Here is a 72089-nt window from a genome sequence, read left to right on the forward strand (position 1 = left end):
TATCATTCAGGGCCCTAGACAGTCCTTCCAGGTGAGGAAATGCTTCACCTGTGATTCTGTTGGGGTCACATACTGTGTCCCATGCTCCCAGCATGGCCTCCTGTATATTGGTGAGCCCTGAAGTAGAAAGGGAGACTGCTTCGCTGAGCATCTACCCTCTGTCCCCAGAAAAAGGTGGATCTCCCAGTGGCTACCCATTTTAATTCTACTTCCTATTCCCATTCCCATTCAGACATATCAGTCCATGGCCTCCTCTTCTGCCATGATAACGCCACACTCAGGTTAGAGGAACAACATCTTGTATTCCATTTGGGTAGCCTCCAACCTGATGGCATGAAAATCAATTTCTCGAACTTCCAGTAGTTGACCCCCCTTCACCATTCCCCACATTTGTTTCCCTCTCTCACCTTATCTCCTTACCTGCCCATCACCTCCCTCTGATGCTCCTTCCCCTTCCCTTTCTTCCATGTTCTCCTGTCCTCTACTATCAGACTTCACCTTCTCTAGCCCTTTATCTCTTTCACTAATCAACTTCCCAGCTCTTTACTTCACCCCTTCCAGTTTCACCTATCACCTACACCTTGTTCTTCCTCCCCTCCCCACTTTCTTAATCTTATCATTATTATCATTACTTTATTGTCACCAAACAATTGATACTGGAGCATACAATCATCACAGTGATATTTGTTTCTGCGCTTCGCACTCCCTTAAGTACAAATTGAAGTAAATACAATAAAAATTTAAATTATAAATCATAATTAGAAAAATAGAAAAGGGTAAGTAAGGGAGTGCAAGTCAGGTCCGGATATTTGGAAGGGACGGCCCAGATCCGGGTCAGGATCTGTTCAGCAGTCTTATCACAGTTGGAAAGAAGCTGTTCACAAATCTGGCCGTATGAATCTTCAAGATCCTGAACCTTCTCCCGGAGGGAAGTAGGACAAAAAGTGTGTTGGCTGGGTAGGTCTTGTCCTTGATTATCCTGGCAGCACTGCTCCGACAGCGTGTGGTGTAAAGTGAGTCCAAGGATGGAAGATTGATTTGTGTGATGTGCTGGGTTATGTTCACGATCTTCTGCAGCTTCTTCCAGTCTTGGACAGGATAACTTCCATACCAGGTTGTGATGCACCCTAGAAGAATGCTTTCTACGGTGCACCTATAAAAATTAATGAGGGTTTTAGGAGACAGGCTTCTTCCCCCTCCTTCCCCCTTCCTTTCCCCTTCCTTTCCAGTCCTGATGAAGAGTCTCGACTGTTTATTCCCATCCATAGATGCTGACTGATCCGCTGAGCTCCTCGAGAACATTAAGTGGAATTTTGGATTAAACTGTTTCTTCACCCCCCCCCCCCATTTACATTAAATAAAAACCTGCCCAGTGAAGATTGTTCTCCACAGTACCTCCTTTGATCCTGCGTATTAACCAGCTTCAATCTATCTTCAGGAGACACCACAAAGCAGCCACCAAAAAACACCGCTAAGCTCCTCAAGCCTCTCCAACCACACAGTACAGTGGTCAAATGGTAAATTTACAGAGGATTGTGGAACAATCCAGAAATGTTTGCTACCAAATTTCATGTAAAATAAGCAGCAACACACAACCTAATTTCTAGGAAGATTTATGTTAAGTGCCTGTGGAGCTTCTCTGAACTTAACTAGGAGGCACATAATCATAGAAAGATGTCACAAAGAAACAGGCTCTTCAGCTCATAAGGTCTACACCGATCATCAGGCACCTATTTTCACTCTAATGCAAGCCAAACCAATGTTATTTTCCCCATCACACAAAATGCTGGTGGAACACAACAGGTCAGGCAGCATCTACAGGAAGAAGCACTGTCGACGTTTCAGGCCGAGACCCTTCGTCAGGACTAACTGAAAGGAAAGATACTAAGAGATTTGAAAGTACCTCCCCCCACTACTTTCAAACCTCTTAGTACCTCCTCCCTCCACTTTCTAATCTCTTAGTACCTCCCCCCTCCCACCACTACTTTCAAATCTCTTAGTATCTTTCCTTTCAGTTAGTCCTGATGAAGGGTCTGCCTGGCCTGCTGTGATCCACCAGCATTTTGTGTGTGTTGTTTGAATTTCCAGCATCTGCAGATTTCCTTGTGTTTATTTTCCCCATATTACAATCGATTCCCCCAGGTTCCACCACTCATCTACAGACGAGAGGCAATTTACAGTAGTCAATTAATCCACCAACTATTCACCAACTCAAATAGCTTTCGGGTGGGAATTGGAACATCCAAAGGAAAACGTGGGAGATTAGGGTTGAACACAGGTTGCCATGAGGTACTAATTGGGCCACCTTAAAGTTTAACAGGGGACAAATGTAGAATACAGATTCCTCTCTGTGCATGTGTCAAAATGCATCATTCACTCAACATGGGTTAAGCTCCTATCAAACTGTCAAATCAGAGATGGAGACAAACTATAAGAGGCAAAGAAACTCCCAGTACCAGTTATATTGACAAAATCCAGGTTAGGCAGCGGTCTCAGTAAATTTCCTTACCATTGCAAGGGCCTAGTCAGCTCCTGGTCTCATGTCATCTTCAATACCAAGGGTTTCTTCAATCCCAGTTAATGAGCTGATTCAACTTCTCTTTCTCCAGCTGTTCAGGATTGTGGCGACCCACTTTCTGTGCAGGCAAACCGGCTCACAAACAGCCAGCACGCGGGGAGAGACTTTGGTAATGCACCTCTGATGTCATTTCCGCCTGGAGACAGCGGGTGCTAGGGATTAAATGCCAACGCTACTAAGTTTGAGTAAACTAGTCTCAAAATGACTTACCGACTGTGTGTCGTCTCTAGCTCTGTATGTAGTACATCTCTACTAGCCTTTTGTATTCTACATTTGACCTAGACTTGACTTTCTCCAAACACAGCAGATATAGCAATCAGACCCAATGGCTTCTCGATTTACAGAATAGACCAAACTGCTGATTCAGAAAATGCAACAGGTGGAGGTGTGTGTTTCTTGATAATCTCGCAGTGGTGCTCCAATGTGGTGGTTTTGTTGAACTCATGTTCCCCCAACTTGGAACACCAAGCAGTCAAATGTTGTCCATTCTATTTACCGACAGAGTTCTCATCCATGATCCTGACCGCAGTTTACATACCACCACCAGCTGACTATAATCAGGTGCTCTTGATATTGTGTGACGCCATCTCTAAACAAGAAACAGTCCATCCCAATCAATTTCAAATTATAGTCGGGGACTTTAACCAGTCTTGTTTGAAGAAAACCTTGCCCAATTACCATCTGTATATAACTTGTAGTACCAGAATTACCCGCACACAAGACCTCTGTTATACTAAGATAAGGATCCATGCCCAGACCTCATTTCAGTAAATCTGATCATTTGTCTGCCCTTCTCCTGCCTGCATACAGGCAGAGGCTAAAGAGAAAAGCTCCAGAGATTAGGACAACAAAGAGGTCAATGCTGGAGACAGAGGAGTGGCTGCAGGATTGCTTCAAGTCAGTTGACTGGACCACGTTCAATCACTCATCTGTGGATCTGAATACATACAGCGTAGTTGTCACAGACTTTATTGAACAGTTGTAGACGAGTGGGTCCCCACAAAGTCATTCGGCGTCTTCCCCAATCAGAAGCTCTGGATGAACCATGAGATCTGAAATCCACAGTTTGCTGGGGTCAGGTCAGAGGCATTCAACTGTGTGACCAAGAAAGTTACAAGTGGTCCAGGTACAATCTCCGGAAAGCCATCTCATAGGCAAAGTGGCAATTCCAGACTAAACTTGAATCAATGAAGGATGCTTGACAGTTGTGGCTGGGCTTGAATACTATCACCTCTTATAAAATTAAATCAAGCCACATAAACGACAACAGGATTTCACTTCCAGATGAACTCAATTCCTTCTTTGCTCTGAGGCCAAGTGACAATAGACAATAGACAATAGGTGCAGAAGTAGACCATTCGGCCCCTCGAGTCTGCACCGCCATTCTGAGATCATGGCTGATCATTCACTATCAATACCCAGTCCCTGCCTTGTCCCCATATCCCTTGATTCCCCTATCCATCAGATATCTATCTAGCTCCTTCTTGAAAGCATCCAGAGAATTGGCCTCCACCGTATTCCGAGGCAGTGCATTCCACACCTCCACAACTCTCTGGGAGAAGAAGTTCTTCCTCAACTCTGTTTTAAATAACTGACCTCTTATTCTCAATCCATGCCCTCTGGTACTGGACTCTCCCAACATCTGGAACATATTTCCTGCCTCAATCCTATCAAATCCTTTATCTTAAACGTTTAAATCAGAACCCCTCTCAATCTCCTCAATTCCAGTGTGTACAAGCCCAATCTCTCTGCGTAAGACAGCCCTGCCATCCCAGGAATCAACCTAGTGAATCTACGCTGCACTTCCTCAAATGCCAGAATGTCCTTCCTCAAACCTGGATACCAAAACTGTACACAATATTCCAGGTGTGGTCTCACCAGGGCCCTGTACAAATGCAAAAGGACATCCTTGCTCTTGTACTCAATTCCCCTTGTAATAAAGGCCAACATTCCATTTGCCCTCTTCACTGCCTGTTGCACTTGCTCATTCACCTTCATTGACTGATGAACTAGGTCTCTTTGCATTTCTCCCCTACCTAACTCGACACCGTTCAGACAATACTCTGCCTTCTTGTTCCTGCTTCCAAAGTGGATAACTTCACATTTACTCACATTGAATGACATCTGCCAAGTATCTGCCCACTCACCCAGCCTATCCAAGTCTCCCTGTATTCTCCTAACATCCTCTTCACATGTCACACTGCCACCCAGTTTAGTATCATCAGCAAACTTGCTGATATAGTTTTCAATGCCCTCATCTAAATCGTTGACATAAATCGTGAATTCTGTCCATTTTCTGCTTTTTTTCTTTAACTCAAACATCCCACTACGTTTCAACAGGTAGGTAATTGTCTTGGATTCATTTTGAATCTTCCTCATCACCACTGTTATGTTTTTGTAACTCCAAAATTTAATCGATTAAAAACACAGGGAGACTGGAATAAACATGTATTCTTCATTTTTACTTTAGTGGGGTGTGCATTTATGACGTGATGGAATAATGATGTATGTCATTCATGTATTTTTACATATAACTTGTAATGAATTTTGTAAACAAAAATGCTAATTCAAACAATATATTTACAATATTATTCAAACACCACTGTAATATTAAATACACAACAAACGAGCTGCCAAAATTTCTTCCACTTTTAGTTGGTCATAGGGTCAGTCTAGTCCAACCCAAGATGAATGTTGATTCTAACTCTGATTACACTCCTAGATACTAAAACTTCAAGCAAAGAGTACAAGATTATAAGATTGCCATAAAATTCTCTCTTCCGGTCACTGGTTTTGGAAACCCACAATTCAATGTCCTGCTTTTAGATTGTATTATGTACCACACGGCATTCCCTCACTTTATATATCCATTTTGTCCCTCAAACCTGGAGGAATGGTTTATGGGACGAGGTAGGAATAATTTAATCCTTTCCACGGCCTTAAACTAAATCAATTTCCTGAAATAAGAGGCTCTGTAGGCAGTAAATGCAAGGATCGTTAACGGAACGACTCAGGCTATTAACTGGAGAAACTCAGCAGGCCAGGCAGCTTCTACGGAAAGAGTACAGTCAACGTTTCAAAACAAGACCCTTTATCAGGTGGGTCTTGGCCCGAAGTCGACTGTACTCTTTTCCATTGATGCTTCCTGGCCTGCTGAGTTCCTCCAGCATTTTGTGTATGTATTACTCGGATTTCCAGCATCCGCAGATCGAGGACTTCATATTAGCAGTACCTCTCTCACACGGTTCCTCCCCGATCCAAAGTTTAAGCCTGTTGCCAGGAGACGTTATAAAGAAGCCACGATTAATATCACAAAATAGATGGGTGGGTTGCAAGATATATTTTTAAAATATCAAGGGATACGAGTAAGGGCAGGAAGATAACATGACCGTAAATTATCAGCTACTGGATGATGCAGTCAATAGGAGGCGCTAACCTGCCTTCTCCGGCTTTTATTCTTTGTGCTACGAACATGCGCAGAACTCGCCTCTGCCTCGGGTTAAAAACTGGAGGAATAATTAGCAACATTTGTCGTGAACAAAACAAGAAATTAATCTAAGAGAGAACAAAAAATAAAATGTGGAATACTTGAACAGTTTAAAGACACATTGTTTGTGTTATTGTTTCTTACATGTATGTGCACACTCTACAAAGAAAAATATCTTAAAGCTTAAAGCCTCGGTGCAAATGTAACCTTCCCAAAATACTACATGGTCACAGATGCACAGGCACATTGCAGTTCGACATCACGTGTGTCTGCCCTTGTCTTTGAGCGTCCTGGGCATTGTAGTTCTCAGTGCATCATTCACCCTCGTCTTCCAGCAAAAAAGACGACATTTCCCATGATGTGCGAAAATCAGCTGCAGTTGCGTTTGCAAATTGAAGATTAGGGGTTGAGTCTGCGCAGTGGGAGCGTGGAGGTGACCGTGTGGCCTGGGTGATAGCTGCAGCTTGGTGAACATTCGTTTTTCCTTAAATTATTTTGGGCCGTTTTGTGAAGCCAGAAATGGCCGCGAAAGTTCTGGAGACCATTGGGAAGTTTGGAATCGGGCTGGCTATTGCCGGAGGGATCGTGAACTCGGCACTTTACAACGGTGAGCTGTCCCCAGCGTGTGGTTTTTGGCTGAGGCCCATTCCTCGGGCCTACACTCACCTGCTGGGAGCTCGGCCTCTCAGCTCTGGGCTAGTGGTTACGTATTCCATGTCCTTAGCTCTGTAGGTGTCTTCGAACTTTTCCTTTGAGTCTCAGACGAGTGAGTTCAAAGCTCAAGCTGTTTTCCCACGTTGCGTCTCGCCATTATGCAATCTGCAGGTTAATTCAGAAGTTGCAAACTTATTCTTTCGGGTTTCAGACTTCCGATTTGGGCTGCCACAGTATAAAGGGAAATTTCATTTAATAGTTTGGAGTTTGCTGATTTGGAAGATCATGAGTCATTGTCCTGAATTAACATTGTTAACGTTTGATGTTCATCTGCCAAAGCACATTGAATGGCATGTAATAGCAAAATTTATTTAATAAGTAACAATAAAAATTTAAATATTAAGCTATTTCTTTTATGGTGTTGTGATAGTTATGGACCGAAACATCGCCTGTTTATTCATTTCCATAGATGTTGCCTGATCTGCTAAGTTCTGCTTGTATTTTGAGTGCGTTGCAATGGATCTCCAGTGTCCTTCCCCCTCTCCTTCCTTTTTATTCTGATGTCTCCCCCTTCTTTTCGAGTCCTGAAGAAGGGCCTTGGCCCGAAACGTCAACTGTTTATTCATTTCCATGGATGCTGCCTGACCTGCTGAGTTCCTCCAGCATTTTGTATCTGTTTTGCTTTGAATTTCCAGCATCTGGAGAATTTCTGTTTATAGTTATAGTTAATAGTTATTCTGTTAATTCTGGTGGTTTATGAATTGTTTTTACTGGTGTTCTGGTACCTTTATATTATATCTGAATGCCAATTTTCTACAGACAATATTGTACTGCAGTATTTTTCTCATTTGTGTTCAAGTCTTGGAGTCGGATTCCAATGTTGCTGAGAGCACCAACTGAATTTGGTTCAGAGATTTTTCCTCCCTGTTCATTGACTGGAAGTGTTGAGCATTGATTCAACTAGAACCCTTTCAACTATAAAAAGCTTCCAGTTTGAGGAATGTGGTAATGATCAGATTATTGCAGTCAGTGAAGGAGGCCTAAATAAACAATGTTTCTTGGGAGATATATATATTTATATTAAAAATGCCACTTAAAAGAGCACCTGTCTTTCATTTCCATAGTTGATGCTGGACACAGAGCAGTGATATTTGATCGATTTCGTGGTGTTCAAGAAATTGTTCATGGTGAAGGCACACATTTCCTTATTCCATGGGTACAAAGGCCAATCATTTTTGACTGTCGATCACAACCAAGAAATGTTCCAGTTGTCACAGGTAGCAAAGGTCAGTATAAAAATTTCTCTTTTTTTTTGGTCAGTGTTAATTGTTATGAAATATGCTTCTGCAAATTTGTAAGAATATACTGAGAATTCGAAGAATTAATGTGCAATTGAGTTGATAAAATGTCAATATAAATTTGTGCCAAAAATGAGCAGTTTGACCTCTTCATATTAAATTATAAAATTATGCCAGCAGTGTATAAAATTGAGTGTGTCATACATTACTAAAATGATGAAATTTGGACAATGGTCTTGAATTACTCAACTTTGTTTTCCTGTGTTACAGATTTACAGAATGTAAATATCACACTGCGTATACTCTTCAGACCAGTGACTGACCAGTTGCCCAGGATTTACACCACCATTGGTGAGGATTATGATGAAAGAGTCCTGCCATCCATCACAACAGAAATCCTGAAGTCTGTTGTTGTGAGTACCTTAACAGTTTAGGATGATGGGGAATAAGGACAAATACTTAAAGAAATAAAAATGCTTGTACACTTATGGCACATTACAAAACTAGCGTTCTACCATTGGATCTGTTAATAATGGGAATATTTCACCACTAACTAAATACAAAAGCTATATTTTAGCTCCTTTACTGTGCAATAGTTTTTTCCCCTTAAATTTTTATTGCCTGCAAGTTTTGGAGCTGGAAACATGCATTTTTTTTCTGCAGTTGGTTATTGCACTTTGTCAGCCTGTTTCAAAACAATGTTGTGCCGATCTTTTAACCAAGATTAATCTAACTCTTCCCTCCTACATAACCCTCCATTTTTCTTTTATCCATGTGCGTATCTAAGAATTTCTGAAATGCCCTTAATGCATCCCCTGTACCACCACTCCAGCAATGTGTGTCTCTGACATTACCTGCCCCCCCCCCCCCCCGCCCCATACTCTAGTCACCTTAAAAATCTGTCTTCTCATGTCAGCCTTTACTACATCTACTCAGAGACCTCCAGGCAGAACATGCTTCATCCAGTACAGGTGGCCCCCATTTTTCGAATGTTCGCTTTATGACAGCTCGCTGTTAAGAAGACCTACATTAGTACCTGTTTTTGCTAACCAAAGAGGATTTTTTCCTTTTCCGAAAAAAAGATGCCTGCTTTATGTGTGTTTACCCTGAGAAAGACTACAATGACCGTAAAGCCTTGTGCAGGCAGTTGTTTGTGCATGAGTGTATGTGCACATGCTGTATGTGCCGATTTTTTTTTTTCTCTCTCCAAATCGATTTTGGCTCGCTGTCTTCCCGATTGTGATAAGTGAAACTACACCGTACATACAATATTTCTACTTTATATAGGGTGTATATCATATCATTCCTGCTTTTACTATACGTTAGTGTTATTTTAGGTTTTATGTGTTATTTGGTTTGATTTGGTAGGTTAATTTTTGGGTCTGGGAACGCTCAAAAAATTTTCCCATATAAATTAATGGTAATTGCTTCTTCGATTTACGACATTTTGGCTTACAAGCAGTTTCATAGGAACGCTCTACCTTCAAATAGCGGGGGAAACCTGTACCACTCTGCCTTCTGTGGGCAATCCAATTCCCACTCCATGCAACCAAGTTTCACTGGATCCTATGGCTCCTGACCTTTGAATGAACATGGAGAACCTTGTCATACTCCTTACTAAAATCCATACACGCTGCATCCAGTACTCCAGTTTCTTCAGCTTGTTTTGTCATAAACTATCCTTCCTCCATATGCTCAAATGCTCTACAATAGTTTGCCCACCACTGATGTAAGACTTGTCTGTATTTCCCCAAATTATCCCTTTTACCTTTCTTGAACAAAGGATTAACACTTGCCATTTTCCAATCTTCTGATACTACTCCTGTGGCCAGTGAGGACACAAAGATTGTCTCTAGTGGCACAACAATCTCTTCCTTCACTTTTTTTTTGTAGTAACCTGGGGCATATCCTGTCTGGCCCTGAGACTTGCCCATCCAAATGTACTTCAAAAGTTCCAACACATCATCTTTCTTCACCTTGACATATTCCAGCATATTAGCCTGTTCTACACTGACCTCATTTGTCAAGGCCCCATTCACTGCTGAATACTGAAGCAATATTCATTAAGGCCTCCCCTCACACCTCTGAATCCAGGGATGTTTGTTCTTTTATTCCTAATCGGTTCTACCCTCTCTGTAGTTAGCCTCGTGTTCTTCACATACAAGTTTAGGGTTTTCCTTAATGCAACTTCCCAAGGCCTTCTCATGTCCCTTCTAGTTTCTTCTTAAGCACTTTGCTGATTATCTTATAACTCTCAAGAGTACTATCACAAACAAGAGAAAATCTGTAGATGCTGGAATTCCAAGCAAGACACTCAAGATGCTGGAGGAACTCGGGGAGTAAACAGTTGATGTTTTGCGCTGAGACCCTTCATCAGGACTGGAGAAAAAAATGAGATCAGAGTAAGAAGGTGGGTGAGGGGGAGGAAGAAGCACTAGGTGATAGGTGAAACCAGGAGGGGGCGAGGTGAAGTAAAGAGCTAGGAGGTTGATTGGTGAAAAAGATACAGGGCTGGAGAAGGGGTAATCTGATAGGAGAAGGTAGAAGACCATGGAAGAAAAGGAAGGGGGAGGAGCATCAAAGGGAGGTGATGGGCAGGTGAGGAGATATGGTGAGGGAGGGAAACGGGAATGGTGAAGTGGAGGGGTATCACTGGAAGTTTGAGAAATCAATGGGAAGTAGAATTAAAATGGGTGGCCATTGGGAGATCCCACTTGTTCTGGCAGATAGAGTGTAGCTGCTCAGCAAAGCGGTTTTCCAATCTACGTTTGGTCTCACCAATATACAGGGGGCCACACTGAGAGCACCAGGCATAGTAGATGATCCCAACAGACTAACAGGTGAAGTGTTGCCTCACCTGGAAGGACTGTTTGGGGCCCTGAATGGTAGTGAGGGGGCAGGTGTAGCATTTGTTCTGCGAGCAAGGATAAGTACTAGGGGGGAGATCAGTAGGGAGGGGTGAATGGACAAGGGAAATACATAGGGACTCCCTTCTGGCACTCATTCTGCTTGCAAAATAGGTGCTACACCTGCCCCTACCGCCTCCCTTACTGCCATTCAGGGCCCCAAATACCCCTTCCTGCTGAGGTGACAGTTCACCTGTAAGTCTGTTGGGGTCATCTGTATCCGGTGTTACCAGTGTGGCCTCCTTGTATATCGGTGAGACCCAACATAGAATTGAAACCGCCTTGCCAGGCACCTGCACTCCATCCACCAGACAAAGTGAGATCTCCCAGTAGCCACCCATTCCAACTTGTCACTCCGTGGCTGCCTCTACTGCCATGATGAGGCCGCACTCAGGTTGGAGGTGCTACACCTTGTATTCTGTCTGCGTAGTCTCCAACCTGATGGCGTGAACATCAATTTTTCGAACTTCCTGTCATGCCCCCGACCCCTCACCATTCCCAAGTCCCTCCCACTTTACCTGCCCATCACCTCCCTTTGGTTTTCCTCTGCCTTCCCGTTTTTCCATGGTCTTCTAATCTATCAGATTCTTTCTTCTCCAGAACTTAATTTCTTTCACCAATCGACTTCCCAGTTCTTTACTAAATAATCTCCACAATTCCCTGAGAATATTTGTTCCCAATTTACACACCCAAGTACCTGCCTAACAGCATCATAATTCGCCCTCTCCAATTAAATATTTCCACATACCACCTGCTCCTATCCTTGTTCAGGTCAACGCTAAAGGTCAGGGAGTTGTGGTCTGTCTCTGAAATGTTCACCTACTGAGAGGTCTGTCCCCTGACAAGGTTCATTGCCTCGTACAGATCCAGTATGGTCTCTCCTCTAGTCTGCCTCTCCACATTCTGTATCAGGAATTCTTTCTGGACACACCTAACAAATTCCACCCCATCTAAACCTCTTGTACTAATGGGGTGTCAATTAATATGAGGGAAATTGAAGTCACCCATAACAAGAACTGTGTTATTTTTGCACCTTTCCAAAATCTGCCATCCAATCTGTTCCTCATTGTCCCTGTTCCTATTGGGGAGCCTATAGAATACTCCCAATGGTCTGATTGCTCCCTTCATGTTTCTGACTTCCATGCTGACTCAGTGTATCCAAAACAGGTATTGCAAATTGTTCCAATGCCATATAAATGCACAATAACATAAAGAGATCAGAGGGGCAAGATCCCCCCCCCCCCCCCAAGGAAATGATTATCTGGTTCCAGCTGCCAGTGGAAGCAGATGCGATTGCATCTTAGAGATGTTTAGACATACTTTATAGGAAAGATGTAGAAGAATATTGATCTTATGCAGGCAAAAAGGATTAGTGTAGGTAGGCATCACATTGGTATCAACAGGGTGGGTTATAATGGCCCACTTCTGTGCTGTAAATTTCTGTGGTTCTGTTATACAGGGGATCCTGTATCCTTATCCTTATCCGCAGGGGATTGGTTCCAGGACCCCCCTCCAGATACCAAAATCCACGGATGCTCAAGTCCCTTATATAAAATGGCACGTAGCCAAGTGGTTAAGGTGTTTGTCTAGTGATCTGAAGATTGCTAGTTCAAGCCTTGGCTGAGGCTTGCGTGTGTGTCCTTGAGCAAGGCACTTAACCACACATTGCTGTGCGACAACACCAGTGCCAAGCTGTATGGGTCCTAATGCCCTTCCGTTGAAGAACATCGGTGGCGTGGAGAGGGGAGACTTGTAGCTTGGGCAACTGCTGGTCTTCCATTTTAAAAAAACCTTGCCCAAATCCAAAAACTTTAAAATCCATGGTCTATCGAGACTAACGGAGGCCTACTACTATAAAATGGCGTAGTATTTGCTTATACCTACGCACATCTTCCCGTATCCTTTAAATCCTGTCTAGATTACTTATAATACCTAATACAATGTAAATGCTATGTAAATAGTTGTTACACTGTGTTGTTTAGGGAATAATGACGAATAAAAAGTCTGTACATGTTCAGTACAGACGCAAACATCGTAGCTCTTCTGGGAACGCTGATACCATCTCGGCATCAGCTGATCCCAATTCTCCCGTGATCTTTACATAGCTAGCCAGCCATCCCTTACTAGCTTTAAACTCCTTCCTCTTGCTCACAACACAAGTAGCGAATGAACAAGATGCTAGGCGAACAATGCTCAACTTCTGGGTTTTCCCGATCCACAGTTGGTTGAATCCGCGCATGTGGAACCCGCAGATAAGGAGGGCCGATTGTATTTTCTCTATGATAAATACCATGCAAAGTTTCACTGACTCAGGTAGGTGGAAAGGGTTGTGTATTCAGACTCATTTTTACGGACATAATTTTTAAATTCATTGTAAGTATTGTCACCTCTCGTTCTCTCCTTTAAGTGCCAAAGAGTGAGGAAGTCCCCCTTTGTTGTAAAATCTTGGAAAGCCATTCTGACAAATACAACAAGCTGAGCTGTTTGCATTACATCCAGGGATTCATCAAACTGTAGTGAAAAATATTCACAGAGTGACAAGTCCTTTAACACTTGTCGATCCACGTCCTCTGACAGTGACTACCCTCCTTGTCACTGTTGCAGGGCCAAGCAGTATATTATGTATTGCAGTTTTGATGTTGTTTTTGTTTTTAAAGTCATTAAAAACAGTCTCTGTGGTAATGGCCATTGCTGCCTTGAATGAATCGCCATCTGTAAAAGGCTTCTTATGTTTCGCCAAAAGGTGACTTACATGAAATGATGCTTCAATGGCAGCCTTATTTTGAGCAGCATGTTTTGTGAAAAACGATTGCTTCAACCCTGATTTCATCTGGTCAACTTTCCTGGCACGGATTGTGCTCTTTGGGGCGGGGGGGGGGGGGGGGGGGTAGGTGTCTATAAATTTCTGGTGGTTGCTGTTGTGGTGTTGCTCCAGATTCCCTCTTAGTCAGTGCTTGTGTTTGGTGGCACAACATACATACACACTTGTCTTTCACCAAGGTAAATAGAAATTCCTCCTCCCATTCTGGATGGAATTTATACGTTTTCGCCTTCTTTCATGGAGCCTCCGCCATGCTAGCTAGCTACCTTGCAGGATATCACCAGCGAGTGCCTTAATCTAATTGGTCACTTTGATGCAGCACAAGCTACGTTGAAAAAAAATACAACAGTCACACAATGTCAGCACACATGTGACTCACGACGCTGGAAAAAGAGAAACCCAATAACCAGGGAAAGCAACTAAGTGGGTTAAAAATGACTCACGTATGTGCTCTAGGGGTAAAATTTGCTTTTGCATCAAAAGGTTTATCAAGCATAATGTATTTGTAGTAACTTCTACTTTGGACCACTTGACAACTGCATGCCTGAAGGAACAACTTTATCTGGGACAGCAAAGCCAATACAGTATTTAATATACAGAGATTTTCACTGAACCGCAGTGCACGGCGGAGGGGCTATACTCGGATGCACACCGGGCCTCTGCAACCCTGGAAACAACCTCTCTTTACAAACAGCTTTCCGTAGCGGGAGTATTGCTATATTACCATTACCCTAATTAGTATTACTTTTTTATAATGCTCACATTACAACAGTATTTGTGTATTTCTTTTTCTTTTTTTATGGGATCTACTGAGAAAGTCTCAAAAAGATCAACCGGTTGCCGATCAAGATCGACTGGTTGGCGATCACTATTCTAAATCATTTCAACAGTGAAGCCAACGTTTCAAAGTCCACCATATAAAAGGACTCATTTAAGTTCTGCACAATAGCAATGTATTGCGTTCATATGCAGACAGGCAGGAATTAATCATCTGAGCAAGTTTTCAAATAGAAATGAACCATTCAGCCCAGCCAGCCATACTGCCTGTTGCACTCTTATTTTTATCCATCAGTTTAAGCCCTGTATATGTTTGTGTCTCAGATCAGTAGTTTTTCCACATTCTGTCATTCAATTGTAAAATTTTAAATTGGAGTCATTTGGATGCATTTATACAGACGTAACTTCAAACAGAAATATCCAAAGTTAGCAGGTTTTATATTGTCAATGATATAATACAATTTATGGTCATTTCTACTCTATAATTTATTTGTTAAGCAAATACAAAATTGTGCATGTTCCAGGCTCGGTTTGATGCTGGTGAGTTGATCACGCAGAGAGAGCTGGTCTCCAGACAGGTTAGCGAGGATTTGACAGAGAGAGCTGCAACTTTTGGACTCATCCTGGATGACGTGTCACTGGTAATATTTGCATTTTCATTTGCTATATTCCCTACATTCTTATGGCTTCTTGAGTTATTTAACCTTGATTCAGTATTTTACTTATCCGCATTCTTTAAGAAGAAATTTTAAATTATGGTTTAGTTCAGTTATGGTCCAGTAAAGCTCAATCTTGCAATTTCTGTCATAAATTTTGTTCCAGTAATGAATTTGATTACTTCTGTTATCTTAGGCATAGCTAAGAGTGGTAGGGAGGTGACAGAGACACGTGTCATTGCATGAAATATGTATTCTAAGCTTAAAGTCAACACCATACAGCCATCTATCTTCAGAAATTACCACTATTCAGAAAATCTGCTTTTGTGAAAAATGTCATTATAACACTTAATTTCATGGAGTCCAGATCTTTTTATGCCAATATAATTTGGTCTGAATCATCAACATTGGAATTAAGGAACAGCCATCTCATAGCTTTCAGTAAGAAACTTTGAGCTAAATGAAAATTTTAAAAATGTGCAAAAGCTGGAAGTCTGAAATAAAGAAAACATGCTGGGGAAAAAACATAACAGGTCAGACAGCGATTGTGAACATTTCAGTCACAAACAAGAGAAAACCTGCTGGAAATCCAAGCAACGCACACTAAACGCTGGAGGAACTCAGCAGGACTGGAGAAAAAAAGCTGAGGAGTGGATTTGAAAGGTGGGGGGAGAGGAGAAAGAAACACCAGGTGATAGGTGAAACTTGGAGGGGAGAGATGAAGCAAAGAGCTGGGAAGATGTGGCCCTTTGGCCCACAATGTTGTGCCGACCCTCAAACTCTACCTCCCATATAAACCCCCACCTTAAATTCCTCCATATACCTGTCTAGTAGTCTCTCAATCTTCACTAGTGTATCTGCCTCCACTACTGATTCAGGCAGTGCATTCCACGCACCAACCACTCTCTGAGTGAAAAACCTTCCTCTAATATCCCCCTTGAACTTCCCTCCCCTTACCTTAAAGCCATGTCCTCTTGTACTGAGCAGTGGTGCCCTGGGGAAGAGGCGCTGGCTGTCCACTCTGTCTATTCCTCTTAATATCTTGTACACCTTTATCATGTCTCCTCTCATCCTCCCCTCCAAAGAGTAAAGCCCTAGCTCCCTTAATCTCTGATCATAATCCATACTCTCTAAACCAGGCAGCATCCTGGTAAATCTCCTCTGTACCCTTTCCAATGCTTCCACATCCTTCCTATACTGAGGCGACCAGAACTGGACACAGTACTCCCAAGTGTGGCCTAACTAGAGTTTTATAGAGCTGCATCATTACATCGCATCTCTTAAACTCTATCTCTCGACTTATGAAAGCTAACACCCCATAAGCTTTCTTAGCTACCCTATCTATCTGTGAGGCAGCTTTCAGGGATCTGTGGACATGTACCCCCAGATCCCTCTGCTCCTCCACGCTACCAAGTATCCTGCCATTTACTTTGTACTCTGCCTTGGAGTTTGTCCTTCCAAAGTGTACCACCTCACACTTCTCCAAGTTGAACTCCATTTGCCACTTCAGCCCACTTCTGCATCCTATCAATATCTCTCTGCAATCTTTGACAGTTCTCTACACTACAACACCATCGACCTTTGTGTTGTCTGCAAACTTGCCAACCCACCCTTCTACCCCCACATCCAAGTCATTAATAAAAATCACGAAAAGAAGAGGTCCCAGAACAGATCCTTGTGAGACACCACTGGTCACAACCCTCCAATACCAAATGTACTCCCTCTACCATGACCCTCTGCCTTCTACAGGCAAGCCAATTCTGAATCCACCTCGCCAAACTTCCCTGGATCCCATGCCTTCTGACTTGCTGAATAAGCCTACCGCGTGGAACCTTGTCAAATGTCTTACTAAAATCCATGTAGATCACATCCACTGCACTACCCTCATCTATATGCCTGGTTACCTCCTCAAAGAACTCTATCAGGCTTGTTAGGCAGGATCTGCCCTTCACAAAGCCATGCTGACTGTCCCTGATCAGACCATGATTCTCTAAATGCCCATAGATCCTATCTCTAAGAATCTTTTCCAACAGCTTTCCCACTACAGACGTTAGGCTCACTGGTCTATAATTACCTGGACTATCCTTACTACATGTTTTGAACAAGGGGACAACATTCACCTCCCTCCAATCCTCCGGTACCATTCCCGTGGACAGCGAGGACTTAAAGATCCTAGCCAGAGGTTCAGCAATCTCTTCCCTTGCCTCGTGGAGCAGCCTGGGGAATATTCTGTCAGGCCCCAGGGATTTATCTGTCATAATGTATTTTAACAACTCCAATATCTCCTCTCCCTTAATATCAACATGCTCCAGAACATCAACCTCACTCATATTGTCCTCACTGTCATCAAGTTCCCTCTCAGTGGTGAATACCGAAGAGAAGTATTCATTGAGGACCTCACTCACTTCCACAGCCTCCAGGCACATCTTCCCACTTTTATCTCTAATCGGTCCTACCTTCACTCCGGTCATCCTTTTGTTCTTCACATAATTGAAGAATGCCTTGGGGTTTTCCTTTACCCTACTCGCCAAGGCCTTCTCATGCCCCCTTGCTCTTCTCAGCCCCTTCTTAAGCTCCTTTCTTGCTACCCTATATTCCTCAATAGACCCATCTGACCCTTGCTTCCTAAACCTCATGTATGCTGCCTTCTTCCACCTGACTAGATTTTCCACTTCACTTGTCACCCATGGTTCCTTCACCCTACTATTCTTTATCTTCCTCACTAGGACAAATTTATCCCTAACATCCTGCAAGAGATCCTTAAACATTGACCACATGTCCATAGTACATTTCCCTGCAAAAAAAATCATCCCAATTCACACCCGCAATTTCTAGCCTTATAGCCTCATAATTTGCCCTTCCCCAATTAAAAATTTTCCTGTCCTCTCTGATTCTATCCTTTTCCATGAAAATGCTAAAGGTTAGGGAGCGGTGATCAGTTACCCAGATGCTCACCCACAGAGAGATCTGTGACCTGACCCAGTTCGTTACCTAATACTAGATCTAGTATGGCGTTCCCCCTAGTTGGCCTGTCAACCTACTGTGACAGGAATCCATCCTGGGCACACTTAACCAACTCTGCCCCATCTAAACCCTTGGAACTAATCAAATGCCAATCAATATTAGGGAAATTAAAGTCACCCATGATAACAACCCTGTTATTTTTGCACCTTTCCAAAATCTGCTCCTTGGTATCTCTGCTGCTACCAGGGGGCCTATAGAATACTCCCAATAGAGTAACTGCTCCCTTCCTGTTCCTGACTTCCACCCACACTGACTCAAAAGAGGATCCTGCTACATTACACACCATTTCTGTAGCTGTAATAGTATCCCTGATCAGTAATGCCACCCCTCCTCCCCCCCCACCACCATCTATCCCTTTTAAAGCACTGAAATCCAGGAATATTGAGAATCCATTCCTGCCCTGGTGCCAGCCAAGTCTCTGTAATGGCCACTACATCATAATTCCATGTATTTATCTAAGCTCTCAGTTCATCACTTTTGTTCCTGATGCTTCTTGCATTGAAGTACACACACTTTAGCCCTTCTACTTTACTAATTTACACCCTTTATTCTGTTTCTCTTTCCTCAAAGCCTCTCTATATGTTAGATCTGGCTTTACTCCATGTACTTCTTTCACTGCTCTATTGATTAATGAAAGAGACTGAAGGCCATGGGAAAAAGAAGAAAAGGTGGGGGGAGGAGCACCAGAGGGAGGCAATGGGTGGGTAAGGAGATAAAATAAGAGGGATAAGGGGATAGGACATATCAGAATGAGAAGTAGAATTAAAATGAGTGGCCACTGGGAGATCCCCCTTCTGGCGGAAGGCGCGTAGGTGCTCAACGAAGCCATCTCCCAATCTACGTAGGGGCTCACCAATATACGAGAGGCCACACCGGGAGCACCGAACACAGTAGATGACTGCAGCAGACTCACAAGTGAAGTGTCGTCTCACCTGGAAGGACTATTTGGGGCCCTGAATGATAGTAAAGGAGGAGGTGTAGTGGCACTTGTTCCACTTGCAAGGAAAAGTGCCAGAAGGGAGATCAGTGGGAAGGGATAAATGAACAAGGGAGTCATGTAGGAAGCAATTCCCGTGGAAAGCAGAAAGTGGTTGGTGGTGGGATCCAGTTGGAGGTGGTGGAAGTTTCAATGAATTATGTGCTGGATGGCTGTTATGGGCTGTTGGTGCGGTAGGTGAGGACAAGAGGAAGTGTGGTGGGTGGATGGATGGGGTAAGAGTATAGACGTGCGTGAAATGGAAGAGGTGCAGTTGAAGGCAGCATTGATGGTGGAGGAAGGGAAGCCCCTTTATAACCATATAACAATTACAGCCCGGAAACAGGCCATCTCGGCCCTTCTAATCCGTGCTGAACACTTACTCTCACCTAGTCCCATCGACCTGCACTCAGCCCATAACCCTCCATTCCTTTCCTGTCCATATACCTATCCAATATTACTTTAAACGAACCTGCCTCTACCACTTCTACTGGAAGCTCGTTCCACACAGCTACCACTCTGAGTAAAGAAGTTCCCCCTCGTGTTACCCCTAAACTTTTGCCCCCTAACTCTCAACTCATGTCCTCTCGTTTGAATCTCCCCTACTCTCAATGGAAAAAGCCTATCCATGTCAACTTGAAAGTCCCCCCCCCCCCCCCCCAACCTTCTTCCTCCAAAGAATAAAGATCTAACTTGTTCAACTTTTCTCTGTAACTTGGGTGCTGAAACACATGTAACAGTCTAGTAAATCTTTTCTGTACTCTCTATTTTGTTGACATCTTTCCTATAATCCGGTGACCAGAACCGTACACAATATTCCAAATTCGGCCTTACCAGTGCCTTAACATTACATCCCAACTCCTATACTCAATGCTCTGATTTATAAAGGCCAGTATACCAAAAGCTTTCTTCACCACCCTATCCACACAAGATTCCACCTTCAGGGAACTATACACCATTATTCCTAGATCACTCTGCTCTACTGTTTTTATTTCTCAGTTAAATCTGCAGTTTCTGTTTCATTTGAAAGTTACTATCTCCAGAAATGTTCCTTGTCTTACCATGATTTGATGCTGCTGTTAAAACAGCCTACTTATCCATGCTCTCTTTCCCATCCTGTATTTATCCAGTTGTAATGATCTTGTTTCTCGTCAGTATCCCTCAGCTCTTTAGTACTTTCAATTTGGATTGTAGCCAAGGTTTAGCAGAACTTGGTGTCTCAATTTTCTATCTCAAGTTTGAAGTAATAAAAAAAGCCACCCAAATCAGTAGCCTAGACTTGCACATGTTCTAATGATTGTTACAATAACATTGAAATAGAGAGGGTTTGTTGTATTACAGTAGCAATGCCACAGATGCATTGGAGAGGAAGGAACATAGATCAAATTACTTCAAATGCTGCGGACTTAGAAAGGAGCGAGTGAAAAGTGTCTAAAGTCAGTGAAAAACATTTTAGCGTTTGAGCTAATGAAGGCTGCTTACTGAGTTTTCTGGTGAAAACGGAAATTTTCTGAACCTGCATTTAGCTGGCCTTTTAGATCAGAGTTACTTCAAATGCTGATTACTCATTGACAGCTATTGTTTGAGAGTTATTGAAGAGGTTCTCATAAACTAAAATAAATACGCACGTAGGAATTGCAAATTTTTTGACAAAGAGTTTTGTATACATGACTTTGTAATTGATCCATTATATGTACAGTGGCATGCGTGAATAGCTAAGTGAGTAAAGGATGACCTGGTTTCCAAAAGGCATAAAGCTGACACATATCTTTAATATTTTAAGCAAGATTACTTTTTTATTTCCATCTTTTACAGTTTCAAAATAAAAAAGGAAAAGAGGCCGAAACAAAGGTTTGGGCACCCTGCTTGGTCAGTACTTTGTTTCAGGCCCTTTTCCTTTTTTGTTATTTTGAATCTGTAAAAGATGGAAATAAAAAAAAGTAATCTTCTGATAACACCCCCTTTGGCAAGTATCACAGCTTGTAAACACTTTCTGTAGTCTCTCAATTCTTGTTTGGGGGATTTTTACCCATTCTTCCTTGCAGAAGGCATCTAGTTCTATGAGATTCTTGGGCCATCTTGCACGCACTGCTATTTTAAGGTCTATACACAGATTTTCAATGATGTTTAGGTCAGGGGGACTGTGAGGGCCATGGCAAAACCTTCAGCTTGCACCTCTTGAGGTTGTCCATTGTGGATTTTGAGGTGTGTTTAGGATCAATATCTTCTTGTAGAAGCCATCCTCTTTTTATCTTCAGTTTTCTTTCTTTTCTTTTTTCTTTCTCTTTTTCAATCTTTTTATTGAATTTCATATATTAAAAAAAACATATTGTGGCGACCCATTTCCTGGCACATCCGAACCAACTCACAATTAGATAGCCTACGGGGGTTTGAGAGCACAGAGCTTTGGAGCCTCTGCGTCATGGGGGGCAGGTTGACAGAGGTTTAAAAGTGAGGCTGAAGATTTCGAATAAAGTTTTTTCCTTCGACTGCAGTTACCGACTCCGTGTCGTAATTTTAGCGCTGCGTGTAGCACACCGCTACAATATCATAATATTGAATAGGTTATAAGTGCACTAGACTTGAAGTTGAATTAGTAATAAGATAACAATATCTTATTAAAATATCAGCAAAAAAAAAGTACATTAATCAATCAAGCCTATAATAATTATACATGAAAAATGTAAGAATAATCATCAAAAGAAAAAAAAAATTTAAAAATACAAGAAAAAATATATATTGAAAAAAAAATTAAACCTAAACTAAACTAACATGGGCAGTAATAACAGTTTATATGTATATGATAGCATCAAAAACTCCGGAACTCCATACCAGAACAAGAATAAAAAGAGAAAAGGTCTGGAAGAGGCCAAGTTAATTCATATGAAAGTGTCGAATGAACGGTCCCCAAGTTTCTTCAAATTTAATTGATGAGTCAAAAATAGTGCTTCTAATTTTTTCTAAGCTCAAATAAGAAACAGTTTGAGAGAACCACTGAAACGTGGTAGTGTAGCGGTGTGCTACACGCAGCGCTAAAATTACGACACGGAGTCGGTAACTGCAGTCGAAGGAAAAAAACTTTATTCGAAATCTTCAGCCTCACTTTTAAGCCTCCCTCAACCTGCCCCCCATGGCGCAGAGGCTCCAAAGCTCTGTGCTCGCAAACCCCCGTAGGCTATCTAATTGTGAGTCGGTTCGGATGTGCCAGGAAATGGGTCGCCACATAACCACCCCCCCCCCCCCCCCCCCCAGAACCGGCGATATACCCCCCAATGTCCACAGTCTGGGCCAGAACCTGCTTGGGAGGTCGGCCTCTGCGCCGAGGTGCCGGAAACTCGGCCGGTTGCGCCAGGTCCACATGGGCCGGTTTGAGGCGGTCCACCGTGAAAACCTCCTCTTTCCCCCCAACGTCCAGCACGAACGTGGACCCGTTGTTCCGGAGCACCATAAACGGCCCCTCGTATGGCCGCTGCAGTGGTGGCCGATGCCCGCCCCTTCGTACAAACACAAACTTACAGTTCTGTAGGTCTTTGGGTACGCAGGTCGGGTGCCGCCCGTGCTGTGAAGTGGGTATGGGGGCCAGGTTACCGAGCTGCTCACGTAGTCTGCCCAGGACTGCTGCGGGATCTTCCTCTTGCCCCCTTGGGGCTGGTAGGAACTCCCCGGGGACGACCAGGGGCGCGCCGTATACCAACTCGGCCGACGAGGCATGCAGGTCGTCCTTGGGCGCTGTGCGGATGCCGAGTAGGACCCAGGGAAGCTTGTCCGCCCAGTTGGCTCCTCGCAGGCGGGCCATGAGGGCTGACTTCAGGTGACGGTGGAAACGCTCCACCAGCCCGTTCGACTGTGGGTGGTAGGCAGTGGTGTGGTGCAGCTGAGTCCCCAAAAGGCTGGCCATAGCTGACCACAGGCTGGAGGTGAACTGGGCGCCTCTGTCGGAGGTAATGTGGGCTGGTACACCAAAGCGAGATATCCAGGTGGCGATCAGGGCTCGGGCGCAAGATTCGGAGGTGGTGTCGGTGAGCGGGACCGCCTCTGGCCATCTTGTGAACCGGTCCACGATAGTCAGGAGGTGCCGCGCTCTGCGCGACACTGGCAGGGGGCCCACGATATCCACATGAATGTGGTCGAAACGCCGGTGGGCGGGATGGAACTGCTGCGGTGGGGCTTTGGTGTGCCGCTGCACCTTGGCCGTCTGGCAGTGCATGCACATTTTGGCCCATTCACTGACCTGTTTGCGGAGTCCGTGCCAAACGAACCTGCTGGAAACCATCCAGACGGTTGTCCGGATGGAGGGATGCGCCAAGTTATGAATGGAGTCGAAAACGCGGCGCCGCCAGGCTGTCGGGATGACGGGGCGGGGCTGGCCGGTGGCGACGTCACAGAGTAGGGTCCTCTCACCCGGGCCCACGGGGAGGTCCAGGAGCTGCAAACCGGAGACTGCGGTTCTGTAACTCGGAATCTCCTCATCCGCCTGCTGCGCCTCTGCCAGTGCCTCAAAGTCTACCCCTTGGGAAAGGGCATGATCGGTAGGGCGAGAGAGCGCATCCGCCACGACATTGTCCTTACCCGAGACGTGCCGGACATCCGTCGTGTATTCAGAGATGTAGGACAGGTGGCGTTGCTGGCGGGACGACCAAGGGTCGGACACTTTGGTAAACGCAAAGGTAAGCGGTTTGTGGTCCGTGAACGCGGTGAAGGGCCGACCTTCTAGGAAGTACCTGAAATGCCGGATTGCCAGGTAGAGCGCCAACAGTTCCTGGTCGAAAGCACTGTATTTGAGCTCGGGTGGTCGCAGGTGTTTGCTGAAAAACGCCAGGGGTTGCCAGCGACCTGCGATGAGTTGCTCCAGCACCCCACCGACTGCCGTGTTTGATGCGTCCACTGTGAGGGCGGTAGGGGCGTCCATTCTGGGATGTACTAGCATTGCGGCGTCCGCCAAAGCTTCCTTCGTTTGAACGAAAGCGGCGGCGGACTCCTCGTCCCAGGTAATGTCCTTGCTCGGACCCGACATCAGGGCGAACAGGGGGCGCATGATCCGGGCAGCTGAAGGGAGGAAGCGGCGGTAGAAATTGACCATACCTACGAATTCCTGAAGGCCTTTGATCGTGGTGGGTCGGGGAAAGAGGCGGACCGCATCTACCTTAGCGGGCAGAGGGGTTGCCCCGTCTTTAGTAATCCTGTGGCCCAGGAAGTCAATGGTATCGAGTCCGAACTGGCATTTGGCGGGGTTGATTGTAAGACCGTACTCACTCAGTCGGGCGCAGAGTTGACGGAGGTGGGACAGATGCTCCTGACGACTGCTGCTGGCTATGAGGATGTCATCCAAATAGATGAACGCGAAGTCCAGGTCCCGTCCCACCGCGTCCATTAACCGCTGGAACGTCTGTGCGGCATTCTTCAGGCCGAACGGCATGCGGAGGAACTCGAAAAGGCCAAACGGGGTGATGAGAGCCGTTTTGGGGACGTCGTCAGGATGCATCGGGATTTGATGGTACCCTCGGACGAGGTCTACCTTGGAGAAGATCCGTGCGCCGTGCAGGTTTGCTGCAAAGTCCTGAATGTGCGGCACAGGGTAGCGGTCCGGTGTGGTAGCCTTGTTCAGCCTGCGGTAGTCGCCGCATGGTCTCCACCCCCCCCCGTCGCTTTGGGCACCATGTGCAGGGGGGAGGCCCATGGGCTGTCGGACCGCCTGAATGTCCCCAATTCCTCCATCCTCTGGAACTCCTCCTTCGCCAGTCGGAGCTTGTCCGGGGGAAGCCGCCGAGCGCGGGCGTGGAGGGGTGGTCCCTGGGTTGGGATGTGGTGCTGTATGCCGTGCCTGGGCATGGCTGCTGTGAACTGCGGTGCCAGAACCAATGGGAAATCCGCCAGGACCCTGGTGAAGTCGTTGTCGGACAGCGTGATGGAGCCTAGGTGAGGGGCTGGCAACTGGGCTGCACCCAGGGAGAACGTCTGAAAGGTCTCGGCGTGTACCAGTCTCTTTCTGGGCAGGTCGACCAGTAGGCTGTGAGCCCGCAAAAAATCCGCACCCAGAGCGGTTGGGCTACAGCGGCCAGTGTAAAGTCCCACATGAACTGGCTGGAGCCGAACTGTAGCTGCACCTGACGGGTGCCATAGGTCCTTACTGTGCTGCCATTCACGGCCCTCGGGGGGGACCCGGTGCCCTGCTGCGGGTGTCGTAACTCGTCGGGAGGTAAAACGCTGATCTCAGCCCCAGTATCGACCAAAAACCGGCGTCCCAACCTTCTATCCCACACATACAGGAGGCTATCCCGATGGCCAGCCGCCGTAGCCATCAGCGGCGGCTGGCCCTGGCGTTTCCCGGGAACTTGCAGGGCGGGCGACAACGGCGGGCTTCTGCGCCCCACCGCTGGTGGTAGAAGCACCAGTGTTCATTGGGCCGGGGGTTGGCGGGCTCTGCGGCCGGGCCTGGACTGGTTTGCTGCCGGGAGCGTGGCTGGGAGATCTGTGCGATGGACGCCCCGCTCACCTTTTTGGCGTTCCACAGCAAGTCCGCCCGGGCTGCCACCTTCCGGGGGTCACTGAAATCCGCGTCGGACAGCAGCAGGCGTATGTCCTCGGGCAGCTGCTCCAGGAATGCCTGCTCAAACATGAGGCATCTCGTCCGTCGGCGAGAGACAACATCTCATTCATTAAAGCCGATGGAGGTCTGTCGCCCAAGCCATCCAGGTGCAGTAAACGGGCAGCCCGCTCGCGCTGTGAGAGTCCTAAAGTCCTGAGGAGCAGGGCTTTGAATTCCGTGTACATGCAGTCTGCCGGGGGCGACTGTACGAACTCCACGACCTGGGCCGCTGTGTCCTGGTCGAGGGAGCTCACCACGTAGTAGTAGCGGGTGTCTTCTGAGGTGATCTGGCGAACGTGGAATTGGGCTTCGGCTTGCTGGAACCATAGGCTCGGGCGCTGTGTCCAGAAACCCGGCAGTTTCAACGAAACCGCATGAACAGAGGCGGCGTCGGTCATTTCTGGTCCAAAAATCGCTTGGACCGTCGGGGTCACCAATTGTAGCGGTGTGCTACACGCAGCGCTAAAATTACGACACGGAGTTGGTAACTGCAGTCGAAGGAAAAAAACTTTATTCGAAATCTTCAGCCTCACTTTTAAGCCTCCCTCAACCCCCATGGCGCAGAGGCTCCAATGCTCTGTGCTCGCAAACCCCCGTAGGCTATCTAATTGTGAGTCGGTTCGGATGTGCCAGGAAATGGGTCGCCACAGTAGGAGGATTTACTTCTTTCCAATTTTGTAATATAGACCTTCTGGCCATTAATGTTACAAAGGCGATCATTCGGCTAATTGAAGGGGAAAACCGATTACCATCCTCATTTGGTATACCAAAAATTGCAGTAATAAAATGAGGTTGTAAATCAATATTCCAAATTGAGGAAATGATAGCAAATATGTCCTTCCAATAGTTATGTAAAGTGGGACATGACCAAAACATGTGGGTCAATGAGGCCACATCTAAATGACATCTGTCACATTGAGGGTTAATATGAGAATAGAATCGAGCAAGCTTATCTTTAGACATATGGGCTCTATGTACGACCTTAAATTGTATTAAAGCATGTTTAGCACATATAGAAGAAGAATCAACCATTTGTAAAATTTTTTCCCATTTTTCTGTTGATATATTATATTGGAGTTCTTTTTCCCATTCTTGTTTAATTCTACCTGATATTTCTGGTTGTATCTTCATAATCATATTATAAATAAGAGCCACTAATCCCTTCTGAAAAGGATTCAAGGTAAAAATCATATCTGAAAAATCTATCAAAGTTGAGTTAGGGAAGGATGGTAGAACTTTATAAAAAAAAAATTCTAATTTGTAAATATCTTAAAAAAATTAGATTTAGGTAACTTAAATTTGTTGGAAAGTTGGTCGAAAGACATCAAACTACCCTCAGAAAAAAGATCACGAAAACATATTATACCTTTCCTTTTCCATATGCTAAAAGCTTGATCTGTCAAAGAAGGTTTAAAAAAGAAGTTAAGTAAGATAGGTCTATCAAGAACAAAGTTTTTGAGAGTAAAAAAAACTTATGAAATTGAAACCAAATTCGTAATGTGTGTTTGATAATAGGGTTGGATATCTGTTTATTGAATTTAATTAAATCAGCAGGAAGAGAAGAACCAAGAACGGAGAATAAAGAATATCCCTGTGCATCATTGCATTCTAAATTTACCCACTATGGGCACAATGGTGAATCCAAATCTAATTTCCAATATATTAAATTTCGAATGTTATTCGCCCAATAGTAAAATCTAAAGTTAGGTAAAGCTAAACCACCATCTTTTTTAGATTTTTGTAACTGCCTTTTACTTAACCTGGGGTTTTTATTTTGCCACACAAATGAGGAAATTTTTGAATCAATGTTATCAAAAAAAGATTTAGGAATAAAAATTGGTAAGGCTTGAAGTAAATATAAAAATTTTGGTAAAATCATCATTTTAATAGCGTTAATCCGGCCAACTAATGATAAGGATATAGGAGACCATCTTGTAGTAAGTTGTTGAATTTGATGAAGCATAGGTAAAAAATTCAATCTGAATAAACCTTTATATTTCTTGGTAATTTTTATACCTAAATAAATAAAGTTATCAGTAACAACTTTAAATGGTATCCTGTCATTCAATAAAGTTTGCGCATTTAAAGGGAATAATTCACTCTTATCCAAGTTTAGTTTATAACCAGAAAAACTACCAAATTGAACCAATAAGGATAAAATAGCGGGAATAGACCTGTCAGGATCAGAAATATATACCAACAAGTCATCAGCATAAAGTGATAACTTGTATAACTTCTCATTACAAGTAATACCAAAAATATTAGGGGATTCACGAATAGCAATGGCTAGAGGTTCTAAATAATAATTAAATAATAAAGGACTTAAGGGACAACCTTGTCTCGTACCACGAGATAATTGAAACAAAGAGGATCTGTAATTATTTGTAAGAACAGAAGCAACAGGTTTATAATAAATTAATTTAATCCATGATATAAAATTAGGACTAAAATTAAAATTTCTCAAGGCATTAAATAAGTATGTCCATTCAACTCTTATCAAAAGCTTTTTCAGCATCTAATGAAATAACACATTCTGAGGTTGTAGGTGAAGAAGTATAAATTATATTAATCAATTTTCTAACATTAAAAAAGGAATACCGGTTCCAAATAAAACCAGTTTGGTCTTCTGAAATAATTTGTGATAGTAACTTTTCTAATCTAATAGCTAAAATTTTTGTAAGAATCTTAAGAGTCTACATTTAATAGCGATATAGGGCGATAAAATGCACATAGAGTAGGATCCTTATCTTTTTTAAGAATTAGAGAGATAGTAGCTTCATAAATAGACTGGGGTAGTCTCTTCTTAGTAACTGCATCATTAAAGATTTCACATAACCAAGGGGAAAGCAAAGAAGAAAAAGTCTTTAAAAATTCTATAATATAACCATCAGGACCAGGAGCTTTCCCTGAGTTCATTGATGAGATAGCCTCTCCTATTTCGGCCATAGAAATAGGAGCATCGACCAAGCTCCGATCTTCATCTGTCAGTTTAGGAATATTCAAATTGTTAAAAAAATTATCCATCATGGACAGATCGCCATCAAATTCTGATTGATATAAAGATTTATAAAAATCTTGGAAAGTATTATTAATTTCTTTATGATCAGTAGTCAGATTACCGTCTTGTTTACGAATTTTAATAATTTGTCGCTTAGTCGAAATAGCTTTTAATTGGTTAGCTAACAATTTACCAGTTCGATCACTATGAATATAAAATTGAGCCCTGGTCTTAATTAATTGATTCTCAATTGAAGAGGATAATAGTAAACTATGTTCCATTTGAAGCTCAACTCTCTTCTTATAAAGTTCTTTGGTAGGAGTCACGGAATAAATCTTATCGATTTCTTTAATTTTATCCACTAATAAAGCAATATTTAAATATCTTTGTTTTCTTTTACCGACGGAATATGAGATAATTTGTCCACGAATAAAAGCCTTAAAAGAGTCCCAAAGTATTCCTCTGTCAATCTCTTCGGTATAGTTTGTTGAAAAAAACAAGTCAATTTACTGTTTTATGAAGGATCTTGAAGCAAAGTAGCGTTAAGTCTCCAAGATCTAGTATTATTGAAAGAGTCCGAAATCTTGATAGATAACTTCAAAGGTGCATGATCCGAAATGGCAATAGGAGTCATATTTACCATCAGTAACATCTGTTAATAAACAATGATCAATAAGGAAATAATCAATTCTAGAATAACTGTGATAGACATGTGAAAAGAACGAAAATTCTTTATCTTTAGGGTTCAAAAACCGCCATATTTCAGTAATTCCCGAATCAACCATAAAGGAATTAATAAGTAAGGCTGATATATTCGGAAGAATTCGAATAGGTTTAGATCTATCCATCGAAGGATTCAAACAACAGTTAAAATCTCCACCCATTATCAACATATATTCATTTAGATTAGGGAGGGAAGTAAATAAACGTTTAAAAAATTCAGGGCAGTCAAAGTTTGGTGCATAAATATTAACTAGAACCACTTTTTGATTAAAAAGTGAGCCAGTTATCAACAAAAATCTGCCATGTGGATCAGAAATAATTTCATGATGTGTAAACGAAATTGAGGGGTCTATAAAAATAGACACACCCCTAATTTTGGCGGTACAATTTGAGTGAAATTGTTGACCCTTCCAGAACCTAAAAAAGCGTTGATTATCCTCCCTCCTAATATGGGTCTCCTGTGCAAAAATAATATTAGCATTTAGTCTATGGAATACTTTAAATATTTGTTTACGTTTAATCGGATGATTTAAACTATTAGTATTCCAAGAAATAAAATTAATAGACTTGTCCATCATGCCAATATTAGTTGTATATATCATAAAAGGTTAAAAAGACACATAACCCATAATTCAGGAAGAAGGAAAAATGATTCAGGAGCAACTGGAGAACATGACACTTCAACAATATTAATAATCTAAAGTCGGCCCATAAACTAAAAGCAAAAAAATAAAAAGCAAAAGCGTGATAAAAGATCCCTACCCCCTCCCCCAACCCCATGAAAAAAAGCCAAGTGGCAGGCGCACAAACTCATACTAATATTACCCCCATTTCAAGATGGCAACTCCATGAAAAGATAAAAAGACTATATAACACCCAGATATAAATACAGGGTTGTAAAAAGAAAGAATATATATCAATCAAAATGAAAAAATAATATAATAAAGCAAAAGATCATTAATAAAAAAGGATAAACATTAAAGTTTAAAATGGTGTAATATGCCTTTAAAAAAAAAGATTCCATATTCAAATACAAGAAAATGATGTTTCAAAAACAAAGACTTATGGGAAGAAGAAACGACATTTTGAAAAAACCGTATTACAGAATATAAATGTAAATTCACCAATCTATTAAAAAAGGTCATCAAAATAGGATTAAAAAAGGATTCAATAATCACTACAATATGTAAAAAAAAGGTCCAAAAAATCCAAAACATTTGTCCCATTTTCAAGTACAATCAAATAAATGCTTACGGAAAGCAAAGTCTTATGGGAAGAAGAAACGACATCTTAAAAAATAAATCATTATTACAAAGTATTAACATGTATATCCAGTTCAGAGGGAAAAAAATTAAGAAAAAAGACATTATAGTAAAATTAGAAGAGCATCTATAAACCATGATAATAATAATAATAATAAAAAAAACAGGTCTACAGACCACAGTAAAAAGCTATACCGCAGCTTCATAAGTTAAAGCCCAAAACGAAATGGCATCTTCTCTCCAAAATTTCTTCAACATAACACATGTAGCTTGTACTAGAAGACCGATATTCTTCGACGAATTTCTTCGCTTCTTCCGGCATATTAAAGAAGCGCTGAGTGTCGTCACTCAACGTAATTCTGGGATTCACTGGATATCTTAAAGCTTGTTTAAGTCCAATCGAATGAATCTCTGCCATCACTGGTTTAAAAGCGATTCTCGCCTTCATCACATCAAATGAAAAATCTTCAACAATACGAAACTTGTTGTTTCTGTGAGAAATCATACCTTTCTGACGAGCTAATCGGATTAAAAGCTCTTTCTCCCGAGGATAATGGAGGCGAACAATCACAGCTCGTGGCTTGTCTCTCGAGATCGAAAATCTCGAAACTCAATAGTAGGTTTAGCCCGCAAAGCGTCCTCGCCAAAAATTTCCCACAATAAGTTAGAGAAATATTCAGTTAAGTCACCAGACTCAACATTTTTGGGAAATCCGATAATTCACAAGTTTTGTCTGCGAGATCGGTTTTCAAGATCGGTGATTTTAAACTTATTCTGCTCCACTATTTTAGTGGTCGACCGTACCTTCTTCTCCAAAGTTTCAATAGTACGTATTTTTTCACAAATTATCTTGTCAAGAGCCGCAAACTTTTCTTCATGCCGTTCAATATCTGCTGCCTGCGATTGAAGCTTTGTATCAAACGATCTAATGACTTCTTCAAGCTCAGACATTTTCGCAGTAAGCTTATTCTCCAGACTTGCGAGTTTAGTATCCAGAAGACTGGAAATTGCCTCAAGAGATGGAGGGTCTTTAGACGATTTCTTAGATACAGACATTTTAAGTTTGAAAAGATTAAATCAAGTATTATTTTAGAAGAGAAGTAAATCGTAAATATCAACCCATGTAATTAAGTACGAAAGGATTTGATTAAAGGGTGATTATAGTTTAAAAAATGAAGAGCGCCTAAAAGGCAAATGTCTACGTCGCCATCTTGAAACTCTGCCCTCATCTTCAGTTTTTAACAGACGGTGTGATGTTTGCCCCTGGAATTTGCTGGTATTTAATTGAATTCATTCTTCCCTCTACCAGTGAAATGTTCCCTATGCCACTGGCTGCAACACAAGCCCAAAGCATGATCGATACACTCCCATGCTTAACAGTTGGAGAGGTGTTCTTTTCATGAAATTCTGCACCCTTTTTTCTCCAAACATACCTTTGCTCATTGTGGCTAAAAAGTTCTATTTTAACTTCATCAGTCCACAAGACTTGTTTCCCAAACACATCAGGCTTGTTACGATGTTCCTTTGCAAACTCCTGATGCTGAATTTTGTGGTGAGGACACAGGAAAGGTTTTCTTCTGATGACTCTTTCATAAAGGTCATATTTGAGTAGGTGTCACTGCACAGTAGAACAGTGCACCACCATTCCAGTGTCTGCTAAATCTTCCTGAAGGTCTTGTGCAGTCAAATAGGGGTTTTGATTTGCCTTTCCTGCAATCCTATGAGCAGTTGTCTCGGAAAGTTTTCTTGGTCTTCCAGACCTCAATTTGACCTCCACCGTTTCTGTTAACTGCCATTTCTTAATTATAGTACGAACTGAGGAAACGGCTACCTGAAAACGCTTTGCTATCTTCTTATAGCCTTCTGCTTTGTGGGCATCATTTATTTTAATTTTCAGAGTGCTAGGCTGCTGCTTAGAGGAGCCCATGGCTGCTGATTGTTCAGACAAGGTTTGAGGAGTCAGGGTATTTATAAAGCTTTGAAATTTGCATCACCTGGCCTTTCCTAACGATGACTGTGAACAAGCTAATTAAGGTCTGAGACCTTGGTAAAAGTCATCTGAGAGCTCAAATCTCTTGGGGTGCCCAAACTTTTGCATGGTGCTCCTTTCCTTTTTTTTACTCTAAAATTGTAGAAAACAAAAATAATACACTAATCTTGCCTAAAATGTTGAAAAGAATGTTTCATCTTTAACTTTATGACTTTTGGAGATCAATTCATCTTCTACTCACTTAACTATTCACAGTAGCAAATTGTGACCGGGGTGCCCAAACTTTTGCATGTCACTGTATATAAGAAAGCTTGCAGAGGGGGAGAAAACAATGTTATTTTGAAGTATTTAGCTAACCTAATATTGGGGTGTGTATGGTAGTACATAATTATACCTTGGTTATGCAGTCTCATTCTCTGGTGAAAAAGTCTGATCGGTACAAGAAAACAGTTAACGATTCTATGTTGTGAGATTATACCAAAATAGGGAAAAATGGTGAGAGTTTAAAAACCCAAATTTGAGAATGTTGAGTTTGAGATTCCAGTTCCAAAAATCTTATACCCCAGTAAATCTATCACGACCAGCTACTACTTACCATTGTGACCATGAGCTCAATCTCTGCAAGAATTTCTCAGTTAAAAATGCAGGATGAAAATGCATAAAGCAAATCCTACTTCCCTCATTGTTGATCAACCGTGAATTCCAGCAATTATACATTCTGAAAATTCCCAGACTTGGTATAATTGGTTTGCGAGCAGTGCATGTGTTTGTTAGCAGTGTTTGATTTTCATTTTGTATTTCTGATCTTGATATACTCACCTTTTTTTTCCCTACAGACTCATTTGACCTTTGGCAAAGAGTTTACAGAGGCGGTGGAGCTGAAGCAGGTTGCACAACAGGAAGCTGAGCGAGCCAGATTTATTGTAGAAAAAGTGAGTACTGGGTTGCTACACCAGTTACCTATTTGCAATCCAAACAAGAAAACAAATAGTTTATGAATGAAAAGTAAATCTATTAAGATTTAAGCTCATTTGAAGTTGGTCAACCTGGACAATCATTCCCTCTAACCTGACAAATTCTAGCAGCTTGCTGTAACACATTAGTTCTCAACATGGGCCAAGGAACCATGCTGAAAGTAAAAAACAAAAAACTGGGAGTCATAGGGGTTTTTGACCGTTTTAATGAAATATTAAAATATATAAATAAATTACATATATTCATTTTTTAAAATTGGAACCCTGAATGAATTCAGTGGGAAAATATGTTAGATGTTGTAAATGAGGCAGCAAAGTGGATTAGCCTGTGTGTAGGTGGTAGGAGGGGGTGCAGCATGTCAATCTTTATCTCTACTCTGACTTGACCATTCGCCAATCACCATTCACACCCTGTGGGACAGCTTGCTGAGCCCTGCTCCACGTCCACCCCCAATCACAAACCAGTTTGGGCAGGACAAGGCCAATCAGTGAGTATGCAGCAAGATGCTGATTCTGTCCCACTGACCTGCGTGTATTATAATACTTGCAGAGTGTGGCATAGAGGCAGTGGGGTCATTTGCCAGAAATGGCTAAACTGCAGAGAGGCAAGAAAGTGTGAAACCTACCAGTGTAGCGCTAGCTACCATTCCAGCTTCCATGAAATCCCTGATGCTTGGCATATTTTGAAAGGAAGTTCAGTTCACTTGATAGTATTGCAGCGTTTCTAAGTCGCAAGATCGCATCAGCGAACAACACAACCAACAGCAGTGTCCTGCAGATATTCCACAAAAATTCTTTTGTATCTCCTTTCAAATATGATTCTACTATTAAGCTGCATGCAGTTGGAACCTGTGAGTTACATTTTGATGGTGTGTAATTGGGCCAATTGAGCAATCTGGTGTTTTGCTGTCTCCAAGGGAATTCAGTGAGGTTTGGACTGGAGTATGTAGTCTAGAAGCTTGGAGACCATTTTCAACTCTATTGCTTCTCTCCAATTGAGGGGTCAAGCAAGTTTGAAGTTGGTGAGAATGAGAGCGGAGGATGTGCGGGTGTTTGATGCCATCTGCCTGTGTTTGACTGGTCTTACTTTCCCGCTCACTGGCTGCTGTCGGAGGAAAGTTGAAGCCTTGGGCTCTGCATGGATTGATTGGCGTGGCTGTGGAATTGTTTTGGGATTTTGAGGTTCATGCTGCATGCATTTCTGATACTGGTTACTCTTTTATCGCTGTTTTTGAGCAGTTTGATAAGGACTGGGGCGCTTCACTGCTTCGTCTGACGATTTATCTGTCAGATATATTTGAAAAACCAAATTTATTAAAGAAAAAACTGAAATCTCATAATATGCAAGGAGGCAATTTCTGCTTTCCTTGGAAACCTCAAGCTTTTTAGCAGCAATACTGGACATTGCGAGTTTAAATAATTTCATTCAATAGACAATAGACAGTAGGTGCAGGAGTAGGCCATTCGGCCCTTCTAGCCAGCATGGCCATTCACTGTAATCGTGGCTGATCATACACAGTCAGTACCCCATTCCTGCCCTCTCCCCATATCCCTTGACCCCGCTATCTATAAGAGCTCTGTCTAACTCTCTCTTGAATGCATCCAGAGACTTGGCCTCCACTGCCTTCTGGGGCAGAGCATTCCACATATCCACCACTCTCTGGGTGAAAAAGATTTTCCGCATCTCTGTTCTAAATGGCTTACCCCTTATTCTTAAACTGTGGCCTCTAGTTCTGGACTCACCCATCAGCGGGAATATGCTTCCTGCCTCCAATGTGTCCAATCCCTTAATAATCTTATATGTTTCAATCAGATCTCCTCTCATCCTTCTAAATTCCAGTGTATACAAGCCCAGTCGCTCCACTGCCCGCTCTTAAAATAGAACTGTAAGATGATCTAATTGTGTATCTTGATCATTTCAAACAACTGCACACTGATAATGGAATTTCGGTCCAGAAACCTGCTTGAGCTGCATATTCCAGATTGGGTGGTGGATCCATTTGGGGTGAATGTGAAAGACATTGCAAGAATGTCTTATTGAGCTGAAGAGTGATATAACAGCTCAAGTGAAATTCAAACACAGCAGATGCCCAGTCATCAAGAACCCCCTCTTGGCCTCACCAGTGTAGTCCAAAGGAAAGCTTACGTAGCAATACGTTTGGCTGCAGGAGCTGACAGAAGGATGTTCATTGATGTCCAGCCTCCATAGGAGCTCTACTCCAGATTTGCTATCTGGGTTTATTCCCATAGCCTTCGTCCCTCCCGAGGCTGCCCACAAGGCTCTGGGGCTATTTACCCATAGCTGGGGATCTGGTTCACGAGCACCAGGGCATGTCCACACACCGGTGGGCCTGTGAGCTATGTGTGCAGCTGCTAGACCTCCTCCCTGTCCTCTGTAGCTCAGCCTAAGTCTGGAAGTTCAGTTTCCATGTGTCACCAGCAAGTACATGTGTACTGGCAAGGAGAAAGACGGAAGAAATTGCCTTTCGACTCTCAAGAGAGCGTAGGCTATCAACTTTTGCTGTTGACATTTCTGTAGCAGGCAATTTCTTTTTTTACGAGGTTGAGTTGCTAGCTCGACGCTCAACCCAGCATGAATGGAAATTGTGCACAGGAGCCGGCTGGATTCAAACTCGGGACCTTCCGCCCCAAAGTCCAGCGCTGATGCCACTGCGCCACCAGCTGGCCGTACTGGCAGGGAGAGACTTGCAAATCATGAGACTGCTAGCCAGTGGTGGAAGCTGAAAGTGAGAGCAATACGTACTACCACACTACAATACTACACTAGACACATCACAACAACCATTTTGACATTTGTAACATATATAATATAATATCTAAACTTTTTAAATATAAATATTGACTGAATAAGAATAATTAGTACAGTTGATCAAAAAAAACTTAAGTAACTTATGGAGACTATAGAAGGTGGGGACCACAGAGGTAAATCAAAGTCACAAGGGGGCCACAAACAAAGAAATGTTGAGAATCACTGTTGCAGTTAATTGCCCAGTTAAATAACTCTTGCAGAAAGGTAGTGCTAGTTTTTCATAATGAACAAAAATTACAACAAATGTTAATGAAATCATGGGAGCTTTTTTTTTGAGATGCTGCACGTTTTGAAGCATCTTTAACTTGAATTCGGGTTAAATTTCTGTAGCCGCAGCGATTTGAATATGGAATTAGCTGCCAAATGGTGTAATTAAAATGAATAACAGATGTTTGTTGGGGAAGTTGAATAAATTTGTTGGAGAGATGGGAATAGAACATGCTGATGTAAACCATTGTGGGAGAACGGTGTGCAGATTAGATAGAGAAGCAGTTTTCATTCTGTAACACATTGTTTTGTTGGATAGGCTGAACAACAGAAGAAAGCAGCTGTTATTGCTGCAGAAGGGGACTCCAAAGCTGCAGAACTCATCGCTAATTCCCTGGCACAAGTTGGGGATGGTTTGATTGAACTGAGAAAACTGGAAGCTGCTGAAGATATCGCTTTCCAACTCTCAAGGTCCCGCAATGTAACCTATTTACCATCCGGTCAATCAACATTACTCCAGCTGCCCCCACATTAACAAAGAACTTTGTCACAGTACATTGTGTGTCCAAAATAGCTAAATCTTATGTATGTCCTATCCCTCAATACCATCTTTGATACCAAAAGTTTCATTAGTTGACCATTAGAAAGAATTACAAAAGGAAAAGCTATCAATATTCAATGTTTAATTTTTTTAAGCATTCTTTCATAGTGCTGTGGTTTGACTTATTCTTTCTCTGCTGCAGGAATTGCCAAAATTTAAATACAAATAACCAGATCCAAAATTATGTTATTAGCTTGCAAAAGTAATGTTCCAGCAAGATGATATGCAATTTGTAATTAAAGCATGGTGTAAAATTGAAATGTGGATTAAAATCAATGAAAGCATTGTATTGATTATTCCTTCAATGCAAACTATAGAAAATTCTGTATTCGTTCCACTTTGAATACTTGGTGTAGAAAATTATATTTAATGACAGTAATAATGGATGCACAAGTAACTTTTTAATTCAATAAATGTACTGAAGTCATTAATATTTTGTACTCATCATTTAATTTTAATTGTTGTGGTCTACTGCTTTGTAAATTGAATGTGCAGCAATGGAACTGAGTAGATGTAAATGTGCAGTACCACAATGAGATGGATTTAATCCTGATTTCTTTACCGCTGAGTTCCTTTGTGGAGATGGTGAAGAAGACGGTTAAGATGAGCATTTTAATTGTTCCTAGATGTGAAGGAGCCGAGCCATTGTCTCAAAGATTCTGCACACTAGTAGCTGATTTAGAACAACAGTTCTGGACATGTAAAACCTGCCACTTGGTTTTTCCTAGTGCATGGGTGGCAAACCTATGGCATATATACCCAAGATGGAACTCGCAAGGATTCTGTTAGCACATAATATGCAGTTCTGCCCTTCAATTCTGTAAGCCCAATCCATAATAAAAAGATATATAATGGTTGTCTTCGCTGCCAAACTAAGCAGAAAATTATTTATTTTACAATTCAAGAGCAATAAGATGTTTTCACAGTAAATCTCTCATGCAGGAGTGTGATGTTGGATGATACATTTTGAAATGCTCGCAGAACGGGTGTACACAGCAGCAAACTTACAATAACAATACTATTTAGAAATAATTATTTTAAAAATCTTTTTAAAAGATTAATCATTTTTAACAGGTTTTCTAAAAATAATTTATTTCAAACTGTTATATTAATACATGTAAATAAGCAATGACTTGTCCTGTCATAATTATTATTGCTAATTCATCAATGATAATCTGTACTAAAATTGTACTGGCACACAAGAATCTTTAGGTGATAGCCAATTTGGTCCCACTCCTGTCCTTGGGATTGTGCAAGAAATCATAAGAGGACTAGCAGCAACAACAACACACAAAATGCTGGTGGAACACAGCAGGCCAGGCAGCATCTGTAGGGAGAAGCGCTGTCGACGTTATGGGCAAGGCCCTTCGTTAGGACTAGGCTGCTTTGCTATTCAACAAGATCATTGCCAATCTTTAATCTTTATATAACTTATCCCTATATCCCTTAATCAGTCTGAATTTTCAGAGATCTATGTATCTTAGCATTGAATGCAATTCTTGACTGAGCCCACACAGCCCCCTGGAATATGGAATTCCAAAGATTCACCACCCTCCAAGTAAAGGTGTTCTCCTTCCTTTCAGTATTAAATGACCTCTTATTTTGATATTGTATCTTTGAGTTCTCAGCAATTTGTTCAAAAAACATCTACCCATTGAGGTACATTTTAAAGGTCACTTCTTATCCTTGAAAATGGCGTGGTTGCCTCAGTTTCTCCCAATTGCAGAGCAGCAGTCCTAGGAACCACCTTGGTGAATCTTCATTGTACTCTTAAAGCAAATAGATCTTTTTTATGTTATGGATCCTGCAACCCGCCTGTCATAAGGGCACTGAACAGATGAGCACTGTAACAGATGCCTCCATCTTTCATGGTTGTGGGTGCCTGGGTTATGGCAAAGCACTCTCCAGTCTACTCTGCAATGATATCTGTCCATTTCTTCCTCTGTCTGCCCCTTTTGTCCTTTCCCCTGCACTGTTCCCTAAAGAATGGTCATTGAGAGACCACTTGATTTTGTTAATGTGGCCATACCACTTCAGTTTCCTTTTTACTGTGGACAGTAGATCTTAGTAGTGTCTCGTGCTGGATGATGGTTCTTCATACTTAAATGCTTGGGACATGGTCTGTATAAGAGACACTGAGGAGCCTTCTGAAACATCCCATTTCTACTACCAGGATCTTCTGTAATGCCCTGGTTCATATTTTTACTGTTAGGCTGTAAGTATTTCATTTAGTGGTTCTGTAAAAGCAGTTTGTTCTGTTTTCAGCTTGTTTGGGTTATTGTTAAAGATAAGAGAGGAGGAATGTGTACCATCCAGTTAGGATGGTCGGATTAAGGGGAGGTTTCTCTGGTAAGAAACACTAAGGTTGGGCTTGAGGTTTTTGTTTAGTGGGAGATGAAGAGAGAAGATGCCAGGGAGAACTGGCGTCTTCTCCAGTGGGGGACCCGTTTGTTCAAGGTGGATTACGAGCGATGGTCAGAAGGTGGTGTGTGATTTCACGCTGCCCGAAGAGCTCAGCTTGTGAGTGACAGAGAAGTTCAAGATGATCTCCGACTTGTGCACATTTCACTGTTTAATTAGAATGGGCCCTTTTTGTTATTCTTTACTAACCCTTTAGTTAAGATTCATAAATATAAATCCTTTAATCATATGCAGTGTACTGTCTGTTATTTCATGGGACTATTTTGTAACAGGGTAGCAAATTACACAGCATCCACACAAATGGGGGTTTGGGGTGGGACGAGCCATCTCAATCCTACAATTTGGCGGGTCTTGTGTGTGTCTTCCCTAGACTTACACAGCCAAGGAATCCAGGGTGTTTCACTTCTTTTGCAGTTCTGCTGTCCATAATTTGTGTGCATACAAGAAGATGGAGAGCACAAGTGCATGCAGGAGTTTCAACTTGGATCTGAGAGCGATGTTATTGTCTCTACAGATTGTATTTAGTTTAGCCAGGGTTGCTGTTATTTGAGCTGTCTTTCCAAGGACTTGAGGCTTTAATCCTTGGTTGATAATAGCACCAAGATACTTGAACCATTTGACAGTCTTTAGTTCTTGTTCACCGACTGATTTTTGTCGTAATTGGCTCCTCACTGTTTCTCATTTGCTCCAGGAAAATATTGAAGAGCATGGGTGAAAGGAGGCAGCCTTGTTGGACTCCATCTGATGTGTGGAACCACTCTCCAACTGTGCTTTGAACAAGTACTAGCTTTGGTGTAGAGCTACTTGATGGTTTGGACCAGCTTCTGGCCCATGTTGTATCTCTTCATTGTGGCCCAGTGTGTATCATGCCACACCCTATCAAACATTCAAAGGTCAAGTTTAATGTCAGAGAAATGTGTACAATATACAGCCTGAAATGCTTTTTCTTCGCAAACATCCACAAAAACAGAGAAGTGCCCTAAAGAATGAGTGACAGTTAAACATGAGAACACCAAAGCCCCCCCCCCAGCTCCCCCCTCCCCCCACCAGCAAAAGAAAACACGCATCTATTCCATCAGCGAGCCCAAGCGTGTGCTAAGCAATAGCAAAGACACAGACCAAAGTTACCCCAAAAGCTTTGGAGTTCATCCAAAATTTGACAACCCACAGGTTCTCTCTCTCCCAGGCAGGGGAGAGTGAGGTGTCCTCCATTTTTCACAGTGAGCAGGAGGTATAACAACAACCCGCTGGTTTACGATGTTAAAAGTCCGTTTTGTCACTTTTTTCGAGCTCTATGTCCGAAGATCGCAAAGATCTTGGGTCTTCGTGCCCACAATGAAAGATTTTCTGGCCTCCCCGATGACACGAGTCTCCTGCTGTGACCCCAACCCTTGACCCACCCCTCTCCTGAGCCCCGAGATCTTAGGCTTCTGAATTCGAGCCAGGCTCTCAGGCCAAACCCTTGGCATGCCGAACAACAATGGCTGGTCCTGAAACCCCGAGAACGGGTCCCATTTTCACAAAGAACTGAAGCCTGCGTGTAACTCCAGGTCACGGTCTTCAAAAGAAACCTGAAAAGGAAAAATAAAGATATTAAAGGTAGAAATAGTACCACCTTGAACTCTATGAACACATAGAAAATGTCCTGTTGATTTTGGTTGTATTTCTCACACAGTACTCAAAGGCTGAATAAATGTTCTGTTGTACTTCTTCCACTTCTGATTCCAGCCTGCTCTTTGGCGATTATTTCTTCTGCCTGTGGTTTCAGTCATCACTTCGCTTGCAAGGCTGATAAGACCTATATTTCTTTAATTCTGGCACTGCTGTAAGTTGCCTTTCTTGGGGAGAGTGATGATGAGTGATTTTGTCCATGGGCATTGACCATTCCCCGGTCTGCCAGATTTTGTTGCAGATATTGGTGAGCAAATATCTGCAAAAATCTTTTTTATGTACAGAGATCAAAGTTGTACATAATACTTAATCTATAGTTTCACTAAGACCCTACATAGTGGTAGAAATTTGTTTTTTGTACTCTTGCAATAAAGACTAACGTGTCATTTGCCTCCCAAGTTTCCGGCTGCATCTGTATGCTAGCTTTCAATGACTTGCATGTGAGGATACCTGGTTTCTTTGGGATCAGGTGAGAGGTGTGTTGGAATATAAGGCAGAAATGATCTAGTCTGAAATGATTAGTAGAGGGAAAATGAATAATGTTCCAAGAATCACTTTGCTCTGCACAAGCAAATTATTCCTCTACATGAGGAAACTTTGTCGAAAACATTCACTCTGTCTGCTACAAAAGGCAGGATCTCTACCCATTTCAATTTGACGTCCCATTCCACTTCTGACATATCTGTCCACTACTGCCATGATGAGGCCAAACGCAGACTGGAGGAGCAACACCTCATAGCCTCTAACCTGATGGCATAAGCATTGATTTCTCTAACTTCCAGTAATTTCTTCCCCCCCCCCCACTCTCTTTGTCCATTCCCCATTCTGGTTGCCCTCTCCTCACCTTCTTATCACCTCACACTAGTTCCTTTCCTCCTTCCCCTTCTTCCACAGTCCGCTAGCCTCTCCTATTAGATTCCTCCTTCAGCCCTTTACTACTTCTACCTATCACCTTCTAGCTACTTGCTTCATCCTCCTTTCATGTCCACCTTCCCATCAATTTGTCTCACCAATCACCTGCCATCTTGTACTTCTTCTCCCTCACCCCCCCCCCCCCCACCTTCTTACTCTGCCTTCTGGTCCCTTCCTTTCCAGTCCTGATTAAGGGTCTCAGCTTGAAAAATGTCAACTGTTTATTCCCCACCAACAGTGCTGCCTAACTTACTGAGTTCCATCAGGATTTTTATGTGTTGCTCAAGATCTCCAGAAACTGTGTTTATTCCTTGCTTTTGTGGGCATTTTCTTTGTGTTAACCCAGGAAGTGAGGTTTTGCAAGTGAACTTGTGATCTAGTAGTTGCATAAGTTCATTCGGTAGGTTGTGAACTTGTCACTACAGTATGTAGAATTTCAAGTAACTGTGATAGGGGCCTCTTATTTTTCTCTGTGAGGTAACCAACAAAGGTGGAGTGGATGTGCTGGAAACTCAGCTTGAACATCAGAGCATCGAGTATAATCACAATCTAAAACGAGCTTTAATTTGTTGCTGAACTTGTTTAGAAAGATCAGGAACTCAAATAACTTATGCAAACAATGGTTTGTTTTGATAAGATGGAGTATGTAGTGAAAGTTTTGTAGAATTCTGGGAATTCTTTACTGGGTTAGCCTGTTGAATATTTACGCAGTGCTTTTGTTTCACCACACAGCGGCACCAGAGGTTTGAAAATGCAAAGTAGTGTGTTCCTTGCTTGGGAATATATGTATGAATGGCCGCTGTTAATATTTTAGAAGAACCATTCCATTTCAAAGAACCATTTCAAAGTTATTTGAAATAAGCAAAGATGTGAAACAAGCCCCAACCGATTGTGTAATCACTAATCCAGAATGCAGTGGCATTGGTCCCTGTTCCTGGCTAATTCGGAGAAATCAGCATATTTCCAGATTCAATGAGTTTTTGAATGTAATAAGAATCACAATTATAGGGAATCCACTGGGTAGAGCCAGCCACCTTGGATATTACTTCTTTCATGAGATGTATAGTCTGTGATTTTTGAAGTTCTAACAACTTATTCTGATCCCTCTTGTTAATATTCATGCAGAAGACAATATTTCTCCACTTGAACCGATTCTCATAAGTGTTGAATGATCATGTGGTATGTAAATGTTCTAATTTCTTTATTTATTGAGATACAGCACAGAAAAGGCATTTCAGGTCCTTCAAGCCTTAGCCTAATCATGGGACAATTTACAATGATCAACTAACTTACTAACCAGTACGTCTTTACACTGTGGGAGGAAACCACACGGTTACTGGAAGAACATACAAACTCCTTACATACAGCAGTGGGAATTGAACCCAAGTCACTGGTACTATGTTACTATGCTGCCCCAATTTTGATTTGTGACTGGTTGCAATCTGACTACTGCCCTTGAATGCACAAGATCATTTAACTGATTCTATTACTATTCTTCCTCATCTATATCTATACAATTTCTTCTTCCATCTTAAATATGCACTGATTGGTGAGGTTAATTGGTGGCTGACAGGTGTGTCAGTGGAGGGTGGGGTGGAGTAATTGATTGGTATGTGCAAGAGAAAAAGTTCTTCTTCTTAACGCCATCATCCCTACTGGGGCATAGGCTGCCAACAGCAGCTCCCCAGAGTCCTCTGTCCTGGGCTGACAGAAGGTTGATCAGCCCTGTGGCGTCCACTTTCACCACGCAACTTCAATATGACTTCTGCATTTCATAAGGTACCCCATGCAAGGCTTATTGAGAAAGTAAGGAGGCATGGGATCAAAGGGGACATTGCTTTGTGGATCCAGAATTGGCTTGCCCACAGAAAGCAAACAGTGGTTGTAGATGGGTCATATTCTGCATGGAGGTCAGTCACCAGTGGTGTGCCTCAGGGATCTGTTCTGGGACACCTTCTCTTCATGGTTTTTATAAATGAGCTGGATGTGGAAGTGGAGGGATGCGTTAGTAAGTTTGCTAATGACACAAAGGTTGGAGGTGTTGTGGATAGTGTGGAGGGCTGTCAGAGGTTACAACGGGACATTGATAGGATGCAAAACTGGGCTGAGAAGTGGCAGATGGAGTTCAACCCAGATAAGTGTGAAGGGGTTCTTTTGGTAGGTCAAATATGATGCCAGAATATAGTATTAATGGTAAGACTTTTGGCAGTGTGGAGGATCAGAGGGATCATGGGGTCCGAGTCCATAGGACACTCAAAGCTGCTGCACAGTTTGGTTCTGTGGTTAAGAAGGCATCTGGTGTATTGGCCTTCATCAATCGTGGAATTGAATTTAGGAGCCGAGAGGTAATGTTGCAGCTATATAGGACCCTGGTCAGACCCCATGTGGAGTACTGTGCTCAGTTCTGGTCGCCTCACTACAGGAAGGATGTGGAAGCCATAGAAAGGGTGAGAGGAGATTTACAAGGATGTTGCCTGGATTAGGGAGAATGCCTTATGAGAATAGGTTGAGTGAACTCGGCCTTTTCTCCTTTGAGTGACGGAGGATGAGAGGTGACCTGATAGAGGTGTATAAGATGATGAGAAGCATTGATCATTTGGATAGTCAGAGGTTTTTTCCCAGGGCTGAAATGGTTGCCACAAGAGGACACAGATTTAAGGTGCTGGGGAGTAGGTACAGAGGGGATGTCAGGGGTAAGTTTTTTTACTCAGAGAGTGGTGAGTGTGTGGAATGGGCTGCTAGCAACGGTGGTGGAAGCAATTACAATAGGGTCTTTTCAGAGGCTCTTAGATAGGTACATGGAGCTTAGTAAAATAGAGGACTATAGGTAAGCCTAGTAGTTTCTAAGGTAGGGACATGTTCGGGACAACTGTGGGCCGAAGGGCCTGTATTGTGCTGTAGGTTTTCTATGTTTTAGTGAAGATCCTTCCTCAGAGCTTCTATTGATGTTTCTGTAACACTGGGTTTTTATTAGATGAAGTTGCTAACCTCATGCCCAGTCCTCCTCCTTTCACAGCCTGGCTTCGGTCCATCCACAGTGCAACTGAAAGTGTAAGTTTTCACAAATAAAATGGTGGAGGCATTTTATGTTCAGCAAAACCGTAGCAACTCATTTTGAACACCAAAAAACTGAATGCAAAACCCTTTATTTAATTACATCATCAGGTCAGACCAGTCTCTTAAAGCGAACCCCAACTTTAACCCCAGTTGTGAATTCTGTACATTTACAACAATTACATTACACTACACAGGCATCCCCTTCCCCCTAGAATTCACTAAAACCGGCATTGTGAGCCTGGCTCGTGTCCTGTGTTCCAAGGGTGGAGGAAGAGCAGGTCCCTCTTGCTCTTCCAGAGGTGTGTTGACACGCTCCTCATCATATCTTGATGGCAGGGGCGTAGGAGTGGAACCTCTGAATATTGCTGAGCCAGTTTAAGGTGATCAATCAAAATACATTCACGTTTACCCCTCTTATCTATGATAAAAGTCTTTTCTGCCTGTTTAAAAACACAGAATGGGCCATTGTAAAGGGGCCTAAGGGGCTGTTAGTGTGCGTCATGGTGGATGAAAACAAACGAGGCAGAATGTAGGTCAACAGGAAGCCAAGAGTGCTGTATGCCATGATGGGAGTCGGGATAGGTGAAAAGGAATTGAATTTACTGAGGAGGGTGGAATACTGTTGAGAGGCTGACCAGGCGATCATAGCATCAGGAATTGAATCACCTGACATTCATAAAAGCTGCCCGTATACTAACTCAGCCACAGATGACTGCAAGTCCTCTTTTGAGGCTGTTATGAGCCACAGCAGGACTCACAGGAGACAATCATGTCTGCCTCCAGTTTGCGGGCTCGGTGGGGCAAGGGTGACCAGTTGAGACATCACACAAGAGAGAAATCCCAGCTTCCCCAAGTTTAATGTCAGCCAATCACAGGCCCAAGACTGTTATTCAGTAAGCCTGGACCTCTGGGTCAGTAGCTTTGTCGACTGCCATGCTGGCATAGTCAACGCCAATGTGTATGGCCTTAGTAGCTGGTCGTGAGAGGCAATCAGTCACAGCATTATTTTTCCCCCTTAATGCATTGTATATCTGTTGTGAACACTGATATGTAAGCCAATTGGCGATGCTGTCGTGCAGATAAGGGTCTGATATTTTGGCCATTGTGTTTACAAAGGGCTTGTGGTCAATGAACGCTGTGAAATGGCGACCCTCCAGAAGAAAATGAAAATGACGTACAGCCAGCTAGAGACAGAAAAGCTCACAGATAAATGTTTTGTACTTCCTTTCGGGGGGACAGAACTGCTGGCTGAAGATGGCAAGTGGCTGCCACACACTTCCAACCAACTGTTCATGCACAGCACCCACAGAATAGTCAGAAGTGTCAATAGTAATGGCTATGGGTAGGATGGGGAGTGAGCGTGCCGGTAGGGTCATGTTGGAAAGAGCTCGTTTGGTATGACCAAATGCCCTGGTCATGTCCACTGACCAGTCAAGCACTTGATTAGGGGTATTGGCTTTAATCGCACTTTACAGGGGGAGCATAAGCTCAGCAGCTTGCGGAATGAAGCAGTGATAGAAATTCACCATACCTAAAAGGTCCTGTAGCTTTTTTGTAGTGCGAGGTGGTGGGAAATCCATAATGGCAGCTACTTTCGATGCGATGGGGTTCCCACCTTTTGCGGAGATGTGATGGCTGAGAAAGACAATGGTTGACAACACAAACTGTCATTTAGCAGGGTTAATGTTCAACCTGTTTTGGCTTAAATGCTCGAAAAGTGTGCAGAGATGAGATACGTGTTTGGATTTGAATGCACTGGCGACAAGTATGTCATCTAGGTAAATAAAAGTAAAATCTAAGTCTTTTCCTACGGAGTCCATCAACCATTGGAAAGTCTGTGCTGCATTTTTCAGCCCAAACAGCATGCGCAGAAACTCAAAGAGGCCAAACAGGGTTATCACAGCTGTTCTGGGAATGTCCTCCAAGCACACAGGCACCTAATGTTAGCCCCTAACTTGGTCGACATTAGAAAATATTAATTTTCTGGCTAAATCTGCTGAAAAGTCTTAGATGCATGGACCGGGTAAAGATCCGGGGGGGGGGGGGATGGCCTCGTTAAGGCATTAGTAATCACCATGTGGGTAGCAGCCACCATTGGACTTGGGGATCATATGGAGGAGTGAAGCCCAGGGGCTATTCGACCGGTGCACAATGCCAAGTCTTTCCATGTTAGCAAACTCAGCCTTTGCGGTTGCCAGCATTTCTGAGTCCAGTCTAAGCCCAGATATGGACTGGCAGGCCAGTTGTGGAAATGTGGTGCTTGATTCCATGTTTTGTGACTCTGTAGTGGAGAACGTGGGTTTGGTGGGGTTTGGGAATTCACCCAGTGGTTGAGTAAACTTACATGCAGTGGTGCATGCGCATGACAGAGTCATTGTGGGGAGCTTACTGGGGGAGAAGGGTAATGACCCAAAGTCCTTGACATCCACAAGCCAGCAGTTCTTAAGATTGACTAATTGTCCTTGGGTACACAGGAAATCTTCATCGAACAGAGTTCCCATGTCCCATTTGTTACGTCACCCACTGAAGCAGTGCATCACCTGTCGTGACCCGTAGGTCTGGACCATGCTGCTGTTGGCGGCCTCCAGCGAGGTTTTGTCACTCTTTTGTCTTCTCATCAACAGGTGATACTGGCAGCACACTCACTTGAGCACCCGTGTCACACAGGGAGCACCTCCCTGAAAGGGTGTCTGTAATGAACAGGAGATGACCCTGGCAGCTGGAACCCAAGGTGTTCATAGGCCTCTGATGTCCTGATGCACTGGCATTGTTGAAGCTGTAAGGCGGTCAGCATTTCCAAACATTCATACCAAAAAGAGTTTAGTGAAAACACAGGCCCAGTATCATCTGTTTCTCAGCTGCAGGCATCCTTATGTTGGGGGCCTTGTTGACCGGGTTTATTGAAGTAGAGAAAGGAGGAGGAATGATGCACAGCTACCTGGCTCAGTGTAGACTATCAGCCATTTTAGCAAGCTCCCTGGAGTCATTCATGGGTACATTGGCAAAGGCTGTGCAAACTTGTTCAGGCATCAGCTGCATGAAGAGTTCTTTAAAAATAAAACAATGATGGTGATTTCCCTGGAGAGACAGCATATGGTCCATTAGCAACGAAGGCCTACCATCGGCAAGGTCAGGAAACAAGAGCAAGTGTTTGGCGCACTCAGTCTCCTGTCGTCCAAAAGTCTGTAAAAGGTAAGTATTTATCGCGTTCAGGCTGGTGTTCTAGTAGGCTTACTGCCCTTGCAGCTATAGAATTACTGAGCAACACTACCACATAAAAGTATTTGGTGTCGCTGACAGTGATTTCTTTCAGAGTAAAGTGGGCCTCTGCTTGTACAAACCAAGCAATGGGATTTTGCTCCCAAAACTCCAGCAGTTTCAAAGCAACTGTGTTGGCCAATGTGCTCAATAGCTCCAGAATCGTCCAAGAACATCAAGGTCACCAATATAATTTTTCACAAATAAAATAGCAGAGGCAATTTGTGTTGAGGAAAACTGTAGCAATTCATTCATTGAACACTAAAAAACTGAATATAAAGCCTTCTAAAACCCTTTAAGTAAGTATGTCTCATGTCAGACCAGCCTCTTAAAGTGAAATGTACTTATGTACATTTCCACTAATTTCAAAACCCTACAAGAGAAAAGTTTGCAGTGAAAATAAGTGGGGGACAGGGTTTGGAACCATGATCAACTTGATGGGCTTAATGAACTATGTTGCAGGACTATAAGAGCATAGGATATACTGTAGGAGCAGAATTAGGCCATTTGGCCCATCAAGTCTGCTCTGCCATTTCATCATGGCTGGTTTATTATCCCTCAACCCCATTCTCCTGCCTTCTCCACATAACTTTTGACACCCTTACTCATCACAAACCTATCAACCTCTGCTTTAAAGATATATAATGACTTGGCTTCCTCAGCCATCTGGGGCAGAGGCCACAATAAATTATCAATGGCACTTGCCTCTTGGAGATTAAGGCTGCAAGCCTCATTCTGTGATTAACATACAGTCTCAGCTTAACACCTCAGTTACAATATAGGTCGAGCGGCAGAGTCAGAGACGATATCTTATTGATCAACTTTTGACTTCAATCCTTTCTAGAATTGTTTGTAAAGTTATGCAGCATCTTCGATAAGGTAGGGTGATAGTATTCCTAATCAATAGCTAATTGGGCTCAATAAACAGACAAGGAAGATGATGTTGAGTTGGGCTGGTGGTATAGGTGTGCTTCTCTGTTAGTGCTAGAGATGAAAAGGAAATCATAGGTCTGATGATATGAAATGTAGATGGTATTTAATGACAAAAGACATGAGAGTCCATTTCAAAAGTTAATGGTGATGATACACCCTAACAAGCAGGTGAACGTGGAGAACTTTAAAATGAGTAAAGTTTATACAAAAGAAATAGTGCTCATAATTTGTAACAATGAGTAGCTCTTTTTGAAATGCAATGGCAATTATATCTTTAAACTTTTGTAGTGCATACCTTCTTGGGTAGTAAATTCCTTCTGCACTTTGCACTATTAATTCGACATAATTTGATGGTGGTATGTAGCAATAGACTGATTTGTTGGATCTGGCTGTGTGCATATTGTCAGGCATACTTAACCTGATAAGACACAGAATCACTACATTGGTTGTCATTTGTTTTGGGGATGTTCAAATACACCCAGGCAACCAAACTGCAAATACACTTCCACAGATTAGGGTAAACCATCCAACATTACTGCTGCAGGAGGCTTTTCTGACTGATTCAGAGCAATTTATCAAAACCATAGCAGCTTTCAGATTTATTAGTCTTTATACATGGTAGAACTGGGTTTTGGCATAGAGTGTAACACTACCAGCTGGGATTATCAAACACGTGCCAGTTCAAATTTCAGCAACAAATTGGTAATTAGAACTGTAACACACAATATGTCATCAATGAAAATGAATATCTGACACCAATGGGTTTCTCCAAGCAAGCTTTGCCTTGGGAAGTATACAACTATTGTGTAAGGTAATGCCTGTGTTCTGGGGTTCATGGGATTACATTTTAAATGTTGCAATGATTGTAACTAAACTAGTTAAATGAAGCCCTTAACTAGGTGTTTTCTGATGAGGTAGAAGTAGACTGAGCTTGAACTGTGGTTTGGGTCTTAAAAGAAATTATGTATTTGGCAAGATGCCATCAATTTGAGTATGCATGTGAAATAGTTTCTCTTTCATTTATGACTGTTATTGCTAATTGTGAAGCTAATACTAAGTGCTTCATAGCAAATTGACAGAGCAGAATTAACTTAAATCCATATAATTATCAGGGTTGTACAACTCCATATGAAGATTACAGCACAATGTGCTGTAATTCAATTCCTTAGCTGTAGTCAAGATTTTTGGTATCATGAAATATCAAGTAATGAAAGTTTCTTGAAAGTGGTTGTATAATAGAAATTTTGTGTGGTTACAATAGGCTTTATATTATGACACAAATCCCAGATTGTATTCATTGCTTGTAATGTGCAATTCACAATGTAACTTTTCTTAAGATATTCCCTTGCATAATAAAACAACAACCATATTCAAGGCTTCTCAAAACTAAGAAGAAAAGGACAAAATTGCAAATCTATGAATGCTGAAGAGATAAACAGTAATTTTTAAATTGCTGGATAGATGGAGACATTTATTTTATGTGTTTCAGTTAGTTTAGCAATGTAAGTTGATCTTTCAGTGAAGCCCATGAAGTGAATATATGTGAGTGGGTTTGCACCAAGAGCACAAGAGCACAAGAACAACAGGTGGCCTTGTCAGGCTGCTCCCTTGCTGCAATACTCCATTGCTAATCATCCAAGCACAAAGAGGATTCCAAAAGGAAAACATTCAGCATCAAACTTACTGCATTCCATTTAGTAGAAATCCCTATCTGGTCCAAGTTCCCCTCAAACGAGGCTTTGTATTGTTACAAACCCCGTAACTGGGTTACTTACCAGCAAAGGTAGAGGCGTCCGTTGGAGTCTGGTGATACTATTTTTAACAGTATTTATTAGCAAAAATACACAAAAATAATATCAATGCAAATATACAGATAATATACGTCGTCAATACTAAACCTAAAAGTGCAAGTATAATAATAATCAATAAGTAATAGCTCTATCATTGTCTAGGGGATAATGAATTGTCCGATGGAAGTATAAAGTTCATTTCAGTTCACACAGGCTGCCGTCGTTTGTTTGTCGCTGTGTTGCAATTGTTGGAGAGAGAGAGAGAAATAGAAGAGTAACTTGCCGACTTTCCTTGGTACGATCTTGATCCGTATCCGTCCTTTAGCTAGACTGTTCTGTGGAGGACTCACCACCCAGGCAAGGATGGACACACACACAAGCTCCCCACCGGTCTCATACGTTTCTCCTGGTGTGTCTAAAGGGTGTTCCCCAGACCAGTCTTTTATCCTCACTCACGGGGTCTCAGATGTCAATCAGGTTGGGATGATGCAATCCCTCAACCAGACCACTCTGGTTGTCCCCTGAGGGGTTTCAATGAATAGTACAGTACTCAATACACAATTCCTTCTCCAAGAGACAATAGCAGTAATCAGTGGTTCCGTTCCGCTTATGTCAGGAGACATTCCACCTTGTTGTGTATTCTGCGTGTATCTCTCTCATTTCCTGGCATGCTGTGTATCTCTCTCATCTCCTGGGTCTCGTACCCGAGATACTAGCGATCTTGCGATTCTCAAAAAGGAGGGGATGACTTTGCACCCTTTGGCCCCTCAGAGTTGCTCCACATTTGTAACAGTATTTATATTGCTTTCCTTCACTAAGGGGCTTTTTTCCTATCAGAAGTCTTCAACCTAACTTTATTAGTAGATGGGCATGCCCCCAACCTTTTGGTTGCAGGTTCCCTTCTCAGTTCGCCATAAAAATTAGAAAAGGACAGAGTAAGCATGGTGTTTGATAGTGGGAATAGTCACAGTATTTACAAACAGAGTACCTAAATGGGTGAGGCAGTTAGCTTGATTGATATGCTTCTTAATCGCTTGGTAAATATGCATTTTTACATCATGTTAACACCAGAATGCATTGGATTGTCTCTGAAACAGTGTGCGGTCATAAATGATATTTCACAAGTTCTGTAAGTATTAAAAACAAAAATAGCATTTAGAACATAAATTTCTGTACTGCTCGCATGGGTCCCAGCTATGCTGGTCTTTCTGTCGGCTACGTGGAACGATCTATGTTTCAAGCCTACAGTGTTGTCACTCCCCAACTTTTCCTCCACTACATCAACGACTGCATTGGTGCTGCTTCAAAAACCATGCGGAGATCATCAACTTCATCAGCTTTGCCTCCAAATTCCACCCTGCCCTCAAATTTACCTGGTCCATTTCCAACACCTCCCATCCCTTTCTCAATCTCACTGCCTCTATCTCTGGAGACAGCTTATCCACTGATGTATAGTACAAACCCACTGACTCTCGCAGCTAAATTGGAAGACTGCTTCACCAAGCATCTACGTTCCGTCTGCCAGGAAAAGCGGGAGCTCCCAATGGCCACCCATTTTAAATCCTCTTCCCATTTCCATTCTGATATGTCTACCCATGTCCTCCTCTGCTGTCACAATGAGGCCACACTCATGTTGCAAGAGCAACTCCTTATATTCCGTCTGGGTAGCCTACTATTTGGTGGCATGGTGGCATGAAAATCAATTTCTCGAACTTCCGGTAATGCCCCCCCCCCCAACATTCCCCATCTCCTTTTCCCTTTCTCACCTTATCTCCTTATCTGCCCATCGCCTCACTTTGGTGCTCCTCCCCCTTTTCTTTCTTCCATGGCCTTCTATCCTCTCCTATTAGATACCCCCTTCTCCAGCCCTGTATCTCTTTCACAAATCAACTTCCTAGCTCCTTACTTCATCCCCTCCACCAATGTTTCGCCTATCACCTTGTGTTTCTTTCTCCCCTCCCCCACCTTCTTACTCTGACTCCTCATCTTTTTTTCTCCAGTCCTGCTGAAGAGTCTTGGCCTGAAACGTCGACTGTACTCTTTCCCATAGATGCTGCCTGGCCTATTGAGTTCCTCCAGCACTTTGCTTGGATTTCCAGCATCTGCAGATCTTCTCTAGTTTGTGAGAAGTCAAGATGAAGAAGACAGCCAGGTGAATTTTTGAATGTAAGCTCACTCCACAACTCTGTAAGGGCCTATGTGTCAAATTCTGCACTATAATGCCGAGCTACAGCAGAGAATGACAAGCTATAGTGTGCCCATATATCCTTGAACATACATGGGCTACCTCATGGGTGAGGAGAGGGGAAGGAAGTGGACGATGGAGAAATGGTGTCAAACAGCTTTAGGAAGTCTGTGAGCGCTGGTAACCAGATGGGATAGTAGTTGCTGTTGCTTGGGGTTGGAACTGTGCCCAGATGCCACAATATCAGAGCAGCTTCTTTGAAGGTTCCAAGATTTATATATCCCAGTTTTGGATAAAGGTTTGAGGTAAAGTTTAAGGATTATATGGGTTGGCACAACATGGAGGGCTGAAGGGCCTGTACTATGCTGTAGTGTTCTATGGTTCTATGGTTCTATGGTAAAGTCTTATCCCAAGTCCATGGATCCTTAGTTTGGCTGTGAATGTGCTGAGTGGGCTTATAACTCTCTCCTGGTTTAGTGACAATTCCAGTGGCTAAACTTGAAGAATCACTGGGGCATATGGGCTAATACATTAAAAGGCTGGATCGTTTGGGCACTATTAAAATGTTCTGGAAGTTTGCACATTTTCCCTGTGATTGCATGGGTTTCTTCTCACATAACAAAAGAGTGCAGGTCAGTAGGTAAATTGGCCACTGTGAATTGCCTCAATTGTGGATGAGATGGAAAACTTGGGGGCGTAAGGGTAAGGTAATGTGTAGGTGGGAAGAACTAAAGAGAATAGGGTAGGATTAATGTAAAAATGAATACTGATGGTCAGTGAGAGTTCAATGGATTGATGAACCTGCTTCTAAGCTGTTTCTCTTCATGACTAAGTCTCTATAAATGAAATTTCCAATAGTATCTACACCTTAAAAAAATAGTGGAGTCTCAAGCTTCAATTATTTTAAATTGTTAAAATAATAAAATAATGTTGGAGCCAATTTTTACCCTCACCTCTCAGATTAAGACTAATCCGTTGTCATATACACATATATTACAAAGTAAATGGTATACATAATAATAATAAATACAATGACAAGTGCAAACCGGAATAGTGCAAAAAGAAATGCTAAAGTGATAATAATGAAATAAGTGAGAGAGGTAACAGTAAGTATACGAGAAGATGGCAGCACCACCGGGAAGGGTTTGAGAATGGGGTTCAGAAGTCTGATAGTAGAGGGAAGAAGCTGTTCCAAGTCTTAACTCTTCTTTTCCCTAAATACTACTGATACTGACTATACAACACCAATTTGAAAATGTACCTAAAGGATGTTCAACACAACATCTGAGGTCAACACTACACAAAGACAAAGAACAACCCACAACTTATTCATTCTCCTGCAGAAATGACAGAGTGGTCAGAAAGTGAAAAATTATTTAGACCATAAGACCATAAGATATAGGAGCAGAATTAGGCCATTTGGCCCATCAAGTCTGCTCCACCATTTCATCATGGCTGATTCATTTCCCTCTCAGCCCCACTCTCCTGCCTTCTCCCCGTATCCCTTCATGCCCTGACCAATTAAGAATCTGTCAACCTCTACCTTAAATATACACGAAGACTTGGCTTCCACGGCTGACTATGGCAAAGAATTACACAGATTCACCACTCTCTGGCTGAAGAAATTCCTCCTCATCTCCGTTCTAAAGAATGCCCCTCTATTCTGAGGCTGTGCCCTCTGGTCTTAGACCCTCCCACCATAGGAAACTTCCTCTCCACACCCACTCTATCCATATATGGATGAAACTCTTGTGACTAAGTAAACTATACCTTTTCACTAAGTCATCCTGGTTCAATCAAATATACAAAACAGCTAAAGTAGTTACTTGTGGAGGGTGAACATTGCCCCCTTGTCTTTGGCATGTTTTGTGCAATTAATTATTTCTGGGTTATTATTACACATTAATAAGTTCCATATTGCATAACTTTCCATTAAAGATGCTGTTTTCCATATTACAAATCAGTACTAAAAAGACTTCTGAGCTGTATTTCATCTGTGAAGCTCAGGTTTGTGGAAGTCGGGATCATACTATTAATGCGTTTGATTTAAGAACTACAATATAGGTTGTAGTTGGGTATCACTTTGCTCTTCCACGTAAATGCTGCGGTTTGCAAGTGCTGAAACCAATAAAGAGCTCTTATCGTAATTCAAGCTTAGTAATACGCAGAATTTTCCAACTCTCTGCAGCCACTTCCTGCATTAGCAATTTCTGAAAGCTGCTGAAAGGAAGTTTAAGTGTTTTTATCAAGGGAAAGAGGGCAGCACTTTGCCACAAGAGAGGTTAGAGATGTGCACATTTCATGCCTCTTAAGGACTTATCTCACAAAGCTGAAAATCACTTCAATAATGAAGATCATTATTTTTGAACTGTTTTGTTGTGAACCAGTGTTGTAACCCCTTCATCTGTTTCTCAACAGCTTTGGTGAACTCAGTCTTGTGGTAGTTTACAAAATCTGAATCAGCCTTTATTGTTACAGACAGAGGGCACATTCTGTGCTCCCTTGAACTGGATGAAAGAAAAGTTATCACAATCCTCGTGCTGCTCAAAGCCATAGAAATACTTAGATCAGTATTTTCTTCTTCTAAAAATTTGCAGGCTTAATGTTAGTACCACCTTTGTTCCTTCATAGATTTCTGTTCAAAATATAATTTGATTCAGTTACTGAATGAGGCCAACAGTCATTGCTCACCTTTCACTCCTTTGAGAAGGTGATAGTTAACAGCCTTATTGAAGCTTCATTTTGTAATTATCATCCAGATTTCACAACTGGAAGATTTCAAAAGGAAAAATAATTAAGACAAGCCTTATTCTTGAGTTCTGACTTCATTGATGTGGTGTATTCTCTGTCTCAGATGTAGAACAAACAGAAGTTTCCATAACTTTTCACCATGTGTTCTCTGGAGCCATTTATTTCAATAGTTGTATTTGTCACAGAACAAAAACATAACTTGCTCATAGAGTCAGCCACAGGATGTAACCAACATTACTGCTTTTACTTCAGATTTCCACCATCAACATTATTTTTATTTTTATTCTATTCGTGCCATATTCAGATTTACATGATCTTGCATATTTAAGTCAGTTAATAGATACAAATTTCCATTGACTGCATGTAAACAACAGCAGTGCATCTAACCCCTGCAACTATGCAATGGATATGTAATAAGGGCAGCAACATGCGATCTTAGTTTCAGATTAAATATCTGGGATGTGCTATCCACACGAAAATACTGTATAGACAGCTTACATTGATTCAAACAGGTCTAGTAAAGGCTGCAAAAAAACAGGCATTGCAATATACTGTAACCTGCAGTTACACCAATATTTACTCATTGGTATTCCAGGTGACAAGAATATCAGTACAGAATCAGGTTTGTTATCACTGATATATGTCATGAAATCTGTTGTTTTGCTGCAACAGTACAGTACGACATAAAAGTTATAATAAGTTACAAAAAATAAATTGTGCTCCTAAATGGAAAATATCTATTTTCCAGTTGGAAATTTGCAATGATCTTTTGATTAAAATAATTGACTTTTATTTGCTGAACCTTACATTATATTGAATTTTGCATGAATCCATTTTTGTTAATTTTACTGAATAAAGACTTTTTACTTGCTAGTTGCAAGCTCTTTTTATTTTAAAACGCTTTTCAACAATTTGTTACTGAAGTTGAGAAGTTACTTTCAATTTTTGAAAAATAAAACAGCTGAATATCAAGATGGAATTTAACTTCCTATTGAGTATATTCTTCCATTACTTCTTTTTCTTATAGCCACGGAGTAATCTGGTGGAATTTGAGATTGGTTAAGGGACATGTTGCTCTGTCACTAAACTGGTTTATTTTGGTTATATTTCAAACTTAATAAAATTTGTCATCTTACAAATTAGGAAAATGTGATAACTGTATTTCAGACAGTATAAGGAGGTTAATCATTGAGTTGGGAATCTTTAGAACACTGCCTTTCAAAGGATGGTGAAAATGACATCTATGAATAACTTTAAGGTAGAAGCAGACAGATTCTTAATGAGCAAGGGGGCGAAAGGTTACTAGGGTAGATGGGAATGCAGAGCTGAGGTTACGATATTCCTTGGTCCAGGTGTGAGCACTGGATTGGTTTAAACCAGCTTCTCTGTGTGTTTGTGAGTCACCATGTTGATGAACGTTACTCTGATAATTTGCTATCCCATTCAGTCAAATCCACCCTAAAAGGGCCCTCCAGACACAATTAATAGATATACTGAGCAACTCTTCAATCAACTGCTTTATCCACAGAGCCTTTCTTTTCTATCCGAGTTCACTTTGACCTTATTTCTCCTCTTTCAGTTCATCATCCCTGTTTACTAATTCTCAGATGCTCTCTTCAATGGCTCTGCCTCCAGTTCCACTTCTGCCCTGAGCCTGATTTCAAAGCATCAGTTAGCTTCTGTCTCTCTATTGTCCCATTCCTTTTTTCATCTCAATATCCAACACTCACAAATAATGGCTTCAAGCTTCTCATTCCCTGAGTCACAACTTTTAAGCCCTGAAGTATCCCATAAGCAACAATGGCTTGAAGACTTGAAATCACATTTGTAGTGTGTGGTAGCTCAAAGTGTTCTAAATGGCAGCAATTCATGGATAGGTCCTTCAGCCCACTGAGTCCATGCCATCCACCAACCACCTATTTATATAGGTCCTACATTGAGATTTTTGTTTATTCTTCCTACATTGTACTGCATCTAAATATGGCATGTGCACTATATATGATGCCTCCATGTGTTACAGGTAGAATAACCAAGAAGCAGAAATGTAATCAATTTTCTATGTTTCTTAGTGATTCATTATATTCCCACTAGAAACCAGAGGTTGTTGGCATAGTTAAAATCAGATAGAGTTTGCTGATCTGCCAAACAAGTACAAGATTTTTGACCTAGTTATTTTCTCATGCCAAAAGAACAATTGTGGGCTGCAGTGAATGCTTATCTAATACCAACATCCTACGCGATTTAGTTTAATATTTTAATCATCATACTAATGGATGGTTAATATAAGTCAATTTTAAACCACAATTAAAATATAGCTCAAACACACCCACACAGCTCAGCAGAGGCGTATTTAGAATCTACAAATCATGTATTGGTCAAAATTGAGTCCTTAATTGGTGCAGGATTGTTGTTCTAAATAAGAGATCAGCATCCTTAGGGGATATTAATGAGACGTTCCTTAATTAAATTTGACTTTTTTTAAATGTCTCTTATCTGGACTTTGGGAAGCATATAAGGTAAACAGAGGTAGGAATAAGTGGATATTTAAACATGGATGATTGGTTTGAATAAAGCCTCACCTCTCTGACACTTGATAGATGGTTTCTGTAATAAGATAGCTTTGCCTAAACATTGCAGCCTTTCAAACAAGTTCAATATAAATTTAACTGACAGCAAGTCAAAGGGCTCTGCTGCCATGACCTGAATTTGCCTTTTTGTTGGAGTATCAGCAATATTAAAGACTAAACAATCAGAGTTAGCATTTGGAGGAGTTTATAAATGATATTCTTCCATCAAAACATAATTAGTTTGTGCAGGTTTATAAATGATATTCTTCCATCAAAACACAAAGAAGTTTGTGCAGGTATATATATATAAGGTACCCTGGAATAGCTTTGATCCACACATATCTAACATTCCCAACCCTCTTCCCTCCAAAAAAGGCTGTTTATTAGAAGATGAGAGACCCTTTCAGGCAGGGCTCATAATACTATGAGGTACATCAGTATTAATGGAAATACTTAGAATGCCCGGCTACTTGTGTAGGTAGAGGAAAAGTCAATGTTTCAGGTCAGAGGCCATTTGTCAGAACTGAAATGAAGATTTTTGCAAATCCTGTATAATTTGTCCATATTCTCACTTTCTTAACTGCTCCCATTTACCCAGTGACCTGATAATCTGGTCTGCAGTTCATGGTTCCTGTAAGTTCTGGCAAAGCATCTCCAACATGAAAAGATGACTCTCGAGTGTTCCTCTTCCCATAGTTGCAGCCAGACCAACTGAGTATTTCATTTTTAGATTTTCAATATCTGCAGTTCTTCTTGATTTTCATATACAATTCCAAATCAGGTAGAAATGTTTCCATGCACATGGAGGTGGGGAACATGCTCACCATAAGACCACAAGACATAGGAGCAGAGTTAGGCCATTCAGCCCATCGAGTCTGCTCTGCCATTTCATCATGGCCAATCCTGGATTCCAGTCAACACAATCAGGAAGCTATCAACTTCTGCCTTAAATATGCATAGAAAAACATAGAAACACAGAAAACCTACAGCACAATGCAGGCCCTTTGTATCCCGTTGTAACCTCTGACAGCTCTCCATACTGTCCACAACACCCCCAACCTTTGTATCATCAGCAAATTTACAAACCCATCCCTCCACTTCCTCATCCAGGTTATTTATAAAGATCATGAACAGTAGGGGTCCCTGAACAGATCCCTGAGGCACTCCACTGGTCATTAGCCTCCATGCAGAATATGACCCATCTACAACCACTCTTTGCCTTCTGTGGACAAGCCAGTTCTGGATCCACAAAGCAACGTCCCCTTGGATCCCATGCCTCCTTACTTTCTCAATAAGTCTTGCATGGGGTACCTTATCAAATGCCTTGCTAAGATCCATATACACTACATCTACTGCTCTTCCTTCATCAATGTGTTTAGTCACATCCTCAAAAAATTCAATCAGGCTCGTAAGGCACGACCTGCCCCTGACAAAGCCATGCTGACTATTCCTAATCATATTATACCTCTCCAAATGTTCATAGATCCTGCCTCTCAGGATCTTCTCCATCAACTTACCAACCACTGAAGAAAGACTCACTGGTCTATAATTTCCTGGGCTATCTCTACTCCCTTTCCTGAATAAGGGAAAAACATCTGCAACCCTCCAATCCTCTGGAACGACTCCCGTCCCCATTGATGATGCAAAGATCATCGCCAGAGGCTCAGCAATCTCTTCCCTCACCTCCCACAGTAGCCTGGGGTACATCCCATCCGGTCCCGGTGACTTATCCAACTTGATGCTTTCCAAAAGCTCCAGCACATCCTCTTTTTTAATATCTACATGCTCAAGCTTTTCAGTCCACTGTAAGTCATCCCTACAATCGCGAAGGTTCTTTTCCGTAGTGAATACTGAAGCAAAGTACTCATTAAGTACCTCTGCTATTTCCTCCGGTTCCTTACACACTTTGCCACTGTTACACTTGACTGGTCCTATTCTCTCACATCTTATCCTCTTGCTCTTCACATACTTGTAGAATGCCTTGGGGTTTTCCTTAATCCTGTCTGCCAAGGCCTTCTCATGACCACTTCTGGCTCTCCTAATTTCATTCTTAAGCTCCTTCCTGCTAGCCTTATAATTTTCTGGATCTCTAACATTACCGAGTTTTTTGAACCTTTCATAAGCTCTTCTTTTCTTCCTGATGAGATTTACAACAGCCTTTATAAACCATGGTTCCTGTACCCTACCATCCTTTGCCTGTCTCATTGGAATGTACCAATGCAGAACCCCTGTCAAATATCACCTGAACATTTGCCACATTTCTTCCATACGTTTCCCTGAGAACATCTGTTTCCAATTTATGCTTCCAAGTTCCTGCTTGATAGCCTCATATTTCCCCTTACTCCAATTAAACATTTCCCTAACTTGTCTGTTCCTGTCTCTCTCCAATGCTATGGTAAAGGAGATAGAATTGTGATCACTATCTCCAAAGCGCTCTCCCACTGAGAGATCTGACACCTGACCAGGTTCATTTCCCAATACCAGATCAAGTACAGCCTCTTCTCTTGTAGACTTATCTGCATATTGTTTCAAGAAACCTTACTAAATACACTTAACAAACTCCACCCCATTTAAACCCCTTGCTCCAAGGAGATACCAATCGACATTTGGGAAATTAAAATCTCCCACCACAACAACCCTGTTATTATCACACCTTTCAAGGACCTGTTTCCCTGTCTGATCCTTGATGTCCCTGTTACTATTGGGTGGTCTATAAAAAACACCTAGTAGAGTTATTGACCCCTTCCTGTTCCTAACTCCCACCCACTGAGTCTCCGTAGACAATCCATCCATAAGTTCCTCCTTTTCTGCAGCTGTGACACTATCTCTGATCAGCAATGCCATGCCCCCCACCTCTCTTGCCTCCCTCCCTGTCCTTTCTGAAACATCTAAAGCCTGGCACTCGAAGTAACCATTCCTGCCCCTGAGCCATCCAAGTCTCTGTAATGGCCACAACATCATAGCTCCAAGTACTGATCCACGCTCTAAGCTCATCCGTTTTGTTCACAACACTCCTTGCATTGAAATAGACACATCTCAAGCTTCGGTCTGAGTGCGTCCCTTCTCTATCACCTGCCTACCCTCCCTCTCACATTGTCTCCAAGCTTCCTCTATTTGTGAGCCTCTTCCTTCGTCACTTCATTTTGGTTCCCACCCCCCAACAGCTCTAGCTTAAACTCTCCCACATAGCCTTAGCAGACCTCCTCGCCAGGATACTGGTCGCCTTGGGATTCAAGTGCATCCTGTCCTTTTTGTACAGGTCACACCTGCCCCAAAAGAGGTCCCAATGATCCAGAGAGCTGAATCCCTGTCTTCTGCGCCAATCCTTCAGCTACACATTTATCCTCAACCTCATTCTATACTCACTGTCATGTGGCATAGGCAGTAATCACGAGGTTTGTGGTCCTGCTTCTCAGCTTCCTTCCTAATTCCCTGTAGTCTGTTTTCAGGACCTCCTCCCTTTTCCTGCCTATGTCGTTGGTACCAATATGTAACATGACCCCTGGATGTTCTCCTTCCCACTGCAGGATATCATGAACATGATCAGAAACATCCCAGAGCCTGGCACCTGGGAGGCAAACTATCATCTGTGTTTCCTTCCTGTGTCCGCAGAATCGCCTGTCTGACCCCCTAACTGTAGAGTCCCCTATCACTGCTGCCATCCTTTTCCTTTTCCTACCCTTCTGAGCCATAGGGCCAGACTCTGTGCCAGAGGCACAGCCACTGTTGCTTCCCCCAGGTAGGCTGTCTCCCCCAACAGTACTCAAACCCAGGGACTTGGCCTACACCACAGTCTGTGGCAGAGCATTCCACAGATTCACCACTCTTTGGCTAAAGAAATTCCTCCTTCCCCCATTCTAAAAGGTTGCTGCTCAATTTTGAGGCTGTGTCCACAATAGGAAACATCCTCTCCACATCCATCCTATCTAGTCCTTTCAATATTCAATAGGTTTCAATGAGATTCCCCCTCATTTCTTTTAAATTCCAGTGAGCCCAAATCTGCCAAACACTCCTCTTCATTCCCAGAATCATCCTCGTGAACTTCCTCTGGACTATCTCCAATGACAACACATTCTTTCTGAGATATGGGGCCCAAATTGTTGACAACACTCCAAGCCTGGCCTGACTAGTGTCTTATAAAGGCTGAGCATTATCTCCTTGCTTTTATATTTTATTCCCCTTAAAATAAATGCCAACATTGCATTTACCTTCTTTACCATAGACTCAACCTGTAAATCACCCTTCTGAGAGTCTTGCACAAACACTCTTAAGTTCCTCTGCACCTCTGATGTTTGACCTTCTCCCCACTTAGATAATAGTCTGCATCATTGTTCCTTTTGCCAAAATGTATTATCATACATTTCCCAACACTGTATTCCATCTGACAGTTTTATGACCATTCTTTCAATTTTTCTAAGTCCTGCTGCAATTGTATTGCTTCCTCAGCACTACCTTCCCTCCACCTATCTTCATATCATCCGTAAATTTTGCCACAAAGCTATCAATTCCATTATCCAAATCATTGACAAACAATGTGAAAGGTAGCTGTCCCAATACTGACCCCTGAGGAACACCACTAGAACTCTTTGTGAGCTGTTGCTGTGCATCCTGCAGATGGCACTCACTGGCCCTCCTGTAATACCACAGGCAGTGAATGTGGATGTTTAGGGTGATGACAGGATGCTAAATTGGTGGGGGTCTCCATTTTAGATGGTGTCCAACTTCTTGAGTATTGTTTTGTGCTACACTCATACTTCTGAGTTAAGGCATGCTAAATTTAATATCAGAAAGTGGGGCAGTTACTGAAGTATTGTAATTTATGACTCATGGAAACTTTAACAGTGGGGTACTGTATTTGGGGAGGAGTTTAGTGGAGCCACTTCCTTCAGCAGGGGTGTAAGGAAGAGAAACTGGAAGGTAAAAATATATGACAGAGGAGTTTTCTCTGTCATCTGCTAAGATGTGTTGAACTAATTATGGATGGTTGATTAATTGATGATGCATATTGTCTCCAAGGCATCTGTTCTGTAACTGAGAACAGATAGACTAACTTCCAGAGAAGAGGAGTAGCAGAGAAGGAAAAAAACACTGGGGATGGGGGAGGAAGAGAAATTTATGATGTAAGTAATATGGGGAAGTCAATACAAGCAATACAAATATAACAATAGCATTGAAGTTAGTCCTATAAGAACTTAGCAAGAAAAATAATAATTGCACAAGGATGAAGAAATGCAATTAACTATTGAACATTTCTAAAAGAGACTTTCAAAAAGTGTTCACATTGTGTTGTGTGAAATTTGAGAATATGTCTTTGGTAACGTTTAAAATTATTTTTTCTACATGAGACACATCTGTATGGACAAAACAGCCCTCAAAATGCATCATTTTCTGTTTAGGTTGATTGCAGATGTGGATCCATTTTCAATCATTTTCTTTCCCTTTATTCATTTCAATTTCTTTTCCTTCCTCTCTCTTCTCTCTCCCCCTCCCCCCCCCCCACCCATCCATACTTATTGCTTAGACACCAGAACTCAGCTGTCACAAACCTGATTCAAAAGCAATCTAGTGGGAATTGTGGGGGTGGATAGGAAACACTTGGATACAGATGCTGCTTCATTACAACTTAGCAAGCACATGTGAATGACACATGAAAACTAATCTTCATGACACTCTCTCCCATATTTTCCATTTAATTTCAAATTTTGACATTTAAGAGGATTCTTAACCAAAATTATGAATATTTTATCTGACTGATGTGAGCAATGTTTTATGAAAGGGAGTTTCTTGGGATTTTTTTTAGCATGAGTCAGAGGTCTTTATGTTTCTTACATCCAGCATTAAGTTTTTTCAGGTATTATGGAATGCTAGTTCGTTGTAGTGCAAAATTCCTGTAAATTCCACTTGTTATTCATGGAGTGATCCTCATATTTTGCAAGAACAACAATCCACTTCTCATAATAGCTTTTATCTGACCTTGAAAAAAAATTATAAAACACAGATGTTGCAGGAAGTTTCTGCCATGACTTGAGGATAACTTACAAGTTACACTTTTCAAAGATGGGCTGGATCTTCTCCCCAGAACTTGCTAGGCACCACCGAAGAATTTTTATTGGCTTCCTGGTCAGACTATAACAGTAAGGCGTACTTTTGAGCAAGAGTTCATGACTTAAATAGAACTTTATGGAACATTGAACAGAAATGTGCTCAAAATGGTCATAATTGAGCATAAGCATAGCAGTGCTAGTCAGAAACAATAGTGTGATAATTGAACTTGAACCAGCACCATCTTTTCTATCAAAATTGATGACCTTGCACTTTCCAAATTATATTCTACTATGTTCTTATCTATGTCTAATATGTCTTGCCCCTTTTCTTAACCTGTACATACTGTATACCCCACAGAAATCTCTCTGCACCTTCCTCACAATGCACACTACACCTAGCTTCACATCCACAAATTTCTTTTCCATTCTGTATGAAACAAAGTAACTAATTGTCAAAGCTCATGATGGATAAATTAACATTGGCTGAACGTGTTAATTATCTTCACCTGTTCTGTTAACCCATGATCAAAATGTCACAGCTTAATTTAATTACTGCACATACACTTGTATTTGGGTGTCAGCAGTGGAAAGCACCATGAATGAATGAATGAAGGAATGAATGAATAAGTGAATGAAATTAATTCATTTCAGTCAGTACAAACATAACAAAAAGCATAATTTACAACGATGATTTCATTGGACAAAATTGCAACAAAAAACATGGAAATTTTTTTAAACAGACCGAAAGGGTGTAGGCTGAAGCTACAGCTTATTACACCTAACCCTCTTACTTACGGTATATAACAACATATTTGGTGTCAATCATCACATCAAAAACAAAAAATTTCATAATCTTTAAATACAAAATCCAATTCCAAATATCATTTATTTACATTACTCCCATTCATTTTAAATCATGTATTTTATATTTGTTCATTAAATAATTGTACAATGTACTGTGTATGTTAATCAAAATGGCTTCTTTGGTTTGCTAGAGTAGGAATGCTTTTATGTCTGATAAGTGTTTTCTCTTGCAGTTGTTTAGCTTTGGACTTGCTGATATGGGGATTGTATTCATTTAACCAATGGGGAATGTTATTTTGTCTTGTGAGGCTGGGAGCTTGGGGGTTTCGCGGTCTTTTCGCGGGCAGGAGACGCCGAGGAAGGTGGACGTGTGCTGCACTGCTCGGTCAACCACCGGGGTTGTCCCAGGTGCGAGGACATGGAGGTCGGAGGAAAGTGACGAGGTGTCGAATGGTTCAATGGTTGGGCTCCAACGATGTGCACTAAACTGACTGAACTTTGATAAGTTGGCACCTTTTACTTTATTTTCTTTTCCTTCATATATACTGTATTGCATAGTACTCTTTTAGTTTTAGTAAAATCTTTAAAGTGTATTCCATAACAGTATTTGGTGTGAGTTTGATATTGTGTGTGTACGCGCGACATAAACTTGATTCTCACATGTACGGGAGGTGGGGTTGGTGAGTGGCTGGATCTCCTTTTCCCCTAGACATATACCAGCCTGTTGGGTAAGTGTTACATAATTTTAAAATAATTTTTTAAACTTGTTAAGTGTGGTGCATGTTTTTAAATTCTCACTACAACTGTTCCATAGATTTATCCCTCTGACTGAAATACAATGATTTTTTATGGCCGAGGAATTGTATGAGAGGATTGACATTATAAAAGAGGAAAAATTATTTTAAAATCTTAATAAATAAGATTATGCATGAAATATAGAAGACTAAGCAGGACATTTTTTTAAATATTTTATTGTTTTATGTGTACAGACTTGGAAAAAACTAACAAAAAAACTAAAGGAAAAAAGAATACAGCACAACCACAAAAACCACAACCATAGCAAAATCAAATTAAATATTGAGCAGCAAAAGAGAAAAAAAATATAAAGTCAAAAAGTAAACATACACAGCAGAGGTGCACCACACCAAAAAACCCTCAATCCTCACCCTGTAAGAAAGTCCAATACAGGGCCCCATATCCTTTCAAAGATGTCCCCTCTGTATCTCATTACAGAGTCTCAGTCTCTCTAAATGTAAAATGTTTGCCAGTTCTCTCAGCCACAGATCATATGTAGGCACAGAGTCCATTTTCCACATTTGCAGGATTAACTTCTTAGCAATCACCCTTCCAAACAACACAGCCATTTTTTCATACTTATTGGCTGAAGATAGGGAGTTTGTTGCTCCAAGGATGGCTACGAGCGGGTCCAGTTCCCATAACCCTCAGAGAAACAGTGAAAGATAACTTTCCAGTATGCATAAAGCTTACAACATGACCAGAATGAATGTGACAAGTTACTGTTCTCAGATTTACATCTATTACAAACTGGTGAAACATCAGGGTAGAAGCTGTGCAACTTTTCTTTGGAATAATGAAGTCTATGTAATGTTTTAAACTGTATGAGTCTGTGTCTAATGTTGACCGAACAATCATGTATAGTCTTTAAACATTCATCCCCAGACCTCCTCTGTCAGTTCTATACCCAATTCATCCACCCATGCCTGTTTAAGACCTGCAGTATTCATCCGAGCTCCATTAAGTCAAGTCAAGTCAAGTCACTTTTTATCGTCATTTTGACCATAACTGCTGGTACAGTACTCAGTAAAAATGAGACAACGTGTTTCAGGACCATGGTGCTACATGAAACAGTACAAAAACTACACTGAACTACGTGAAAACAGCACAGGAAAAAAGTACACTAGACTACAGACCTACCCAGGGCTGCATAAAGTGCACAAAACAGTGCAGGCATGATAATAAATAATAAACAAGACAATAGGCACAGTAGAGGGCAGTAAGTTGGTGTCAGTCCAGGCTCTGGGTATATGTAGGATTATGTAGGGTACATTATGTAGAAATTGATAAAAATAGGATACCACACTACGAGTAACATGATCAAATTTATTTATTGCCTCCAGGGACTCATGTTTGTCTAAAACCTCGAAGTTAGGTATATATTTCCTAACATAATTTTGAATTTGTAAATATCTAAAAAAACTAGAAGCAGGGATATTGTAAACTGCTTGTAACTGCGCAAATGAGGCAAAGTTTCCATTAATATACAGGTCACCTATATTATAGATGCCTTTCTGTTTCCAGGTGGAAAAATTCATTCAGGCCAGGCAAAAAGGAATGATTGTCACAGATCGGAGTGTCATTATAAGTTTTAGGAGCCTTAATGTGTAGTTGAATCTGCTTCCAAGTTCTTATAGTGCTGCTGACCACGAAGCTGTTTCTACAATGTGATTTATTAACTGCAGTGGGGCTATTAAGGAGAGCTGGTAAGGAAGTCTTCTTACAACGCACTCGCTCTATGAGTATCCATGCTGGGCACGAGTCTGAGGTAGAGGGTGGTCCTTTTTTCAACCATGCAAGAATGGATAGGTGGGCACCCCAGTAATATATTTTAATGTTCGGTAGAGCAAAACCACCTGCTTCCTTAGGCTTTGACAAGTGTTTTTTTTTAGTAATTCTAATGGCTTTATAATTCCAAATGAAGGGTATAATAATTGAATCCAATTGCTTAAAATATGACTGAGGAATAAAACATGGAATTGACTGGAAAAGTGAAGGAATCGTGGCAGTACGTTATTGCATTTAACCTGCTCAACTTCGTTTTGCCAATTCACTTGCAAAAGATTATCTGAGTGTTTTGTAATAGTCACACCAAGATAGGAAAAATTATCATAAGTTATTTTAAAGGGAATAGACTGTACATACGCTGTATTAACCACTGCAGTGACTGGCATTAGTTCACTCTTATCTCAATTAATAGAGAAAACTGAGAAACTACCAGAATTATTAATTAGAGTCAGAAGGGCGAGTGTTGATGTTTGTGGGCTGCAGATATATAAAAGGATATTGTCAGGTGATGTTTATGTCCATGCATATCAATAGGAGATATCAAAGGGTCCTGTCTGATGCTAACAGCCAATGCAAACAAAAACGGAGAAAGCCTTGACGAGTCCCACGATGAAATACAAAAGGGGAGGAAATATTCTGATCAGTGATAATTGAAGCAGATGGGTGTGAATACTAGACAAGAATATAAAGGAGGATAGTAAAAGCTTCTTTAGGTATGTGAATAGCAAAAATATAGTTAAGACCAAAATTGGGCCATTGAAGACAGAAACAGGTGAATTTATTATAGGGAACAAGGAAATGGCAGATGAGTTGAACAGGTACTTTGGATCTGTCTTCACTAGGGAAGACACAAACAATCTCCCAGATGTAATAGTGGCCAAAGGAACTAGGGTAAAGGATGAACTGAAGGAAATTTATATTAGGCAAGAAACGGTGTTGGATAGACTGTTGAGTCTGAAGGCTGATAAGTCTGCATCCTGGTGATCTCCTGGTATTTAAAGAGGTGGCTCTAGAAATCGTGGATGCATTGGTAATCATTTTCCAATGTTCTTTCGATTCAGGAACAATTCCTGCTGATTGGAGGGTGGCTAATGTTGTCCCACTTTTCAAGAAAGGAGGGAGAGAAAAAACAGGGAATTATAGACCAGTTAGCCTGATGTCAGTGGTGGGAAAGACACTGGAGTCAATTATAAAAGAGGAAATTACGACACATTTGGATAGCAGTAGAAGGATCAGTCCGAGTCAGCATGGATTTATGAAGGGAAAATCATGCTTGACTAATCTTCTGGAGTTTTTTGAGGATGTAACTTTGTAAATGGACAAAGGAGAGCCAGTGGATGTAGTGTACCTGGACTTCCAGAAAGCTTTTGATAAAATCCCACATAGGAGATTAGAGGGCAAAATTAGGGCACATGGTATTGGGGGCAGAGTACTGACATGGATAAATTCACCTGTTTCTGGCTGACAGGAAACAAAGCGCAGTGATTAACGGGTCCCTTTCGGAATGGCAGGCTGTGACCAGTGGGGTACCGCAGGGTTCGGTGCTGGGACCGCAGCTGTTTACAATATACATTAATGATTTAGATGAAGGGATTAAAAGTAACATTAGCAAATTTGCTGATGACACAAGGCAGGGTGGCAGTGTGAAATGTCAGGAGGATGTTATGAGAATGCAGGGTGACTTGGACAGGTTGGGTGAGTGGGCAAATGTATGGCAGATGCAGTTTAATGTGGATAAATGTGAGGTTATCCACTTAATCTAGGTGTTCTTGTACATCAGTCAATGAAAGCAAGCATGCAGGTACAGCAGGCAGTGAAGAAAGCTAATGGCATGCTGGCTCTTATAACAAGAGGAATTGAGTATAGGAGTAAAGAGGTCCTTCTGCAGCTGTACAGGGCCCTGGTGGGACCCCACCTGGAGTATTGTGTGCAGTTTTGGTCTCCAAATTTGAGGAAGGACATTCTTGCTATTGAGGGAATGCAGCGTAGGTTCACAAGGTTAATTCCCGGAATGGCGGGACTGTCATATGTTGAAAGATTGGAGCGACTGGGCTTGTATACACTGGAATTTAGAAGGATGAGAGGGGATCTGATTGAAACATATAAGATTATTAAGGGATTAGACACGCTGGAGGCAGGAAGCATGTTCCCGCTGATGGGTGAGTCCAGAACTAGAGGCCACAGTTTAAGAATAAGGGGTAGGCCATTTAGAACAGAGATGCAGAAAATCTTTTTCACCCAGAGAGTGGTGGATATGTGGAATGCTCTGCCCCAGAAGGCAGTGGAGGCCAAGTCTCTGGATGCATTCAAGAGAGAGTTAGATAGAGCTCTTATAGATAGCGGGGTCAAGGGATATGGGGAGAGGGCAGGAACGGGGTACTGATTGTGTATGATCAGCCATGATCACAGTGAATGGCCATGCTGGCTAGAAGGGCCGAATGGCCTATTCCTGCACTTACTATCTATTGTCTATTGAATAAGTTTCCTCAATCTATTTAATGAAGGATGGTCTAAATCCAAATTTCTTAAGTTTTCATCATGGAAATTCCACTTGGTCAAATGCATGTTGCGCATCTAATGAAATGACTACAGCCTCTTCTGCATGCTTTTGTATATAAAATATTGAAGGACGGCACAAATTAAAATACATATGTCTACCTGGCATAAAGCCAGTTTGGTCTGGATGAATGATAGAACAAATGCTTTCTTTTAACCTATTGGCCAGGACTTTCACAAGTATTTTGGTTTCAATGGGCAGCAGTAAAATGGGGCGATATGATGAAACCACCTCGGGATCACGGCCTGGTTTTGGAATCAGGGAGACATTGGCTTTACATAAAGTGGTTGGCAATCTGGAAGCTAACCAAGAGTGTTTCAACATTCATAGGAGCAGAGGTGACAATTTTGGACCAAATACTTTGAAGAATTCCAAGCTAAAGCCATCCAGACCCGCTACCTTATTACTGCGGAGGGAGGAGATGACCTTCTTAATCTCATCTGGGCTTGTATCAGCATCAAGTGCATTTACTGAATCTGCTGACAGCGTGGGCAGATTCAGATTATCAAAAAATGCTTCCATAGCTTCAGCTTCCGGACCGCCTCGTGATTGGTAAATATTAGCATAGAACTCCGCAAAACACTTATTAATTTTTTCCAGGTCCATCAATAAATAGCCATTTTTCACCTTTATACAATGTATGGCCCTGGAGGCCTGCACCTGTCTTAACTGACGGGCTAATAACTTATGGGGCTTTTCACCAAGCTGAGAATACCTCTGTCTGACTTGTGTCAATAGTTTTGAAACACTCTTGGACATTATAGAATTATACTCATACTGTAAGGCAGTAATCTTATTAAGTAATTCTGCTTCATGGTTTACTTTGTAAGAAGCTTCCAGATTTGCCAACTGATCATCTATTTCAGTTAACCTTTTCTTGGATCTTCTTTTTTCCGCTGTCTCATATGCTAGTATGCAACCTCGAATAACCGCCTTCATGGCCTCCCTAAGAGTGGAATCATCAACGTCACCCACATCATTGGTGCTTAAGTATAGATCTATCTTATCTGAAAGATAAGAGCAAAACTCCTTATCCTTTATCAAAGCACTATTTAAACTCCAATTATATTCACCTCTTTTGTCGTTCAATTAAAGTATAAGGGAGACAGGAGCATGATCCGATATAAGCATATTATGATAAGTGCAACTGACTACTGACAAGACCAATTTCGAATCTAACAGGAAATAATCAAACCTAAAGTAGGATT

The 72089-nt window shown here is 41.9% G+C and overlaps 1 protein-coding gene and 1 long non-coding RNA gene across 2 annotated transcripts; one reads left to right on the forward strand and one right to left on the reverse strand.

Annotated features, from left to right (window-relative positions):
* The first annotated feature begins 6462 nt into the window (after positions 1 to 6462).
* Positions 6463 to 37779, forward strand: phb (prohibitin). Its single transcript, XM_059956644.1, has 6 exons — positions 6463 to 6672; positions 7844 to 8005; positions 8288 to 8430; positions 15046 to 15162; positions 33573 to 33668; positions 37067 to 37779. Exons 1-6 carry the CDS (start codon positions 6585 to 6587, stop codon positions 37280 to 37282), a joined length of 822 nt encoding a protein of 273 aa, XP_059812627.1. The 5' UTR covers positions 6463 to 6584; the 3' UTR covers positions 37283 to 37779.
* On the reverse strand, positions 37445 to 55204 carry LOC132384957 (uncharacterized). Its single transcript, XR_009509044.1, has 2 exons — positions 55119 to 55204; positions 37445 to 41340 (listed from the first exon to the last, which is right to left on the reverse strand). It is a non-coding gene; the product is annotated as an uncharacterized LOC132384957 (long non-coding RNA).
* Between the last annotated feature and the right edge of the window lie 16885 nt (positions 55205 to 72089).

The sequence above is a fragment of the Hypanus sabinus genome, chromosome X1 (genome assembly GCF_030144855.1).
Source record: "Hypanus sabinus isolate sHypSab1 chromosome X1, sHypSab1.hap1, whole genome shotgun sequence".
Classification (NCBI taxonomy): Eukaryota; Metazoa; Chordata; class Chondrichthyes; order Myliobatiformes; family Dasyatidae; genus Hypanus; species Hypanus sabinus.

What these genes read in the sequence shown, in the direction of transcription:
- phb (XM_059956644.1), top strand. Translation starts at nt 6,585, where the DNA reads ATGGCCGCGAAAGTTCTGGAGACCATTGGGAAGTTTGGAATCGGGCTG. An exon ending in AAATCCTGAAGTCTGTTGTT is followed by an intron (nt 8,431 to 15,045) that starts GTGAGTACCTTA and finishes TGCATGTTCCAG; the next exon opens with GCTCGGTTTGATGCTGGTGA. An exon ending in CCAGATTTATTGTAGAAAAA is followed by an intron (nt 33,669 to 37,066) that starts GTGAGTACTGGG and finishes TTTGTTGGATAG; the next exon opens with GCTGAACAACAGAAGAAAGC.